Here is a 72089-nt window from a genome sequence, read left to right on the forward strand (position 1 = left end):
AAATGACACATTTTTCGTCCCAAAAGAGTCAGCCTAACCTTCCCTGCTGATGGTTCTGTTTGAAACTTCTTTGGTATTGATTATAAGGAACGGTGCCATTCCTTGCTCGCTCTCTTCGTTTCCGGTTGGTGGAAGTGAACCCAGGTTTCGTCCCCGGTAACGATTCTTCCGAGGAAGCCATCACCTTCTCGTTCAAAGCGCCGAAGTAGTTCTTCACAAGCATCAACACGACGTTCTCTCATTTCAGGAGTCAGCTGCCGTGGCACCCATCTTGCATACACTTTGTGAAACTGGAGCACATCATGCACAATGTGGTGTGTTGACCCATGACTTGACTGTAAACATGCCTCACCGTCATTCAGTGTCACTCGGCGGTTTTCCTTCACTATGACTTCAACTGCTGCAATGTTCTGGGGAGTCACAACTCGTTGTGCCTTACCTGGACGAAGGAGCATCTTTCACTGAAGTCACACCGTTTGCGAAATTACTACTCCATTTGTAGACTTGCTGCTGTGAAAAACATGAATCACCGTACTGAACTTTCATTCGTTGATGAATTTCAATAGGTTTCACACCTTCACTACGCAAAAACCTGATAACAGAACGCTGTTCTGCCCTGGGGCAGTCGAAAGTAGGGCAGCCATCTGTATACTCAGACTGCGACGGTATGTGTGCTTCTGCACTACGCTGCCACATACAGGCCATTCTGCACGCTGTTTGTAACACACTTACCAAATTACGTTTTGAGTATGTTCCTATGTCAAAAAATGACAATACAATTGAATGGTAAAAATTTAGAAATTTGAAGTGGACGCCTGGGTGTTACTGTCCGCTGACATTGGCCAAGGGTAGAGATCGGCAACATGGCACAACACGCGAATGTTGTAGGTAGTCTATCCGCTCACGAGAAGGCGAGGCATGCGGCGTCTAGCGACGGTCTGCTTGACACTGCGAGCAATGACAGTGCCCACATATATCTTGTACTGGTTACGCTGGCCGGTATTATGTATCGTGGCTAGTTGGCATAGGGAACAGAACGTGAGGAGGGGCTGCACTACTATACATGCATGTTTTATAATTTGGTTTTTGTGTCCCACACTTCGTTTAAGAAACGAGCGCATAGATGCAGAATACAAAATACAACTACACAGGTATGGGTCAGTTAATACAAACGAATACAATACAACTGTACAAATTAAGACTACCATAGAAACCCATGACCAGAATCTGCAGGGGCAGTTTGTAAGTACTGTTCAAAATGACGTCCACGATGTGTGTGTCAAAGTTGAACTCATCGCTGGAAGGATTGCCGAACGCGATCCAACATGTCTGTATCTTTTTGCGTAATATCACAGGCATATTACATTCTGCGTTGAAGGGTGTTGATATCAACCACTACCGGGTTTCCACGACCGATCCATTTCGAAGGGAAGGAATTGTCCAGGTGGCTTCGCATTGTGCTGCTGAAGTGAGCGGAGGCTCCATCATGCATGTAGCACAGGTTCATACCAGAGGCCAAGCTAACGTCTTCCAACAATTCCGTTAACGTAGCTTCCAGGAAAATCAGATACCACTCTCCAGTAAGCGTTTGTGGTAGCACATGTGGCCCTACGAGACGGTGATCAATAATACCATACCAGATATTGACGCCGCATCGTTATTGATACCCTCGTATCACTGTGCTTTGGGGGTTTCTTCCGCCCACTCTTTCCAATTACGCGAATTCACTGTACTCTCCTTAGTGAAATAGGCTTCGTCGGTGAACATTATTGTTCGTGAAAACTGCTCGTGGGTGGTCTGACGCCGTAGGATAAAGTTAGAAAAGTCCAGCCTCCTCTGGTAGTCTTCCGGCAATAATGCCTGTACCTTCTACTTGCGAAATGGATGGTAATGTTTCTATGGAGTACTCGCATAACAGTAGATTGTGGCATACCTATCGCAGTGGCGAGAGACCAAGTGCTTATTGTTCGGTCCTCCACAACCGTTTGTAACACTTTTTGTTAGTCATCCGCACTGTACGTCGACGGTCGGCCACGACCACTAACTCCTGGAGGAGCTGCACATGCACCATACTCCCTCCCGCGTCCGTCCATATTGACTTAGGTTTTCCATGATTTACCTAAATCGCTCCAGGCAAATGCTGGGATGGTTCCTTTCAAAGGGCACTGCCGACTTCCTTCCCCGTCCTTCCCTAATCCGATGAGACCGATGCCTCGCTGTCTGGTCTCCTTCCCCAAAACAACCCAACCCCTCAAGCGCCTGTCCACGGTGTAAAACGTTTTTGGCATGGAAGGCGCCGGCTAGGAAACCTCTCATGATGCACTTGCCTTGCAACGTCAGCTCTTCTATCAGCAAAGTCGTAGGTGAGGTAGATGTCGGCGTACTCCTCGTTTGTGAAATTTGCCATGACACTGTAGTAACAATACGACGCTGCTGTTAGCAGCTGTCGACACGGCGAGTATCGGGCAGAGTGAGCAGCCGCGGCTTTACTTCCACCGTTGACCACATTTCTTGCTTACGGGACACACATTCCCTAACATGGGACTGTACTCTCCGTTACCGCCGGCAACGTGTAATTCACAAGTTCTGATACAATTTTACATACATTACGATAGGGTTTGCTCTTTCTCGTATCTTTCAAACGCCGGCAGAAATACATCAGCTCACAGGTGTTTCATACCTATGGGTGAATGACATGTCGCGAGGCTCGTCGGTATCTCGTTCAATGGTTAACAGGTGTTTTTGTTTTAAGTACACAGTGCACCGAAGAGAATGATATTAACAACGGTGCGTCACGTGTTACGCATAGCAGCATGCAGTCCTCGACATGTTTTCCTCGTTAGATCTCACCCTGTATCCAATGAAAAATTTGGGGAGGGGAACACCACACCACACCCACACACACACACACACACACACACACACACACACACACACACACACACACACACACACACACACACACGCTCGATGGAGACCTCTGGCGGGAGGTACTGCTTTGTTTACCATTACAGTTTTCCAGCTTATTTTAAACTAAAAAACGTGTAATGTGCTGTTCGTTTGAAAGTAAATACCTTACTTCTTTCAAGGAAACAAGGAGGATGAGTTGATTACTTGGAAGTCGTGATGCATGTTTTGTTTACTTGCCTATAAGGTGGCGCTGTTGTATTTACGTTGTCCCATCACAGAAGGTGCTATGAATCAACGAAAGACCCATTCACATTTCAGTGCTATTCAGAGACTTACAGTACTATACGACGAAGCGGTTCAGGTGCAGTTTCGCAGAGCTCACTGACATGCACTTTTCGTATGAGGAAGTACGTTACAATGTTTTCTTTGCTGAAAGACTGTACAGGGAACGATTTCCTATTAGGAATCATCAGTCAAGACGAGTTTATTTCTCTTGACCTTCTAACGGGAGACTATTTCATTGGAAAGAAGAAACGAGGGTTCTGGCTACGCGAGAACCACTCGTATACCCGATTTTGTAGCGGAGATTAAACACATACCAACCACAACAAATCCATGTAATGCTTGCGACTGACTTTGCACCAAGGGTTGCATGGAGCCAGTGGTTGCTTCAACAATGTATTAATCGGCCAGATTTTCTCTAAATCTTCTGTTTACTGACGAAGCCTCACTTTATCGTGATGGTATTCAGAACAGCAGTAATAGTCACGTGTGGGATGAGAAAAAAACCACACGCTGTAGTAGATCACACCGTCAAGTGTATTTTGATACGAATATCTGGGCCGGAGTTGTAGGCAACAACCTCTTTGGACCATATTTTCTACCTGGCCGTCTGCTTGGTCACTTGTACATGACCGTGTAGGGAGTTCTTTCTACCCAAGCTGTTGGAGAACGTACCCTTGGCTTTTCATGATACAGTGCGGCGCTTTACTTCAATATCGAAGTCCACAACCATAGCAGTGCTGTATATCCTGGTCGCTGAAATGGAAGGGAAGGTCCTATTTCATGGCCGGCGAGGTCACCTGACCAGAATCCCTAGGTTATTTCCTTCGGAGATATCTAAAGTCATTTGCGTATGAGGCCCAAGTGGATACGGACATAAATTAGTTGCCAGAATTGTAGCTGTCTCTGATTGAAAACACACGAGATATTAGTCACGGTGGTTCAGAATCAAGCCGAAGCCATGCTTGCATTTAGGTTTATGGCCGTCAATTTCAGCACATTTTGTAAGATACAGTACAAGTGGTACGTTCGTTGTGTGAATGATAGTATTTGCAATTAACTGCTACTAATGTAAAAACAAAGGTGAACAGTAATGTGGTTTTATTCCTACTACCTTCTTAAGCTGGCTTCTCCGAACCCATACTCACCAACCGAATTGTATAATCACACTGTAACGTTCTTGATAAAATGTTTTGTGTTTTTTGTTTGCCAATGAATCTGAAATTCGTAATGTTTGTATCATGCAGATTTATTGTGTGATGTGTTGTTGAGAAAATGACTTAATCTGCAAAACCAATACGCAGTTTTTATAATGAAATCAACCCCTCTGAAATTTACCCAGTCTCATGAGCACCGAGTTCTATGGGCCTGTGCAATCAAATGATAAAATTCCCTATTCAAATAAACAACGAAATAAATTTTCATTTGCTCTAGAGTCGCAACGGATGTATTCTTGGTAGTCTGTTATCTCTTCCGTAGGCATAGAAAATATTCAGTCGTGGCTTGCGACTTTAGTTAGTAGGTTTTAAATTGACTCAATCTTTAATGTGTCTTCTTAGTGCTATTGCTGCTAGCTATTAATTGGCGTATTACTTTGACAGTGTAGACAGTAGGGTTTCGCTACTTTCCCTTTGGGTCAGTAACGAGATGCTTATAAATAGTAGTGGCACATGTGTATGTTCTTTTAACTGATGAGTGTGGCGCGTTGTAACAATGTATTATTTATGTAATCTTTTTTTTCATCGTATTAAATGTAACTACTAATTCAAATTGTGAACGGCCGGCTGGTGGTCCCGCGTTGTTCTACCCTTCAACAGATGGCAGCACCTTTGCCACTCTGGCTTACTGGTTTGCTTCCTCCTTCGCATCCGCTACTCCATGTTCTGGGCTCGTAGGTAGCGGACCGCGCCTAGTACACGTTTACCGCGGCGCTCGGGGGTCACAGTACCAGGTGTAAGTGTCCTGGTGTTCTTTCAAGATAAGAGTATCTCTACCCAGGGAGTCATCTGTAGTACGGTCTGGTGTCACTTTCGCATTGACATAGGTTTCGCAACACCTAGCCGTACCGGTGGTTTGGAAAGGTTTTGAAATTTGTCTTTTCATGATTTTTTGTTTTTTGTTTTTATGTGTACTGCTGCGTTTAAATACTATCTCCCCCCTCCTGCTAATTCAGTCCCACACCTGATGATCAAGGTATAAGAGCCCGAAACCGGTCATGTGGTAGAAGAACTTTACAACAGTAGCGGTATTTTCAACCTCTGGTATAATGCTGAATTACACACACACCCATGACCGAGGGAGGACTCGAACCTCTGTCGGCATCAGCAGCACAGTCCAGACTGCAGCGCCTTGGACCCGGTTGCATCCCCTTTGAGTTAGAGTATCATTTCATTATTCTACTCTGATTGCCATCTGCAATGGTCAATACCTGTTAACGAAAAGTCTTACTTCAATTCCTGATAACCTTATAGCCAAATAAATAACACACTTCACACTTTTATAAAAATAACTACGATCTAGCATTTACGGGCTCTGTGTGAGCACAAACAATACCATTCATCACTTGATTTTATAAAAACTGTATTATGCAGCGTCCATATACCAACAAATAATTTCTCACAGCTAGCGACTTGGTTTATGTCTTATGTCCTACCTATAACGGAGTGCAACGGCAACTGCTACTGCGGTCCGCGCGCCCTTACTTAACAATCGATGTGCCACTCAGTCAACATCCTTTGCTCAGTGGTGTTAAAAATACGATATGTTCTTCATGTGATAATCGTTTCACCTCACTTTTCGTGAACTATTTTACAAAATTGGGCTCCACGTGCAAATGAACCCTTCACAACACCATTAAAAGAAATTTCGTATCTTCTTCATTTTGAAGGTACCTTCTACGTTTAAGATCTTACATTAACGGTTCAGTACAATAAGATAAGTGTTAAAGACAGAAAATCTTTATCTGTCATGAGGCAACGGAACTCGGAACATGTCCAGGCTATATTCATCGAGGATCTGACAGTAAGAGCACTTAGACTTCCAATAAAATATAAATATAATTTTTAAACTTTTATGAATTTTTACATTAATCTATTGGTGAATAATTCGGAACTAACACAAACCGACTAATTTGGGTTGGGTCCTTCAGCTTTAAAGGTTTAACTTGGTTATCAAAATTAGGCTTTACATCTTTTATAGAGTAATCAGGCATTTGAAAATAATTTATACATGAGCGACGGCTTTTTTTAAATTTTTTTTTTTTTTTTTTTTTTTTTTTTTTTTTTTTTTTTTTTTTTTTTTGTCATCAGTCTACTGACTGGTTTGATGCGGCCCGCCACGAATTCCTTTCCTGTGTTAACCTCTTCATCTCAGAGTAGCACTTGCAACCTACGTCCTCAATTATTTGCTTGACGTATTCCAATCTCTGTCTTCCTCTACAGTTTTTGCCCTCTACAGCTCCCTCTAGTACTGTGGAAGTCATTCCCTCATGTCTTAGTAGGTGTCCTATCATCCTGTCCCTTCTCCTTATCAGTGTTATCCACATATTCCTTTCCTCTCCGATTCTGCGTAGAACCTCCTCATTCCTTACCTTATCAGTCCACCTAATTTTCAACATTCGTCCATAGCACCACATCTCAAATGCTTCGACTCTCTTCTGTTCCGGTTTTCCCACAGTCCATGTTTCACTACCATACAATGCTGTACTCCATACGTACATCCTCAGAAATTTCCTCCTCAAATTAAGGCCAGTATTTCATATTAGTAGACCTTCTTTGGCCAGAAATGCCTTTTTTGCCATAGCGAGTCTGCTTTTGATGTCCTCCTTGCTCCGTCCGTCATTGGTTATTTTACTGCCTAGGTAGCAGAATTCCTTAACTTCATTGACTTCGTGACCATCAATCCTAATGTTCAGTTTCCCGCTGTTCTCATTTCTACTACTTCTCATTACCTTCGTCTTTCTCCGATTTACTCTTAAACCATACTGTGTACTCATTAGACTGTTCATTCCGTTCAGCAGATCATTTAATTCTACTTCACTTTCACTGAGGATAGCAATGCCATCAGCGAATCGTATCATTGTTACCCTTTCACCTTGTATTTTAATTCCACTCCTGAACCTTTCTTTTATTTTCATCATTGCTTCCTCGATGTACAGATTGAAGAGTAGGGGCGAAAGGCTACAGCCTTGTCTTACAGCCTTCTTCATACGAGCACTTCGTTCTTGATCGTCCACTCTTATTATTCCCTCTTGGTTGTTGTACATATTGTATATGACCCGTCTCTCCCTATAGCTTACCCCTACTTTTTTCTGAATCTCGAACAGCTTGCACCATTTTATATTGTCGAACGCTTTTTCCAGGTCGACAAATCCTATGAAAGTGTCTTGATTTTTCTTTAACCTTGCTTCCATTATTAGCCGTAACGTCAGAATTGCCTCTCTCGTCCCTTTACTTTTCCTAAAGCCAAACTGATCGTCACCTAGCGCATTCTCAATTTTATTTTCCATTCTTCTGTATATTATTCTTGTAAGCAGCTTCGATGCGTGAGTTGTTAAGCGGATTGTGCGATAATTCTCGCACTTGTCAGCTCTTGCCGTCTTCGGAATTGTGTGGATGATACTTCTCCGAAAGTCAGATGGTATTTCGCCAGACTCATATTCTACACACCAACGTGAATAGTCGTTTTGTTGCCACTTCCCCCAATGATTTTAGAAATTCTGATGGAATGTTATCTATCCCTTCTGCCTTATTTCACCGTATGTCCTCCAAAGCTCTTTTAAATTCCGATTCTAATACTGGATCCCCTATCTCTTCTAAACCGACTCCTGTTTCTTCTTCTATCACATCAGACAAATCTTCATCCTCATAGAGGCTTTCAATGTATTCTTTCCACCTATCTGCTCTCTCCTCTGCATTTAACAGTGGAATTCCCGTTGCACTCTTAATGTTACCACCGTTGCTCTTAATGTCACCAAAGGTTGTTTTGACTTTCCTGTATGCTGAATCTGTCCTTCCGACAATCATATCTTTTTCGATGTCTTCACATTTTTCCTGCAGCCATTTCGTCTTAGCTTCCCTGCACTTCCTATTTATTTCATTCCTCAGCGACTTGTATTTCTGTGTTCCTGATTTTTCCCGGAACATGCTTCTATCTCCACCTTTCATCAATCAACTGAAGTATTTCTTCTGTTACCCATGGTTTCTTCGCAGCTACCTTCTTTGTACCTATGTTTTCCTTCCCAACTTCTGTGATGGCCCTTTTTAGTGATGTCCATTCCTCTTCAACTGTACTGCCTACTGCGCTATTCCTTATTGCTGTATCTATAGCGTTAGAGAACTTCAAACGTATCTCTTCATTCTTTAGTACTTCCGTATCCCACTTCTTTGCATCTTGATTCTTCCTGACTAATGTCTAGAACTTCAACCTACTCTTCATCACTACTATATTGTGATCTGAGTCTATATCTGCTCCTGGGTACGCCTTACAATCCAGTGTCTGATTTCGGAATCTCTGTCTGACCATGATGTAATGTAATTGAAATCTTCCCATATCTCCCGGCCTTTTCCCAGTATACCTCCTCCTCTTGTGATTCTTGAACAGGGTATTCGCTATACTAGCTGAAACTTGTTACAGAACTCAATTAGTATTTCTCCTCCTTCTTTCATCGTCCCAAGCGCATATTCTCCTGTAACTTTTTCTTCTACTCCTTCCCCTACAACTGCATTCCAGTCGCCAATGACTATTAGATTTTCGTCCCCCTTTACATACTGCATTACCCTTTCAATATCCTCATACACTTTCTCTATCTGTTCATCTTCAGCTTGCGACGTCGGCATGTATACCTGAACTATCGCTGTCGGTGTTGGTCTGCTGTCGATTTTGATTAGAACAACCTGGTCACTGATCTCTTCACAGTAACACACCCTTTGCACTACCTTCCTATTCATAACGAATCCTACATCTGTTACACCGTTTTCTGCTGATGTTGATATTACCCGATACTCATCTGACCAGAAATCCTTGTCTTCCTTCCACATCACTTCACTGACCCCTACTATATCTAGATTGAGCCTTTGCATTTCCCTTTCCAGATTTTTTTGTTTCCCTACCACGTTCAAGCTTCTGACATTCCACGCCCCTACTCGTAGAAGGTTATGCTTTCGTTGATTATTTAATCTTTCTCTCATGGTAACCTCCCCCCGGAGATCCGAATGGGGGACTATTCCGGAATCTTTTGCCAATGGAGAGATCATCATGACGCTTCTTCAATTACAGGCCACATGTCCTGCGGATACACGTTACGTGTCTTTAATGCAGTGGTTTCCATTGCCTTCTGCATCCTCATGTCGTTGATCATTGCTGATTCTTCCGCCTTTAGGGGCAATTTCCCACCCCTAGGACAAGAAAGTGCCCTGAACCCCTATCCGCTCCTCCGCTCTTTTTGACAAGGCCGTTGGCAGAATGAGGCTGATTTCTTATGCCGGAAGTATTCGGCCGCCAATGCTGATTATTTATTACTACATTACTAGGAACTTCCATAGCACCAATGATTTGTTCGCTGTCGACAGTAACCACGACCTAAGTGACAAATCTAATCTTACAGCAACAAGCAATCGATAAAACTCTGCCAGATGGATTTTCTGATGGTTTTGACGGCCCAGGTGATACCTTGGGGGGGGGGGGGGGGGGGGGAAGCATTAAGTTCCTTGAACATGCTGACCCCCATATCCTCTTAGGTGGTGAACTTAGGGGTCAACGTTATTGTGACACTTTACTCCCTCCCTGTGTGCGACTTTTCAGGGTTGCACTCGGCTATGACTTCGTTTATCCGGATGACAATGCGCCAGCACATTAAACAGCGCTGGTGGAGTAGCTCCTGGAACGAGAGGATATTCCACGATATTCCCCTCCGCGTCCCAACCAACTCCACCCGGCTTAAATCCCATAGAATTCATGTGGCATGTGTTCGGGAGTCGTATTGCAGCACGTCTACATGCTCCAACTACCATCCTGCCATCGGAACGAAGCTGGTTCAAACATGGTTCAACTGGCTCTGAGAACTATGGGTCTTAACTTCTGAGGTCATCAGTCCCTTAGAACTCTGAACTACTTAAACCTAACTAACCTAAGGACATCACACACATCCATGCCCGAGGCAGGATTCGAACCTGCGACCGTAGCGGTCGCGCATTTCCAGACTGTAGCCCCTAGAACCGCTCGGCCACTCCGGCCGACACGAAGCTGGTGGAGGAATGGATCGCCCTACCACAAGAGCTCCTTGCCAACCTAGTAGCCAGCTCATGTGCACCCTGCATTGCAGTCCGTGGTGATTACACACCCCTATGCGTACCACATTCCCCTGTTTGCAATGCTCAGGGGCCCACCATAAATCGCGGCGAATTCAGTGTAATTGCTGTCTCCGAATTAACGTGACGCTGGGGATGGTCAAAGGAGTCGGAGATACAGTACACGGACTGGGTGCATAATGACATAGGTTCAGATCAGGATATTACCTATGCTGAAGGAGGTGACGAAAACCTTTTCCGGGTTCGGTGGGCCAAATGTCAGATAGAGCAGAACTCAATCCTGGGCATTATTTTAGGAAGTCATAGCTTTGTCGAATGGTTCCACAGTGTTGTCACTAAGGATGAATGGACATAGACAGAGAATGTATGCTGGCAACTACCCTGTTTCAGAGTATACTCTCCAGCACGACACTCTTGAAGTCGGTGTCTGTTTCACCCTATGTACCATCTGGACTTGTGCTCGCAACACTATTTTCTCAGAACTCGGCAGGTGGTAACGGGTGTCACAAAATATCCTTGATTCTCGCCACGCATGCAGTGTTCTGGGGACCATCATAACTGGGGCCCACTTCATTGTAATTGCTGTTTTCATTTCTGTTCGTCTCATTGTGTATTTAATTCCGTTACGCTGTGTATTTGTATGGAGTGTAGCCATGTATGTAAGTGAAACATGGACGATAAATAGTTTGGACAAGAAGAGAATAGAAGCTTTCGAAATATGGTGCTACAGAAGAATGCTGAAGGTTAGATGGGTAGATCACGTAACTGATGATGAAGTATTGAATAGAACTGGGGAGAAGGGGAGTATGTGGCACAACTTGACAAAAAGAAGGGACCGGTTAGTAGGACATGTTCTGAGGCATCAAGGGATCACAAATTTAGCATTTGAGGGCAGCGTGCAGGGTAAAAATCGTAGAGGGAGACCAAGAGATGAATACACTAAGCAGATTCAGAAGGATGTGGGTTGCAGTAAGTACTGGGAGATGAAGAAGCGTGCACAGGATAGGGTAGCATGGAGAGCTGCATCAAACCAGTCTCAGGACTGAAGACCACGACAACAACAACAACAACAACAACAACGCTCTGTGCTCTACTCCAACAGTTGTATCTGTGCTTGGTGCATACCAGTGTAGACTGACGGGCCAGAACATTACGAACACCTGCCTAATGGCTTGTTGGATCATTTTTTGCAACGCAGTATATCAACGATTCTGCTTATTATCGATTCTGCTGTTCATCGATAATTTTGTGGAGCTACGTGGGACACGTTGTATATGAATAAGTCATTTAGCTACCGTAGATAACAGGCCACTGATTTATGTTCGTGGTCATAGCGTTCAATGGGGACCCACATTGGAACCATTGGATTCACATCAGGTCGAGTTGGTGGCCAAAACATTAACGTTATTTCAGTGTCATGCTCCTAGAATCGCTGTAGCCCAGTTCTGTCTTCGAGACTCGGACTAACACACCGCTGAAAGATGACGTCGTGTTCAGGGAAGACAGTTATGACGTGATGTCTTAGATTACTACTACATGTCCCATGCAAGCGCAGGAGAATGTTTATCATAGTGCACCCATCAGCCAGCGCGGTGCAATTTCCGGGAAGACATTCATATGGACGACGATGTTTGTGGAGACGACGATGGACCTGCTGTAACAAAAACGTGATTCATGTGACGAGCCCACACGTTTCCAGTGACACACTCTCCAATTTGGATGATCCTAAGTCCATTACAAAAGTAACTGACGATGTCGTTGGGCCAACATGTGAGCACGCAGATGTCGTCTGCTTCAGAGCCCGATGTTCAACAGTGTGCGGTGAGTGGTGTGCATGTGAGTCCGTCGGCATTGTGCTCTTCCGCCAAAGGTGCCACAAATCACAAGCTTCCAAGTCCCACGTTCTATGAAGTTCCTAATGCCTCCTAGTGGCAGTTTCACTGCCCTTCTACCTTTTTCTGTAGGTGCTCACTCCCATTATCAAGTGAATATTTGACCGGTTTCGCCATTTTCGAGATTCTAGTTCAGACACTACGCAGTAATAATCTTCTCTTTGTCAGAGTCTCTTATCTCAGTGGATTTCTTTATTAGCAGCACAATTCTTCGTTTGGGTAGTCCCTTATCCGCCTCTGCTACGCTTTCATACTTCTTTCAGTGTCACGTACCCGCAACGCCACCTGGAGGCATCCAACCTTGTAGTGGGCAGTGGGCATAAGGTTTTCGTTTATCATTGTGTATGTTATATACTTCATTTGGGTAGTATTCGGATAGCCTTGATATCGATAGCCTTGCTTTCGATACCTCTAGGTGCGCGATCAAGTGATGAAATGGTAGTAACATATCGGAGTGCAGTGGACGTTACAGTAGGACAGGAGACAGTGACTTAGGAGTGGAGCATGCAGACGAGAGTCGCGGCGCGCAGCTGGCGGTGCCTGCCAGCTGCCTGTCGCGTCGGGGTGAGGGGGCAATTTGCAGAGCTAGGCCGGCTGTCAGAGCTAACGAGCCGCGTCGTCGCCGCTACCTCTACCTCTATCTCCACCTCCAACCTCTACCCCCCTGTACCTCTACCTCTAGCTGGTGTGCGACACAGTCCAGGCGGGTCGCCTTTCCAGGACCGGCGATCAGGTCGCGACCACCGAACGTCAATTATAACAGACTGTCAGCCAGTCGTTTGAAATCGCTGTATGGACAGAGGAGAAGCGGGCATTCTTTCTACATCCTGTGCGACGGCCATATGGAGGGACTGATGCGTAGTTATTCAGGCGTCTCACGTCTTCCACCCCCACGACTTTTATACATTATGGGTAGTGAAATCGGCTGTTAAAAATGTATTGAGTGGGAATGGAACGAGGGTACACGTGACTATCAGTGTCGTAAGCTACACACACACACACACACACACACACACACAGTAAAACTACTTTTTCTGAAACTTTTTTGTTATAGTAGTTCACGCTACATCATCCCTTTTAAAATTCATTTATTGCAGTTAACCCGTGCTGAATATTCAGCGGGACATTTTATACTGCGGAGACGTAGTGTTTCCGACAAGGAGGTACCGGACGTGCAGATTTTAGAGGACTTGCCACTACTTGCAAACCTTGATGCTTCCCCTAGCACAAGAGGGAGAAAAACTATTACTAAAGGATGTCCTCAGGGCTCCGTGTTAGGTCCGCTGTTCTGGGACATCCACATGAAACCCTTACTACATAAATTACAGCAAAGTGATGTAGTGCTAGAGGTGATAGCCTACGCAGATGACCTCCTCCTACTGGTCGACGGCCGCAACCGGGAAGACATAGAGTCCAAGATAGAAAGCGCAATAGAAATACTACAACTTTGGTGCCGAAATACAAAGATGAAAATCTCACCAAGAAAGTCCAATTATCTTCTTCTTAAAGGACAGCTAATTCGTAATAAAACAGTCAGGAATGAGGGCTCACCAGTTCTTCGGCGACGAGAGACTCGATACCTTGGAATCATCAATGATGAGAGGTGGTCCTTCGGAAGACACACTGACACCGTAACTCAAAGAGCCCTTCATGTTCTCAATAACCTGATTTCCATTGGACACAAAATATTTCATCTCCCACGACATCTCATCAAATTATACCACAATAGTATACTCACATCAATAGTGGGTTACGGCTCGGGGGTCTGGGCACACAGACTCACGAGGGTGGTGCCTGCCATGACAATGAGAAGAGTCCACAGAAATATGAGAGTGAGATCGGTGGGGGCATACAGGACTACGCCGGGTGGAGACCTGTTAGTCATAATGGGGCTCTGCCCCTTGGACATCAAAATTCGGGAACAGGCCGCTTGGTATTGGGCAAAGAAGTGGAACATCGAGGAGATTTTAGGCAGCAGGGCTGGGAACAGGGTTGAGATAAGGTTAAGAGGGGACCAGTTATGGAAAGAATCCTGGGAAGCTGAAGACATCGGACGTAGAACGTTTGATCTTCTTCCAGATATTAGGGAACGAATGGGAATGACATACTTCGAATCAACCAGGGGACTATTTCACATTCTCACTGGAAATGGACCCTACCCGACTTATTTATGTCGATTCCGGAAAAAGGCTACACCCGCGTGTGACTGTGGTGCTACGGAGGGTACTCCTGACCATGTCGTCTACGATGTAGCTTCAATGCTACGCGACCAACTGCCACACCAAGACACATACAGATTACTTAGACAAAACGACAAGTTTCAGACCATTAACAAAGTGGCTAACGTGGTATCGCAAAAAATTTTAAAGGAATATCTAAAAGACTTGAACTAGCAAGAATGAGAGAATTATTTAAACACCTATACGGTCTTGTACCCCATTCCCATACCGCCTGGGCGAGGAAAGGCCGACTTCTTCAGTCTGGAATCCACCGCGTTTGCGGGGAGTGGAGTGCAGCTTCACCGATCATGGACAATGCTCCGAACTTGACTTTAGGATAGGTTTAGTTGTAGGACTTAGTTTTAGGTACTATTTCTAGGAACCTGCAGCGATCAACATCTTGGCCTGGCCAGTGTCAGGGGCACGCTTATTGGATTTAGCTCAATGAGCTAAATGCTGTAGGCGTTAGTAACTAGTCAATAGTTAGGTTAACTAATTCATATATAATTAATTAAATCAACTAACTTGCCCATTGCACTTACTCTGTAGCTTACATACTAACTAATTACTAAAATATAACTTAGATTATCTGCAATTGTAATCATTGTATAACTATCTGGGCCCACTAATCATATAAGGTTGTGGGTTGAAGTTGTATAAATATTAAGATTTGGAAATTCAAGTTTTTTTTTTAAAAAAAGAAAAAGAAACATCGATGCTTTTTTTGGAACTAGTAAATAAGGCAAAAAGGAAAGGAATTGGTAAGCAATCAAAATGAAGAGTAAAACGTCATAAAAATCAATGGAGGTGTGCAAAATATAGGTCGACAAATTGATGGTAAAGGATCATGGAAGTTAGCTGCTGGATATAACATAGAGATACCGATCAAGTGAAAGTTGGTTAGATGGCTTCAAGAAATAGGTGTGTAGTGGAAAACCGTAAGTGATTGACAAATTGATAGCGTGTCTGCCACTGATGATCCCATTAATTAACAACACTGCCTAACGTTCGGCGTGGTTATATTTCTCTACTCTGAACTAAGGAAATGGTCTTGTCTTTCAGCTGTGATCTGACATGTAATGACATTTTTCGTCATAGTAAGACGTAAAATCTCATTTTAAATGATTATAGAGGCGTGAAAATGCTTATAGTGGGTGACTTCGATTTGAAAATTTGATAGGTTATTTAGTTATTAATTCACAGTGACTAGTAAGATGATTTAGACCCAATTGTAAGGATAATAATTCAACCAACCACATCAATAAGTCCCAGAGGATCAAATTCTACTTCCAGTTCTTTAAGAAACTAAGTAAGTTGGGAAAGGTTTGTTATTCTGCGATGCGCTCGATCACATCCGAAATGACATTTGGGTGGAGGAATCTACTGTTGGTTTACATTAAAAAAGGGAGGTGCAGCCCCCCCCCCTCCCGACTCCCCCTCCCACCCCAAATAAATACACGTCTCTTAGTTTGTGCTGTGCCAAACTCAGAAAGCAGACCCATGCCCGTTGTCCCTAAATAGTTTGCTGACTCGTTAGTTCTATTTGCGTTAGAACATTTCGGAGTGGATAACTTCTTACTTTGCTCCTCCAGAACCCACCCCATAAAAAACGAATTCAACTTTAATTTCTCTCATTTTCCTCACATCACTCATTTAGCCCAGTTCAAATTGTTTTTCTGATCACGTGCGTTCTGTTTTCATGTTAACACAGTTGGACACTGTGATTTGATGTTCCGAGTATCTAGAAGAGGTTGTTTGCCTTGAATTGGATCGATTTACAGTTTATCCAACATATGCTGAGCTGGGCGCGACACCTGAAAGGCGCTCGCCACTAAATTCGATACCCTGCAGACAGATTTTTCATGAGATACATCTGACACTATTAACCAAATTCCAAAGACATTTTAATTTTGCCAGCACTGTCTAGTGTGAACAGTGGTTTGAGTTTTCAGAAGACTCAATTTGACACTATACGCACGTAGGCAGAGAAATTCAGACTTTATAACCTATCATGCAATAGTGTCTCCCGTAATAAACTCTCAGGCCAAAAAAGGCCACCACTCGATAATTATCCAAATGGGACGGAAATCGCTAAATGTGATGAACATGTGCAAAAAGCAAATGAGTAATGTTTCAGAAAAATTGTATGATTTATTCACGAGAAAGAGCTTCACCAATTGAGTAAGTCAGTATCATGTTGGTCCCTATCTTACCCTCGTGCAAGCTGTTATTCGACCCTCCTGTAGGATATTGGCGATTGGGGGTTTAGATCGTCAAAATCCCGAGATGGTTGGAGCGCCCTGCCTATAATACCTCGACCGTTCTCTGTTGGGGAGAGGTCTGGCGAACTTGCTGGCCAAGGCAGTGATTGTCTAGAACGAAGACAACCGGTAAAAACTCACACCATGTGCAGGTGGGCATTATATTGCTGTTACATAAGGTCAGAATGAAGTGGGATGAAGGACAACAAAAAGAAGCGATAATGTCGTCAGCGTGCCGCTGTGCTCTAAGGGTGCCATAAATGAAAACCAAAGCGATTCTGCTATGAAAAGAAATAGCGTCCCTTACCATCAAGTGTGGTTGTCAGGCCCTACGGCAGGCGACAGTCTGGTTGGTATCTCACCTCCAATCACGGCATCTCCAGACAAGTCTTCGGCCTCGAACCTCATTGATGAGCCCCGCATCTAGCTGAGCCCCGACGACTAGCGAAGAGATGCGTGGAAACGCTACTGACAGTGATGATATACCAAGTTGACTGTCGCCTGGCGTAAGGTCCGACAACCAGGAGTGATGATCTTGGGTGTTATTTATTTTCATAACAGGATCTCATTGTTGGTCACCCGCGGAATCCTTACAGAACAGCGGTATGTTGACGATATTCGACGCCTCCTTTTGCTGTGGTTAATGGCAAGATGTACTGGGCTTACATTTCAGCTTACATCCCCCACACTCAGCAAGAATTTAAGCCTCTTGTCTTCGTGCTTGTCAAATTATTACCTTCGTCAGCAAGGGCGCCGGAACGCTTCCGGATCGAGAAAGCTTGGAGGATTATGGGCAGGGCTTTCCAACCATCTCAGGATTTGCCCGATCTAACCCCAAAACTTGGCAAGGATTGCCACGATATCCCTCAGGAAAAAATCGAACAACTCTATAAATTAATGCCAAACCGAATAACTGCTTGCATAAGGGCCAACGTGAAGTTGCTTGGTTTGTGAACTTCGTTCCCTTCAATAAATCGTTAATTTTTTAAAATTATAATCATATACTTGCCTGTGCATCACATCTACCGATTTCCATCCCATTCGGATAATTTCTTAATGGTGGTTTGTTCTTCCCTTGCCTTAGAACTATTTACTGATATTACATCTTCCCAATCCTTAAATACACTACTGTACGTAAATAAAAGATAGTAAGTGATCCGGGTACTTCGAATCTTAGCTGTCAAGACATTGATGAAACATTTACACTGAAAACAGCAAATAGTTAGGTAAAGATTAGAGAGATTTATTTCTGTTTATTTGCGTTGCCTGTTTTCCGGTAGTGAATAATTCCTAGGCGCCAACATCACAGTCGCCTGCTGTTTCAGATATGAAGTTTCAAGTGTGTTTGTATCAACTCCTGCATTGACTAATAAGATTAATATCCTTACTTTGTTCAGTATATTGTGCATGATTCGTATCTAGCAAATCGTATAGGCGCTTAAAGGTTGAGTAACTTGTGATTTGTCTCGCGGGATTAGCCGAGCGGCCTAATGCGCTGCAGTCATGGACTGTGCGGCTGGTCCCGGTGGAGGTTCTAGTCCTCCCTCGGGCATGGGTGTCTGTGTGTTTGTCCTTAGGATAAATTAGGTTAAGTAGTGTGTAAGCTTAGGGACTGATGACCTTAGCAGTTAAGTCCCATTAGATTTCGAACACATTTGAACATTTTTTTAACTTGTGATTTATTTGAACAGTAAGTTGATAATTTAATTTCAAGCAGTTAAGGATACCCACAGGAATTGGGTTGTCCACTGAAATTGTAAGAAAATTGTACTTCGAAAGAACTTTGTCGAATCGTTCACTTAGCAGAACGTATTTCCCGTCTTTGCGTTAACAAAGTTTTGTGGCGGTATTAACTAGTGCAGACACATGTTACGCCTTTGTGTTAAAAAAATAATGCCTCAGGATTTTTCATGTGAAAACTCTTGCAGCTTTTGAAATAAGAAAAACTTCATTTACATTCTACATCTTCACTTTGTATGTCTCCAAGTTCGCAGCCCGCTCCGAATTGTAGTGTGTAACATGGCGGTCTGTAGCGTAACTATGTCGGTGCTTGAGAAGCCACTTGCTGTAACTTGAATTTCGTATCCGAAGAGTCCTTCTACGCATGGAGCATCCCCTCCTTCAGCATAATAAAGCCAGACGGCACACGAGCAATGATGCATCTGCAACATCCGATGCCTTGGGTTTACTGATGTCGACCACCCTCCACACAGTCACTTGCTTGATACCATCCGATTGCGATCTGTTTCCTAAACTTAACGAACATCTTCGAGAAATTGCCTCCGACAGTGACACAGCAGTGCAAGTTGAAGTCAGGTTGTGACTCCGTCAACAAGGTCAAACGTTCTACATCGACGCTATGAACAAACTGTTCTCTCGTTGGCAAAAATGTGTTCGTCAGGCAGGGCACTATGTTGACAAATAAATATCATATAGTTTTGAAGAATACTGATGTAGAATGTAAAAATTTTTTCATTAAAAAGCTTGAATAGTTTTCACAAAAAATGTGGGATGCACGCCCTCTTCTGCTACACGATACTTCGTACTAGAAAGGCTGTTACAGCTAACGAGCGGCGTGAATAGAGCCTCCATTACCCCTACAGTAATTTGAGCTCAAATGTCATAAATACATTGTTAGTTTACTGCCATTCACTCGAACATACCACAGCTGTCATTCGAAGTGCTTTAATTTTATGGCTTCCACAATATCCAATTGTTTCCGAACAGATCGTTAGGGAAATGGTCTCTTCATTCGTAATACATGGCAACATGGGTCATTTTGTCTCCATTGTAGCGCTGCAGTGCCACCGTGCCACAAAAAAAGCTCAGCCATTGAATTAGGTGAAACAAAGTGAAGTATGTCGAAATCATAAATAAATTTGACATAAAAAAAATTAGAAAGATATGGAACAGATTACAATAGAGTCTCTCCGTTTAAAGCACAATTCTTGCTTCTTGTATACACGCAACTTCGTTTGAACGAAATATTTCGCACATAAATCATATAAGTTAGTTGCATGATCATCGCTGTGGTTTGACACGTTTTCTTAACGTTGAACACTCAACTATATTTTGTTACCGTGATTACGACTCAGTTTAATACCAAGAACAAATACTCGATACACAATGTTGCTCTAACTCTCAATCCACTAAGCAACTTGTTAACTATTTACAGTTTAGCTTAGAACACACATTAATGCAGGATGTTTCGTCCCTAAAAGAAGTATTTAAAATCCCGACAGACTACTATACATAATGGTATTACATGAGTTTTGGATTTAGTTTCCACATTTTTTTTACAGTCTCCAGCCAAATGGTTGATTATCTGTGAGATGAACCATTAAAGTCTTGCAAACAGACGCAGATATTCACATTCCCATGCCATTTATTTGATATTCCTTCAGACTCTCTCCGTTCCTCCAGATCCTAGTACTTCCACAATGCCCTGATTTAGGAAATATGAGACAAATCCGGTACTGAATATTACCAATGTGGGCGCTGAATTCTACATTTTAAAAAATAGCTTTCAATGCTGTAGAGCCTCTGTCTAAGTCCAAGAATTAACTACATTCGGATAATTTAAGTTGAAAATTCATTTATCGTATACAAAACGGATCACTCTTTTACCAGAAATTTAACTCCCTGAACAGCTATCTCACCCACAACATGTGAAGTACCGAAAAGACACGAAGAGGAGTGCACGCTGAGACTCAAAATGAATTAATTCTCAAGAGCACATTTCAGCAAGTGATTTATGTATCTCATTGTAAAAACAAATACTTTTGTCAGAGATTCGAAACTTTATTTATAAATGCTATGCACGAAGAAGATAGCCTGGTGGGTGGGAGGGGTTGGGAGAGACATTCTTGTAACCGTCCACATGAAATTTTCATTTACTAACATTCCAGTGGCAGATACTACGCAAATGATACGAGTGGATGTTGCTTCAGGTGTGTAAACTAGTGGAATAATGTCCGTGACTGAGCTCTTTTAAATATGAAAGAGAATTTTATGCACAACCTCTCGTCTTTATTGTGGGTTTACTTTTGTCACCAATAAGGGCGGACATTTTTGGGGAAAGCCAGGAAGTGGTGTGTCACTAAAGCTTTCTTCTTCGTTCCGCTAAGTGGATGAAACATTCCTTATAAGGCCACACAGGAAGGAAGAGCTTCATGGATTCCAAGGTTTCTCAAATGTATTTCATCCCAAAATAAATATCACCTTGAAGCTGGAGAGTAGTGTCGGTCTCCTTTCCCTAGTTGTGTCTGTCAGTTCTTACAACGCTCAAGGCTAATGTGTGTAGAAAGCCTGTAAACGCAAGTACGTATTTATATGCCCCTTCGCAGCTCCATCCCGCGCAGAAGGAAGCAGTGCTTCAACAATGTATTCACAAGCCTCCCGTAACAGCGTCAATATACTTAATGTGCGATGTGGCAAATTGGTTAGCACACAAGACTCGCGTGCGGGAGATTCAAACTCGTGTCCAGCCACCTAGATTTAGACCTTCCGTGATTTCCCTAAATCGCTCCAGGCAAATGCCAGGATGATTCCTTTGAAAAGCATGGACGATTTCCTTCTTCATCCTTGACACAAACCGTGCTTGAGTTCCGTCTCTAATGTCCTCGGTATCGATGGGATGGTAAACCCAATGATCTTCCTCTTAACTGCGTCAAAGCAGCTTGGAAACGGAGCTGGGGAACTGCTATGATGTGTGACCAATGAGAAGGGCTTTCAAATGAAGTATTGTTAATAACGTAAACAATGCTCTAAGATTTCTAGACTTAGTGACCGCATCAATAGAATTCAATGGAGAAATGATAGTTCATTCAGAACAAAATATGAGTTTTCAGACGCAAAAAGAACTTACCCACTCAGCCGAAGTCTGTGTCGTGACGTATGGTTACTGCAAAGTGTCTAATCAAGAAACGGAAAGGACAGTAAAAGAACGTATTAAAAGAGCAAAGACACCACACGCGATTATAACAAAGTGTGAAATCTGCGGAAGCGGAACATCACGAAAACTAGGGTAACGACATCGATTTCAACTACGTACATACGCAAGTCAATTAAAGCAACATTTCTTCAGAGAAAGTTAAACGGTTGAGAGTTCCTAGAATGAATGCCGCTTCAGTACAGTCTGCAGACTTCCATCTCCGTATATTCCCGCCATCTAGGAGGGAAATGGCAGCCACGGAGACCAATAAAAAAAGACAAGGACCACAAAGCCACCTCTGCGGAAAGACATTAATATTTTCGAGATTTTTCCAATTCCCATTACGAAGGTCTGCCAATAGGAGCTGTAAAGTTTCCTCTAGCAACCCCAGTTCCTAAGAATAAGCGCGGAAAAACTCGACAGTGTTCAGCTAACCGGGAAAGCCAAATGATCCTGAAGATATCCCAACAGAGATGTCAAAACTTCGACTGTGTGAGCACAAACTGAAGAGGAACATGACGCGGCCTGACGACTTACATTTTATCTTTACTGTCCGAGATACATTCAATCCTTGTAGGCCTGTTCAGAAAAAACCGCATATTTATCTTCCACGTAACTCTACAATGTCTTAAGACTGCACACACAGCCCTAACGAATATGATATCGCACATACACCAACCTCATAATGTCCAGCCTACTGCGGCATTAGATAACAATGGATGTCTTATCTAGTAAGAGCCACATACGTCAATGACTGGATTCAAAACTTCAGTGTCCGTTACCGACTGAGTTCGTACCACAACATTTACGAAAAGCTGCTCCTAATTCGGTGCCGGTCTAACGTAAGACATCAACATGCTTTTAAGGAAAATTTATTCTCTCCTGAGACTGTTGCCTGGATCACTTCATCCGAAATTGGAATAATAATTTATTCAGAGCTTTTATCACGATGAGTGAAGACTCTCTCAAAAGTTTTAGGGTGTATCTCACTTTGTGTATCTGATCTATGCGAATGAAATATAACCCAAGCTTAACAATCACAAACTTTTCGCAAGGAAAAGGAAAAAATTAAATTAGGCATAAGTTGAAGTTCAGTATCATGTGGAACAGGATTCTGACACCTACATCTTGCTTGCGCGGCTCTACCAGATGAACAACTCGAGCACGCATCGAGGAACAGCGAACGGCGGCCAGCTACTCTCAAATCTGAATTTGACGCTGGTGTTCCGACGATGCTATGGAAGAAGCACATCTCAGAGTGTAGAAGCTTTGTCCTCAGTCTTGAAAAAAGAACCGTCCATAATTAATGTGCAAAGTAACACAAGTACAAGAACTTTTACTTTGAAATGAGTGTTTTGAGATAGGCTATGATGTCCATAATATTATGACTGTCGAAACTTTTCATCTGTTACTCCAAGATTTATGGATTCTACACTTAGTTCAGAAATCCCTGGGCTAGCTGGACAGAGCGGATGTGGTTATATATGTAGAAAGACGCCAAAGTAAGTTACTGTCAGTTGCACTCAACATACAAACATTATTTCTTAAAACACACAAGCAAGAATCTAAACTCTCGACGTTTGAACGAAAGACCGTCTTTGATTTAATTTAGATCACCTGATGGCCAAATCGAAAATCCAAGACACGAGGCCTAAGTAAGAAATTGAGCTATAGGAGTTCTTCTGGAGGTTTCACTTGTTTCGACAAAAAATTTCTTATCTTCAATATAGATAGGGTGAAAGACTTAGCTTGAATTTTTCCCATTGAACTCTGGTGAAGGCCTCACACTAATCAGGAAGGATCTTACGGCTTAAGGCCGAGAGAAAGATTTTCAATGTTTAATCTAAATAGGCTAAAAACTCGTCCGAAGGCCGCATATCAATAAAGCAATTTAATGGCTTAAGGCCTAGGAAGAAGTGCTTTAAATTTGAAAGGGCTTAAGGCCTTATCTTAAAATATTTCCTGCAAAACCGGGCTGAAAGCCTCATACTAGAGAACAACAATCTCATGGCTTAAGGGCAAGACAAGGATTTTGAATTTTTAATTTAAGAGATTAAAACTCGGCTGAATGCCACACACCATGCAGAAAACAGTTTTATGGCTTAAGGCATAAAGGGAAGAGCTTCTAAATTTCCACTAAAACAGGCTAATGGCTTTATGCTAAAATTTTTAACATAACTCTTGGCTGAAGACCACATACGAAACCCAATCTTACAGCTTAAAGCCCAGACAAAGAAATTTCCAATTTTTAGCTGAAGCTGGAAAACTCAGCTGAAGGCCACATAGAAACTAGAAAATATTTCTTACGGCTTAAGACCTAGAAAAAAAATTTCAACTTTTGATTTAAAAGGCTGTAAGCCTGGCTGAAGGCCACATATCAAACGAGAAACTTTTTTTTATTTACTGCTTAAGGCCTAAGAAGAAAAACCTTGCAATTTTAATAAGCTAAAATACGGCTAAAAAGGAAATCACTATGTAAAACACGAGGAGCGGCGCTCAGAAGTTTCCAAGGGTCGGCCTGGGAAGGTAACAGAAACGCATGTTTGGGTGAGACAGGCGGTCAGACCGAGAACCTCCTAATCGGAAGGCAACCCAACTGAAAGCCAGCCGATGAACCAACCAACAAGATCACTTCTGCTCCACCCGACCAGCAAAACGACAACAATATGTCAATAGCACAAAATTCTGGATACTGGTGCCCAATCCGGCCAAGTCATAATAAACGCCCAAAACTACCAACAACACTTCAGCTGTCGAACTACATGCCGTGCTGGACAGCACCAACACGACGAGGAAAATACACTGCCGAAAACTACATCAACGATCAGGGCAGGTAATCGGAACGTCTACTGCCACAAGGAAGAAGACGCTACTGGTACACTTCATTAATGAAGGAATGAATTACGAGTAAATTAAGTAAAACTCCACACAGCAAGACGTCTGCAATTTTAGCTGACTTCATTGCACACACATTGTTGCTCGTGGGAATCTCCCAGAAAGCGACAACCAGGATGAAACGAAGAGATGTGATAGCGGTTGAGACTCGACAGTAGGTTAAGTGAACACTGAACTTAAGTGTCTAGGATCGGTGGGCGACGAACTTCGTAACCCTCGCAAGAAGCGCCTCACAACTCCAACCGCACGTGTACGCCGCCAGCGGCTCCGGCCTGACTACGCGCAGCGGAGACTTCCTCGCTGCTCTGCCCCAACCTACCGGACTGACACACACAGCACACCCAGAAAATATATCCGCCACACCGATGATCGCACAGCAGTACTAGTATCGATACAGGCTGCTGCTGCCACTCACAGAGCGAAGACAGCAACGTTATGGCGGCACCACTGGACTGCAAGCAATGATTAAAAAACAAGGCATGACGCGAGCCAATTACAGCTCAAATTCTTTTTTTTTCCAAAATGTCGGTACATCCAGACGACACACACACAATATAAGTATCAAAGAATCATACAGTTTCACCATAATCAGTTTTTGGTACGTCACACGTTGTCAGTAACGTCATTTGTTTGGAAAACCGAGATAGTGACTAAAAGTGACGATATATCTCCAATGCTTGGCGCAAAATACCGGACACCCGAGCTAGAAGAATACACAAAGATAACCTTATGAGGAAATAACTCGACATTTTGTGATTTTGGGATAGTACATAATATATTGGGAGGCACTCCAAGATGTGATCCTCACCATTTCATGAACAGTGATGAGTCGCCCAGCGCAAGCGCACCAATGATAGGGGACACTTATCTCCACATGTTAGTGACCAATCCAGTTCCACGGATGCCTCCCGATGCATCTCTCCAGCAGGATGGTGCCCCACCCTATTATCACGGTGATATTACTACATTTCTGCACGCGTCGTTTCCTGGCCGTTAGATCAGAAGGGGTCAAATTGGCTGGCCCTCTTTGTCTCCCGATCTGATTACACTGGCTTTTAGTGTCTGGGGTTTTTCAGAGACATTACTTACGGAGCAAGGGTTCGAGATCTGGAAGATTTGAAACAACGGAGCCACACCGTAGTAAGGCCATTACATCAGTCACGCTTATGAACATGCGGCTAGAGGTGGAGTATCGTTTCGACGTCTGAAATACAAACAAAGCGCTCACAGAACTGCACCAAAATGCGTAAGATGCATCGGGGCATTAAGCGCAATTAGCGGGGACGAGTGAAAATGTGTACCGCATCGGGATTCGAACCCGTGATGTCCTGCTTATTAGTCAGGTGCGCTAACCTTTTTACCATCCGGGACACAGCGTCACTGCAACTGTGCAGATTATCTCTGCACGCCTCACAGCCGATCCAAATTCCCATCGAGCGCAACCTATATGCAGCCCCTACACATTTCCTCCATATTCGCTGTCTGATATTCCCAGAAGAGATCGGAAGTACCTGCGTACTGAGGAAGGTGGATCCATTGCCCAGCTAAGCGTATCAAATTATGTAAATTACGGAAAGACAGGAAGAATGAATTGATTATTTGTGTTAATAACGATCATCCTTCTTTACCTCCTCTGCATTACTGCAGATGACGTGTCACTGAGCACATTTGTTTTGTGCATGCAGTACACGTGAGTCGCCTAGTTGTTTCCACTGCATTGTGTGGAATACGAAGGTTCTGTTACAGTTCACTAACCTGCTGTCTTCAAGTTGATGTCCCCAGCGCAGAAAACAGCACGCAGGTCGTAGGTTCTGTACCTTTAGGCTGAAACTGATTTTTAGCGAGGTTCTGTTCTGAAATAATGCATAACTTCTGTAGGACGCCACCTGTGTATTTTAATATAGCCACACGAGAAGACTGCATGATGTTATACAACACCTTCTGATACAGCAAAGTACATGATGAAACACAATGTTTACGCAAATGTATCTTTACACTATTTGTGGCACCCATGACTACCGGAGCGTATCTTTTAATACTGAATACTGGCAAACACACCCTGCCACAGATAACATGACTGTACATCTCGACTGCCTAATCGAGAGTGACGAACAGGAACTTAAATAAAAAATGGAAACACATCCTATGGCAGACAACATGTCTGTCCTTTTCGACTGCCTCATCCAGAGTGACGAACAGCCCGAAACACTTCGCGCGCCATACCGGAAAAGGCGTGACCCGAACGCTTCCGAAGTGCTTAGTCTGCAATTTCGTCAGTCTTTTGCTTTTGATTTAAATTGTTTTTAATAATTATAAAATTACTGATTGATAGTCAGCTGTTGAGGGATATTTATATTAAGAAGTGAAGTCATTCCAATGAGTAGTTTAACTAATAATAATAACTATACTTTAACGTTTTGGCACTCTTTCTCCGAACACAGCAGCCAACCACAGAGCAGTAGCACTATGCAGGTGGTCTTTCTCACACATTTCGTCATCTATATACTTCTTGCAACTCCACTGCTCTGGGAACAGCTTCTTGGATCCTAATACGATGGCTGACTAAGCCAGAAATATTACAAAATGCGTGGTGTCTGTTCTTACGGACATTGCCGAAAGAACAGACACCACGCATTCGTATAATCAGCAGAGTAATAACAAAAGGAGACAAAGAAAAGCGCCCCTGAAACAGTCATGTTCGTATGGACTTCAGCTTCCCGAACGTCAGTCAAGATTTAGTTCTGGACTTAACAACTCGCCGGCACTGGGCGTGATCACTAACCTGCTCAAACTCCTGCTCGCGAACGGATTGATGCGACGTGGTAAGAGCTGACGGAAGCGGGCGCACACATTCTGGTTGCGACACCAAGGAAGAAGTAATCGCGGGGGTGGTGAGTCGGTATGGAGTGACTTGTAAATTGTCTCGGCACTTCAATTAGCAGTGAGAGGAATCTTATAATATCAGCCAAAAGATGATGCTCAGATTATCATAAGAAGCTGAATACTACCAGGAACTTAAATTTACAAAGCGCTATATATCTTACCACGTCAAAGAATATGGAAACTGAAAGTGTGAGGGCCATGACTGTGTAAAAGAGATTTTAAAACTTTAAAGAAATCGAAGAAGTGGAAAAACAGTCAACTGAGTGTGTCTTTAGGATGAGCTACAAAACTACACTACTTTTAGCAAAGTCCTAGCACCCTTTCATAGATGGTGAGATGGTGATTCAATAGAAGAGTACTTGGTAGTAGCAGCTGAACATTCATGTCTACAGCAGACGGAAGTGTTTCACTTGGTGACGCTGTTAAACATGAGAATCATACGCCCTTACAGGTTACGGCACACGATGTTCAATGTTTCTAAGGGTTTCGTTACGTGTACTTTAGCACTTTATGAAAGTGTAAATGTCAAGCGTGCGGCATTCTCAGCAGCGTTGAAGAAAGTGTAGAAAATACAAGTTTGTCATGAAATTTAATAGTTAGTATCTACAAAGGGAGCGCCGAAATAAATCAGAAGCTGTAACACAGATGAATGGGAAAATGTATAGTATCCAATTCGTACTGATTTACAGCTAGATGTAAGTGATCTGCAGTGCGACAGGAAAAACAATAAGAGTCTAGATTCATTCAAAAGTTTCCCTCAGGATCTGTTTGCTCGTCTATACAAGTCTCCAACAGGCCTCACCGCCATATTCCCTGTGAGTGTGGAGGGGGTATAGTACCCGTTGCCCGCAGGTCTGCGCTCACCGTCTGCTCGCAGAGAACATTTACTGTGAAGCCATGACTTTGGTTTTCTCCGTGGTTTCCCTAAATCGAGTAATGGAAATGCTTGGATGGCATCACTGATAAGGCACTACCAACTTATTAGCATTAGGAGAAATTATAAAGTTTAACTAAGGGAATGTATATGAAGTCTTTTAGTGTGATTATGCATCAGGCACACTTCGTTTCGAATCGATAGTAGTTAATGAGGATATAAAAAAGAAATAGAAAGGATGCTGCAGTACTGTAGCGCAAGTAATTGAATTTCTATCCACAGAGAAAAATTAATATTGTGAAATCAATAAAAATTGGGACATTCGTAAAATCAGTCCTAGTGTACGAATATATAAATTAAGAAACACTTCGAAGAATTAAACACTCAAGGTAATTTTCCAAGGAAAGAACATGACGCCTCTCGAAGACATTTGAATACACCAGAGGATAATCTAAGTGAGTGATTATAAGCACAAAGTTGACAGCAGAAGGTTGTGTACAGAAAAAGTTTCTGTGACACAGGTGGCCGAAAAGAAGATAAAATTAACTATTGGAGAACAGAGACCCAGAAAAATGGTTGCGAAGTGGAGAAAGCTCGGGTCTTGCTTGTTGCTTACAAGATCAGTGGTTGACGCAGTTAAATAAAAAGGAATGCGTAAAGAAGACAGTACATTTAGAAAAACATAAAACGTTTTTACTGAATTTCGTATCACCTGTAATACAGAAAGTTTTATCGATATAAATACATTTCACAATTATTCTCGAGACAAGAATATCTGATAAGTCAGAACTGTGCAGAGATTTGATTAAACATTGTAGACTCTTTCGCTATTCCTCTAGCTACGGACTCGAACAAAGACGTCGTTGGTTAACATACGATGACTAGGACAGCCGGCTTCGAATCACGACTTACCGTAAGCTTTTGCCACGATTAATGAACCTATCATCAAGTTCTCGTAAATTGGGGAGAGTCCTCGTTGGTAGAAAAGATGCTTTAGCCGTTACTTAACTTACTCCAGTTAATTTCTCCATACAGGTGTACCAGACATTACATTATGATGTAAAATTGACGTACACCGATTGCATGAGGATGTAGTCTCACCGACAGTTACTAAATCTGCTTCAAAGATTTATTGCCACTGTTAAAGCCACCGCTTTGTGTCGTTCGTAACTTAGAGATTAAATCATGTATCATGAAAATATTCGTACACATTAATTGTATGCGTTGTGTACCGGTTGTTACCGTCATGATTTAAAAAAAATAGATGGTGGCGTAACACACCTGTTACCTCTTCATATTGTAATTCCATTTTATGTGTGGCTAGAGCATTATGGACAGGCAAGGTATGTTTAACGTGTGGTCATTGCCTACTTAGCTTCTGAAGATGTTCACGTCTTTCGAGTGAAACTCGTCAGTAAATGGAAGTTATTCGCGATTTTTAGCTGCTTCACAATTTTAGTTTATGACGGTCGCTCTTCCCCCTGCTACATATATTACTGTTTTTTAGTTGGTCGGCGATAGGAACTTTAAAAAAGACCACTTCGAACAGGTCATGCATATCGCAGAAATACGCCATCTACCTACTGTTCCTGAAGTAACTGTAATTACTGGCCTTCTACTTGGTGTTTACATACAGAATATACACATAATTAATTGGTGGTTTATAAATGTCAGAATAGTAGTCATAAAGATCTTGAGTATATTTTACAAACGTGAAATACGGAAAAATTTTAAAAACTGTAGAGACATAACCATGTTCTCTATTTACAATGAGAAAAGTAGCAACTAGTGATCCGTATAACAACAAAAGCGAATAAACAGAGAATTGCTGTTTGTTTATGAGTCCAATGCGGCAGACCTGAAACGCAGGTATAAGTTAAATGAATCGTTCTTTAAAAATGTGCAGCTAAAGACTTGTATGAAATAATTATTTGCGTATCACATTAGAAAGGGATTAGCATGAAGAACTGTAAGTGCTTTTTAATGGTTACATCTGTTTTGATGCTCCATTACACGTATTGTACAGAGACTAGCAGACGTAAAGGACAAAATTCGCTAAATTGAAGGTGTACTCCATAGAGCCAGAGGAACATGACGTCTTCGAATATTCAGAATTTAAAATACATTAAAACAAGAGGAAACCATAAGTAGCTAGATAGGGGTCTTGTAGTACTAAAAATAATGTAGGCAGTATGTGTTTCAAAAAATATATGGAACTCCATTCGCTACGGGGAGGCAGCGGCTCATTCAGTATTTTGAGAGGATTATATGATTCAATGCATACAGGTACGTTTGTTCCAGAATTTCCAGTTCTCCCCCTTTAGGCTCTCCGTTGAAGATATTCATTCCCCTGTCTGTCGGAATCACGGAATGCCCTTCTTCCAGTAGATGGCTGCCTTGGTACGTGTTGTTTTGTGTGTATTTTCGCTGAATCTGATAGCAAACTCCCTGTCCGTCAGTCTCACATAAAAGCAGTAACAAAGTCCACATATAATCCTATACACTCCAGACTATTAATACTTGTCGGTCTTCCTATCCACTGGGTTACACAAATCGTGCTGTTGTAATTACTGTGGAACTGTAAGTGGAGGCATGGAGATGTGGTCACGGCAGTTGGTCCAGACATGACTAACACGAATTCCACCGCTTGCTGTGCATGCCAGCGAAAAATCCGGAAGCAAAACCAGAGGAATAAATGCGCTTCCTGCCCGTCCATGTGTGAGAGATCCCTCTATGGCGTAGGTGAGTCCTGGTACATGGGTATCTCAATATATGATGGCGAAAAAGACGGCTGCTATGGTTGTGATGGCAGGAGCTGCGGCGGTGATGCCATGTACTGCGGCTGCAGAGCCAGGGGCAGCAGTGTCTGGGGCTGCGACGGCAGTGTGTCCGGCGCCAATGTCTCAGTTAAACCAGTCTCTGAGGACTGGTTCCAGGGCAACTGTAGTTGCCTTGCGGGAAACTTGTGGGCGTTTTAGAGCAGCTGGTACAAACCTCGCCTTGGATGAATGCTGGGAGACGAATTGTCTGCTCAAACAATCGCGGGAACAGAAACTCCTGCCACAGATTCGGCATTTGCGCGAGAGCGTACCTAATTCTGATGTCCGTGATGATGATGTTCCGACATGTCCAGATCTGGCTAGATGTCTGACTATAGTGGCCTGTTCCCGTGAACTATCACTGTTAACGATCATGATATACACGTTGGCACTAAACTGAAATGTTAAGGGATGTGGAAGAGCGTCTGAGAATTTTGAGGGTGGAGGAGATGCAGCGTTTCCGGTGAGACATGTCATGAAGAAGCTTAACCGGTGACTTATCTCCGTAACGGATCGAACGGTATGTTGATAAGAATGGGAAAAGAGCATTTTCTTTGTAGTGGGATTGCCTTAATTTCGACATCTTCTCTTTGAAGGTAAGCACGAAGCATTCCGCTGGTCTTGAAATTGTGGTGATAAGAGTGCTGATGTTTTGAGGATGATGTAGCTTGCTCGACAGAAAGAAGCAAATTCTGTTGAAGTCATTTGTGGGCCATTATCTGATACAGCTGTAGTTTTAAATCCTTCTTGGCAGAATATATTTGCTAAAGCCCAAATCATGCTGGCTCACACTGTGAAATTAATAGGGACTACAAGAAGGAATTTGGAAAAAGTGTCTGCTACCATATGCCGTTTCGAACCCCGAATCAATCGTGCGAAATCTATGTGAAGTCGATGCCAGAGGCGCCCTGTTGGGGCGATGAGCAAGGACAGACTGGATTTCTACACATTCCTTGCAGTACGTGATCATACGTTATCATATGTCCAATGTCCTTGTCCATCCCTATCCACATCCAGTGTCACGTGGCTAATTGCTTCATAAGGAAGGTGACCCAGTGTCCTTCATGACGCCTGGTGCTGCAGAGGTGCAAGGATCAGCAACCGGGTCTGTTCTCTTGGTAGGTGTAAGGGCATGACACCATTTTGGACTGAAAAGATGCCCTGCTGGAAAACCAACGCCAGACTCATTGGAAAGCCTCTTCCCATCCTTGAGCGAGCCTGTCAGAATAAACTGGCGAAAGAGCCGGAGAGTACCACCTTGACTATGGTCCTGGCGATTCAATGCTGGTCAGTTGGAAAATTAATCACTGTGGTTAAAGTGAAAGCAAGCTTCTTTGGAAGAAACAGACCCCACATCTGATTCACCCATTGTCGTGTCATTCTGTCAGGTGATAACTGGTTTCGTAATTGTAATTGCTCAGGATGAAAACCCATAGTGAGAGTTTTTGGCCTGCCAGTGTGGGAACAGGGTTGCGTGGGTGGAACGAACTGATGAAAGACTTCCGGTCAGTTGGCAGCAAAAATCTAAAGATACTGGTGGAACTAGGAGACGCCGTAGACGATTGCCAGTAACTTCTTCTCAAATTGACTGTAATTCACCTGACGTTTGTTAATCAATTTCGATGTGAAAGAAATGGGGTAGTCTGTGGAATCGATCTTGTGGGACAGCAGTGCCCCAATGCTGTATTTGGGAGCATCCACCGAGAGTGCCACGGCTTTCACAGGATCAAAGTGGACTTCGCATCTGCCACTAACCAGGATGTTCTTACTGTCTTGGAAATATACAGGGTGATTCAAAAAGAATACCACAACTTTAGGAATTTAAAACTCTGCAACAACAAAAGGCAGAGCTAAGCACTATCTGTCGGCGAATTAAGGGAGCTATAAAGTTTCATTTAGTTGTACATTCGTTCGCTTGAGGCGCTGTTGACAGGCGTCAGCGACAGTGGATGCTAAGATGGCGACCGCTCAATAGAAAGCTTTTTGTGTTATTGAGTACGGCAGAAGTGAATCGACGACAGTTGTTCAGCGTGCATTTCGAACGAAGTATGGTGTTAAACCTTCTGATAGGTGGTGTATTAAACTTTGGTATAAACAGTTTACAGAGGGTGGGTGTTTGTGCAAAGGGAAAAGTTCTGGACGGCCGAGAACGAGTGATGAAAATGTGGCACGCATCCAGCAAGCATTTGTTCGCAGCCCAGGAAAATCGACTCGCAGAGCTGGCACAGAGCTGCAAATTCCACAATCAACTGTATGGAGAGTCCTACAAAAAAGGTTAGTTATGAAACCTTATCGTCTGACATTGGTTCAAGCACTGTCTGCAGCTGATAAGATTAAAAGAATCGATTTCTGTGATTTTATCCTTGCTCAAATGGAAACAGATGAATCTTTCGTTTCAAAGATTGGGTTTAGTGATGAAGCAACTTTCCACACTAACGGGAAAGTCAACCGTCACAATGTCTATATATGGGGCACTGAGAATCCGCGGGAAACAACTCAGTATGAACGTGACTCGCCTAAGGTGAACGTTTTCTGTGCCATTTCAGCCAATAAAGTTTTCGGTCCCTTTTTCTTCGAAGGTGCTACTGTAACTGGACTACAGTATCTGGAGATGTTAGAGAATTGGCTGTTCCCTCAGCTCGAACAAGAAGCACAACAATTCATATTTCAGCAGGATGGAGCGCTACCACATTGGCACTTATCTGTACGTAACTACCTGAACGTCAACTACCCGAGGCGATGGATCGGCCGCCAGGCACCCCGTGACAGAGCACTTCATCACTGGCCTCCAAGAAGCCCTGATCTTACAGCCTGCGATTTTTTCTTATGGGGGTTTGTTAAGGATATGGTGTTTCGGCCACCTCTCCCAGCCACCATTGATGATTTGAAACGAGAAATAACAACAGCTATCCAAACTGTTACGCATGATATGCTACAGAGAGTGTGGAACGAGTTGAAGTATCGGGTTGATATTGCTCGAGTGTCTGGAGGGGGCCATATTGAACATCTCTGAACTTGATTTTGAGTGAAAAAAAAACCTTTTTAAATAATCTTTGTAATGATGTAGAACAGAAGGTTATATTATGTTTCTTTCATTAAATACACATTTTTAAAGTTGTGGTATTCTTTTTGAATCACCCTGTATTTGTTGCTGCGTCGACTAGATGAAGGACATTCTCCATCTGGGAGCATGTATGAACGCAGAGACCTTGAGCTGCATTCAAGATGAATCGAAGGTAATACGAAATCCTTACAAGCATAGGCTGGAGTTTGGCGAAAGGAAAAGCTGGGGTAAGGAGCTTCCGAATAGCCTCCAAATGGTTAACGGTGGGCGAACTCTGTGGGAGTCGATGACATGACCGAAGTATCCTATTTGGGAACAGAAAATTTCGCGTTTATCACGGTATCACCTGAGTCCCACATTGGTTACAGTTTGGAAGCAGCATTCAAGGTTATGAAGGGTCTCGTACGGATTACTACAAGACATGACGAGGAAGAAGGGGCCTTTGCTTCACATCCAGAAATCTTCCAACATTCTCAAACCACGTGACGTCAATGACAAAGGCTAGATGCCGATATTGGAGTAGCCTAATATTAATTCTGATGACGTGGAACGAGTTTCTCTCGCCATCGAATGTGAGTTGCAGATAGATGTCCTTGAGATCTACGTTCACTTAATTCGTCCATTAACTCTTTGAGGCGAGGAAGAGGGTGTGAGCCCATTACAGAATGTCCATTGACTGTGGACCTAAAATCGACGCAAAGGCTGAGCTGCCCCTTAGGTTTTATTGCTAGGACGAAGAGTGAGGCCTGTTGACTGGTGGAGATGGCCATGATAACCCACACTTATTGTCTCTCAACTCAAGAGACAGACTCCGCCTAGGTAATATTGGGGACATGTCGTGCTTTGACAAATCGTGGCTCTGTGGTTTCCTTCATTGTAATGTGGGTGGAAAATTCTTTTACCTTATCTAGACGGCCCTCAAAAAGCTAACTATATGACTCACATAGCTTCAAGATGCTGTCAGGTTGGATAGAGGAATTGCTCGTTGCTACAAGATGTGGAGATGGAGGAGGAGCGACAGCGCAAGACAAGTGAAAGGAACCAACACCGGAACCAGCTTCTTTCTCCACTTATTTGTTGTATCTGTGGAAAGGGCTACAACAGACAAGAGGAGAAAAGAGTAGGCAACGTAGTTTATTTCGCCTCAAGCGTCGTCAGGGAAAGCAATACAGATAGGTTTAGTGCCTGGTCTGAGTTCTACAGCCGGGAAATGCAAAATCCGTGGACAAATTCGGAGTTTAAGTTGGTCATATTATAGAAATAACAAGAAAGTCCAGTACCAAAAAGAGTAGAAGTTCAGACCAGGTCGGTCCGAGTGATGGGGCGCTGGGGCAGCAGTGGTAACGTACTCCATGCCGAGAATGTTGGTGTTCGGTGCCATGTGCACCAACAGAGATCTATCAGTATGGCCGTTGACAGTGAGTCTGTTTTGGCATGACGTAGCGTCTTTGGGACAGTGTCGGCACATAGCGGTTTCAGGATGGTACGTCGGCCCATGTTTCTATGATACTTCGGAGGCAGTTACGCGCGAGAACCGATCCATGGTTCGCTGTCATTGATATCAAAGTGCCATGTTAGAGGGTAGGCATGCAGTGTTTCCAAGGCACGAAGTACACAGCAAATGAAGACAAGTATTTTGATGAGACAGGGTAATCATTAGCACTCCACTTCTTTTTATTTTTAGTCATCGGTCTTCTGTCCTCTCCTGCACTAACCTCTTCATCTCAAAGTAGCACTTTCAACCTTCATCCCCAATGATTTGCTCCATAAATTCCAATATCGATGTTTCTTTAGAGTTTTTGCGCTCTGCAGTTCCCTCTAGTACCATGGAAGTAATTCCCTGATGTCTTAACAGATGTCCTATCATCCTGACCCTTCTCCTTAACAGTGTTTTCCACATATTCCTTTCCTGTCCGATGCTGCGGAGAATCTCCACTGTCCTCACCATATCAGTCCAGCTATCTTCAACGTTCTTGTGTACCACTATATCTCAAATGCTTCAATTCTCTTCTGTTCCGTTTTTCCCACAGTCCATGTTTGACTAACATACAATGCTGTGCTCCAGACGTCCATTCTCAGAAATATCTTCCTCAAATTATGGCCTAGGAGACTTGTCTTAGATAGGGATGCCCTTTTTTCCTTTGCCATTCTGCTTTTGATGTCCTCCTTTCTCCGTCAGCCATTGGTTCTTTTGTTGCCGATCAGAATTCTTTAACGTCATCTGCTTTGTGACTATCAATCCTGATCCTAAGTTTCCCTCTGTTCTCATTACTTATGACTGTGTTCGATTCACTCTTGATTCATATTCTGTACTCATCAGACTCTTCATTCCATTCAGAATTTAATGTAATTCCTCATCTGTTTCACTCAGGATTGTAATGTCATCTGCGAATTGTGTCATTGAAATCCTTTCACCTTGAAATTTAATTCCATTCCTGAAACTTCCATTTATCTCCATCTTTGCTTCTTCAGTGTATAAACTGAGTAGTAGGGGTGCAAGGCTAAATCTCTCTTACACCCTTTTCAATCCGAACACTTCGTTCTTGGATGTACATTATTATTTTTCCCTGTTGATCCTTTTACGTACTGTATATTACCAGTCTCTCCCTGTGATTTACCCCTATTTTCCTCAGAATTTCGAATATCTTGCACCATTTGACATTGTCGAACGCTTTTCGAAGGTTGACATCCTATGCAAGTGTTTTGATTTTTCTTTGGTCTTTCTTCCTTTATCAACCGCAACGTCAGAATGCTTTTCTGGCGCCTTTACCTTTCCTAAAGCCAAACTGATCTTCATCTAGCGCGTTCTCAATTTATTTTCTGTTTATCTCTGTATTATTCTTGTCAGCAACTTTTGACGCATGAGCTGTTAAACCGATTGTACGATAATTCTCGCACCTGTCAGTCCTTGTGTTCTTAGGAATTGTGTGGATGTTATATTTCCGAAAGTCAGAGCGTATGTCGCTGGACACATACATTCTGCACACCAACATGAAAAGCAGTTGTGTTGCCACTTCCCCTAATGATTTTAGAAATTATGATGGAATGTTATCTATCCCTGCTGCCTCAATTGACCTTAAGTCCTACAAAGCTCTTTTAAATTCTAATTCTAATACTGGATCCCCTGTCACTTCTAAATCAACTCCTGTTTCTTCTTCAAGCACCTCATAGAGGGGAAAGATCAACCGAGTATTTCCTGTTACACTCTTAATGTTATCACCCTCGCTTTTAATTGCATCGAAAGTTGTTTTGAATTTCTTATACGCTGCATCAGTCCATCCGACTATCATTTCTTTCTCGATTTTTTTTGCCGTGCTTTCATGCAGTCATTTCGTCTTACCTTCCCAGCACTTCCTATTCATTTCATTTCTCAGTGACTTGTATATCTGTATTCCTGAACGCTTTGGGACTTCTTTCATTCATTGATCAACTGAAGTACTTCTTCTGTTACCCATGGTTTCTTCGCAGTTACCACCTTCGTATCTATCTTTTTCTTTCCAAATTCTATGACTGCCCTTTTTACAGATGATCATTCATCTCCAATTGTACTGCCCACTGATCTATTCCATATTGCTGTATCTATAGCCTTAGAGGAGTTCAAGCTTATCTCGTCTTTGTGTATTTGTTCTTCCTGAACTATCTCTTAAAATGCAGCCTACTCTTCATCACCACCAAATTGTCAGCTGAGTATATATCTGCTCGTGGGTACACCTTACAATCCAGTATCTGATTTCGGAATCTCTGTCTGATCATGATGTAATCTGATCACCCTTTCAATATCCTCGTATACTTTCTCTATCTCTTCATCTTCAGCTTGTGACGTCGGCATATACACCTGAACTATCGTGGTCGGCGTTGGTTTGCTATTCATTATGATAAGAACAACCCTGTCACTGAACTGTTCACAGTAACACATGTCTGCCCTACCTTCCTATTCGTTTAAAATCCTACCCGCGTTGTTCTATTTTCTGCTACTGTTAATATTAAACCATATTCACCTGACCAGAAGTCCTTACATTCCTTCCATTTCACTTTATTGATCCCTGTTATATCTAAATTGAGCCTTGGCATTTCCCTTTTCTGATTATTTAGCCTCCCTACCACTTTGAAGCTTGTGACATGCCGCGCCCCGATTCGTAGAACGTTATCCTTGTGCTGGTTATTCAACCTTTTTTCACGGTAACGTCCTCCTTGGGAGTCCCCTCTCGGAAATCCGAATGAGAGGACTACTCCGCAATCTTTTGCCAATGCAGAGATCATCTAGACACTTTAAGTTACAGGCCACATGTCCTAGGGATACACCTTAGATGTCTTTAACGCGGTGGTGTCCATTGGTTTCTGCACCCTCATGCCACTGATGATTATTTATTGTTCCGCCTTTATTGGCAGTTTCCCACCCCAAGGACAGGAGTTGGCCTCGAACCTCCGTCCTCTCCTCCGCCCTCTTTGACAAGGCTGTTGGCAGAATGAGGATGCTTCTTATTGCAAAAGTCCTCGGGCGCCTATCTATTCATGACGAATTCGACTCCCTTCATACAGGGACGGGGACGGGTGCGGGGGGTGAGCAATGAAAGCACCCCAGACGAAAGCATACTATTCGTGACTGGTGGCTGCATTAATGGGGGAGAAAAAATCCTACAGTTACATCCAAGAGGATGGAGCGACTGCTCGTACAGCCAGATGAACCATTGGGCACATTTACACCATCTTCACGCCTGGCATAGTGACTAGCAGAGTCCACTCTGGCCGCTGCCCTAGCTGATCACCCTGGTCACCTGATCCGTCACTGTGCGATTAATTCGGGTAGTAAGCCCTCAAGTCTAGGATGTATCGCAACAACCCTCATATTCTTCAAGAACTGCAGCATAGCATTTCGGATGAGACCGCAGCTATTCCCGCAGTCCAACTTCGGCCGTCTTCAGCAAATTGATGACCATGGCCCAAAAGCGACAACTGATGAATTGTGATCACTTTCAATTATTGCTATGTTCAGGTTAGTGTTATATTTCTTTTCCTCTGATGTGTTTCTTTATACCCTGGTACTCTGTTCTCCAGTCCAATTTTATATGCCCGACCCTCTACCATTTTCTGCTGCTGTTGGTATTACCCTATACTTGTTTGACCAGAAACCCCTTGTCTTCTTTCAGTTCATTTCACTGACCCCCAATATAGAAATCAACTATTTATTTTATTTATCCACCCATGTCATTCTGGTGCTGCAATGTAATCTTACCGTGAGAAACGATGATCAGTGCATAACCGTAGTGACGTGACTCTAGGGTTTCTATCATCTCTGTCAGCCGTGAGCTCTTCTGAGCCCACCTGACTTCCAATATCCAAGTCTTCAGTTTGATCCTCACTGTTCCACTTGAAGCTTACCCCTCGAATCCTAAGCCCTTCGAATCCTAAGGCCGGAATGTTTCTACTCCTACTACTAAACCTTGAATTGTCTGAAAATCTCAATCCTCAATGGCTGACAAGTTTTTCTCGTACACTTAAAATTTCCTACCCAGACACCTGATTTACCGCCGACAGTGGCTAATGGCAAAATTTTGTAACGTTTTTCATCCTCCCTCCAACAGCTTCATAAAAACACCTCTCTCAAATTCTATGACGTCGTTCCCTGTTTAAAAATTATAGTTCAGGATCCATCTCGCAGGCCGTCTCTCAGTGAGAGACCGTGCTTATCCCAACTGCTCGATTTTGGAATCGTGGAGGAAAAGAGTTACAGTCTCTCGGCGTTTCACTGGCGGGCCATCAACCACGCAAGCTACAATCACTGGTGTTTCTGCTACGCTTTCTAAGGACGATATTTGCGGCCAGTACTTAGGATTTTGTTCTTTTGTACACCCCGAACTACTTACACCACTGGCAAGTTTTTCTCGTATACCTCATGACACGTGATACGGTCTGCAGGTAGAAGCGTGGGGCCGACATTGAGGGGGGGGAGAGTTGCATTTCAGCACCACAACTGCATCCTGCTGTACTGTCGTAGGTCCGGATTGTCTGCGGCGGTTGTCCATATACAGTACCTGTACAAAGCCCATATTCGAGGTGCTGTCCTTTCCCTCCTTACTTGTCCAAGTGCAGTTTTCACGTTATAATTATTGTTAGTGTACTGCTCCATTCCATCTCCACTTACATGGATGAAAAGTAATTATCTGGAAGGGTTAGCTACCCTTCAGAACAAATCATTCCTCATTTTTGGCGATGAACTTTTGATGTCTTCCTTGAGTCTTGGATATATTTCTCATCCGTTTTCCACAGTTATTTCGTTAGTCTTCTTCCTAATAATCGTCATATTCTCATTACAACGTCCATTATCAAGCAGTACCCTAGGACAAAGTGACTAACTACGTTTCTCACAAGTAACTGTCGACAAAAGGACTTTCGTAAAAATTTTTGGTTCGCTCAACAGTTTCTCAGGGAGAAGATTCGCTTACTAGCGCCCAACACATGCGTTTAGAGAATATGTACTTATTGACAATTAAAGCGCGTTATCTGTGTAGTTTCTTAGGTACAACTTCTCAAATGTTGATATACAAATAAGTGGATTCAGTAAAAGACGACATACATAATACATTAATGGAAGTGAAACATGGACGATAACTAGTTTGGATAAGAAGAGAAAAGAAGCTTTCGAAATGTGGTGCTGCAGAAGAATGCTGATGATTCGATGGGTAGATCATATAATGAGGCGGTATTGAATAGGATTGGGGAGAAGTTTGTGGCACAACTCTACTAGAAGAAGGGATCGGTTGGTACGACATGTTCTGAGGCATCAAGGGGTCACCAATTTGGTATTGGAGGGCAGCGTGGAGGGTAAAAATCGTAGAGGGAGACCAAGAGATGAATACACTAAACAGATTCAGAAGGATGTAGGTTGCAGTAGGAACTTGGGAGCTGAAGAAGCTTGCACAGGATAGAGTAGCATGGCGAGCTGCATCACACCAGTCTCAGGACTGAAGACCACAACAAAAACAACAACACATAATACATTTTAGTAGCTATTGACAGTAGACGTTGATTCAAATGTCATGTCCCAGATGAAAAACAGGGTAAACTCACAAGTCCAGCGATAATATTTAGTGATGTTAGTATGGACTAAAACAAAAACAAATGTCCAGGATTTTTCTAATCTCATTTTGTTCGTTTTCGTTCGTTGCATCTGCTCGGGGCGGACTTCGTAAGCCATCCGTTTAAATTCGTCATTGATCCATTAACTCAGCTTCTTTATTACAGAGAGCAGTGAACCCTCTGACCGAACACGTTGAGCTACCGTGCTGGCCAAATATTTTGTTCATTTCGGTCGTTTTATTTGTTCGGGGCGGACGTCCGATGACGCTTGATAAAGTTACTTGTTGATCCAGTAACTCAGTTTTTTATTACAGACGGCAGCTAACCCTCTGGCCGGAAGTGCATACCTCAAGAGCTATGAGCACTTTACAGCCGATGTTATGTTTCTCAAAGTAGCGAATAATATCAAGTTCTCATACCTTGCGGAGTACACATTTTAGAGCCACGTTTACTGGAAAGTTTATTTCTTGTTTTGGTCCATACTATCTCCTCCAAAAGCTTCTCGGTCGAGTTCTGGTTAACCCATTAGTCCTACGGGACATGAATTTCTAATCACTTTGTGTAATCTCTAGTCACAGATTTTGAATGGTAATGCCAAGAAATCAGTCTGCCAAAAAAAGCTGAGTATTTATAAGAAAATAAATATTGGCAGCTTTTGTCGATATTTACTTGCCAAAAACGATGTATAACATTTACATCGCTATAGTTCAAGTTCCTTATACCCGGAGACAAGGACTATGTCGTCTCCGACCATAGGTACTTAACTGAGTGGAAGAAGTTCCAGGTGGCAGTATATTTTAAACCCATTCTTAATATTAACATACTTTTGTTGCTTCTCGAACTCTCTTCCTCTGTTTAGGTTTTTTAGAAGTTGCAGCATCTGTATTAAGAGCCCAACAATACTGAATATGCTAATCCATGTTACGTTTTAGAAGGTTTCCATAGCCATACAGATGTTAGGAAAGTATGCTCAGTTTTCTTCACTCTCCATTATATTTTTGGCACAATGTCTTAAGTGTTCCTCTGGCAACTTTGCCATTAATTCTATACGACCATTTGGAATAAAAAAAATCCTCTACATGAAGAGACATATGGAAATCTTCACGGTAAATGGTAACAACCAAACTATTCCAGGATAAAGATTTAATTAAATTCCTATCCTTGACCACGGTTTCGGTGTATCTAAATATACCTTCGTCAGAAACAATAATACACCTGAACAGTAAGACACTTTCATCAGCAAAAAAGTCAGCACCATAACTGAGATAGAGTTAAAAAAACATTTATAGCTTTAAGTAACCATGAAAATTACCAAAGTATTACAAGCACAATAACTTTTACTCACTTACTAAAATCACATCCTGGAGTGGAGGTACATAAAGCAATCGTGCCAAAGGTGTCGTCAGTAGTTAAAATTAAAATATCACCTCCATCTGTACAGCATAATTATGAAGAGATGGTCGATGCGATCACAGCATAGTATCAGTACTTAGCCTGCGAACTAGCGTGAAGGAGGTGTGGAAGTACTAGCGCAGACAGTTTCACCGAGGGAGGGCACCTGTGGTATGCGCGAGACACTCGTGCACGTTAAAACCCAGGGATACACACACACATGAGCGTCAGAATCTTAAAGGTTGTGCTAATTAAAACCCTCTGTCTTGATAAATAAATTATATCAGAACCATTTAAAACACCTACATACAATAGAAACTATTAACATCAATTTGCCTGTGTCCTATTGTCAAGCAGATGAAGCTTGCGCCGAGGAACACATCTAACGAGGAAGGGCATTATTGTTACGCGGGAGAATCTCTCGCGAATTAAAGACTAGGATACATAGCACCGCAAGCAAACAAAATATTGTAGTAAATCGAAACCATCTGTCGTCATGAATAAGCAAACATAATAGAATCACTTAAACCACACAAACACATCGAAAACTGCGAACAACAATCATCAAAACTACGAAAAATCACACCACGACGGGAAAGGAGCATCTCACCAGCATCAACAGACAAGAATGCTACCTACTAGTCAGCCAGACTATATGACATTAGAGCAAGAAGGGGTTTGAAACTATCCAAAAAATTTTTGTTTCTAAGCTGCGGCAGTTCGTTAAGAATAAATCCATCTTTTTGAGATAGATGTTTTAAAATTCCTAATTCCTCGAACAGGTCCAGCTTGTAACCCTCACTCATTTCGTGTAGCAATTCTACGTCATCCAATTTACATGGCGTATGCTGTAAGAGCAACAGATATTCAGCAGACGTGCAATTGTACACGTTTTCTCCACTTTTACCTAGCATGTGTTCTTTATATCTTACTCCAGTGGGTCTACCAGTTTGTCCAACGTAATAGTTGGGGCAGTCGTTACAAGTAATTTTGTTAACTCCGAATTTAGTGCCACGTTCTTCCCGTGTCCCGATAGTATGAATCACTTTTTGTTTAAGCTATTATTTTCGGAAAAGGCAACTCTGTAACCGTATTGTTTCTGTAGAAGTCTCCTTATTTAGTATTATGTATGCTACAGAAGCAATACAGCGTTCAGTCATGTTTAAAATTTTGACATGTGGACGTCATAGAGTGACCAGTTTTGACACCGTACCTAACAGGCACACTTCTCAAAGCTCACCGTCCGTTTGCGGAAGTTCAGTCCCTCTCGCACGGATGATCGTGTTTCTGGTAGTAATTTGGCTCTGTTACCTTGTTACAGGAATGTGCAAGTCTTCCTTCCAGTAATGAGCACGTAATTTTTAAGGAATGCTAGAAATTTGTTCCGTACTTGCAGTGCTTCACGGAACACTTACCACATTTGCCAATACGTTTACCCTGCTACTTACTTCCGAATTCGTGACAGAAATGCGGTTAGAGTAGACACAGTATTATACATGAACTTTTTGAACCGTGAACATATTTCTGCTCAGGCCACTAATTCCTCTAACAATTACTTTTAAACACACTAGGCAACCGATGGCACCTTAATAGTTGTCAAACTGCAGTGGAGTATCGGTATATTAGTTCTTGTCAGTCAGGGGACAGAAAAAGGAACGCCGCAAAATGAGGACATTCTACAGTCAACCGAGGTGAGGTAAGAAACAGTCTTCACTTGAACAGACACATCTTGGATCGTGATGAGGACGTGATATTGAAAGCAGTACTAGGACTGAAGCCATAGGGCCTATTGTAGGAAATTACGATTAGCATGATGCCAGGTAGTGAAAAATGGTACAACTCCTTTTGTCACTCATGTCCAACCGTATTATGTCCGGCGTTAGTTTTTTCTCTGAGCGGATGACAACGGAAGAACCTCTCAGTAGCGTTGCTGAGTGTCGCGCGTATGTAGCCTGACTGAGGAGAGCGCCGGCCACTTGCAGACAGCTTGCCCTCTGTATGTCTGTCCACTGCTCCCTGTGCCAGGGCTGGCGCCGATTGAATTTCGCGGTCCACTGAGTCCTTCGCGATGAGCCCTGGTGCCCCGTCCTCCCCCACCCCTCATGGGACGTCGTGCCCTCTGCTGTGTTGCCGCAGGAATATATCTTCCGCCGAATCAGGCCACTAGGGAGCCGTACGTCTCGACCTTAAAGGGGAGCAGTCACATCCTATGCTGTTTTTCTACCACACAATAGCTTTTCCTTTGCAGCATCGCCCATAATAAATTTAATTTTCCTGTTTCACCCGTTGAAGGACACCCGTTACTTCTTCCTTATTGCTTCTGCTACCAAACGTATGACAGTCGATCAACAAGGATCATGTGTGCATTCAGGCTTGAGCTGACAGTCATGAGCAATGTGTATGCAGTCAAAGAGTTTATAACAACGCACCGTACTTCTCAGTTAATTAGGAACTATATGGAGCGTGTACCTGAAGTTCCTTGTTGCACAGGAAAGGCACCGACTCCGAAGAATAAATGAAGCCGTTGAGACGTAGGTGCAGTTATAAACGAAACGCCCATGCTGTTTACTTGCAGCAGTGACGACGGAAAGTAAAATCTCGGTAAAGATTAAATGGATATATAATTTGGCTAGATGTAATTACAGTAGTTACTTAAATTTGGAAAACAGTATGAGCTTAGTTAGTAAATTAAAGAAAATTTACATTCGCCAGCTCACCAGGTCATCAAAATTATATCACTGCCTTTTAATGTTGAAAATATGTGGATATTAACTGTTTAAGAAAGAAGAGATACCACTGATGAGCGTGCTGCTTCTCTAGAATAAATGATAATTATTTGAAACCCTCAGCTGCCGACAGGTGTTGTTGATATACCTCGATGGAGACAGCCGAAAATGTATGCACCGACCCGGACTCGAACTCGGGATCTCCTCCTTACATGACAGATGCTCCATCCGTTTGAGCCACCGAGGACACAGATGAATAGCGCGACTGCAGGGACTTACTTCTTGCACGCCTCCCGTGAGACCCAAATTCTCAACTGTCCACAATCTACACACGTAATGTTCCTAATAGATATTTGGCCCATCCACTCATTACGCGCGCAGACTAAGGTGACGATTCCCGTAAGAATCCGGACAACCTGTGTGCATTCTCACAGACGAAGGTCAATGGCCGGGTAACCTTTAACAAGATATGAAGATAGTGACTGTTCTCGAAAAAACAGATATCACTGATGACCATGCAGCTTCTCTAGAATAAATGGTAATTATATAAGAATATACAGCCTAAAGTTGCAGGATAACTTTATCGTTTACCTAGGTTTCAACGTTAGTAACGTCTTCTTCAGAACCTGCAAAAAGATAATATTATAATGTGCTGGTAAATTATATTAGATATGGTCATCCTACAGGATGCTACGAGTGGTACTTACATAAAATATTATTTAAATGTTTGCCTAAACAAGCCATGTCCTAAGTCAACTTTATAAAATTTGATGCATAGACGTTATTACTAAGGTTGAAACCTATGTAAACGATAAAGTAAACCTGCAACTGTAGGCTTTATATTCCTATATAAGCAATATAAGTTGCTGTCGCTGCATAAAAATGTTAAAAATTAAGAAAAAGATAATTAATTGAAACCCTCAGCTGCCGACAGATGTTGTTGATATTCCTCGATAGGGAGAGCTGAAAATGTGTGCCCCAACCCTGGGGCACACATTTGCAGCTTTACTCATCGAGGTATATTAGCAACACCTGTCGACAGCTGAGGGTTTCAATTAATTATCATTTACGTAACAATGCTTGGATTTATTGGAAGGTGAAAACGGCGCACATAATTCGTAAATATTGATCTAGCGTTATTCCAAAGGGATATGTCATAGTGAACAAATGCCTTACAATTAGATAGCAACTCATGGAAATCAGTTAATAATAATCACTAATAAACAGTTACGTAAACGCAGAAATACTTGAAATCACTAACTGTAATGCTTACTGTCTAATTTAATCAAAAGTTATTTATACCTCATCGTTACATAATGCTGTCATTTAGCTTATAATTTTTCGTAATGATACAGCGTTGTTCAATGATCAAATTCCTGTAAGTTAGAGCTAACTTATTGCATTGTATTGTATGGTATTGTATTAAACTGGGGACCCAGAAACTACGGAAAGGCTTCGTCGCCGCCGTAGCCTTCAGTGGTTCACAAACCAACAACAGCCTACAGCAGTCCACTCACCCCACCGCCAGTCTACACCGAACCCAGTGTTACTGTGCGGTCCGGCCCCCAGACGAACCCCCCCCCCCCCCCTCCTGATTCATTCCATGTGAGTGTAACCCCTAATGTCCGTGTGGTAAATTAATTATGGTGTACGTGAACGTGGAGACAGTGTTCGCGCAGCAATCGCTGACATATTGTAACTGAGACGGAATGTGGGGAACCAGCCCGCATTCACCGAGGCAGATGGAAAACCGCCTTATAAACTATCCGACACACCGTACCTCTACACTAATCCACCGGGCGGATTCTTGCCGGGAACAGGCACGCTTTCCCGCCCGGAAAGCATTGCGTTACACAGCACGGCTAACCGGGCAGGCTACAGTTACGTAATTTGTAAAGTAAAAATTTCAATCGAAAGAGAGGCGAAGATCGTGATAAAATTTTCTTATAACTTCAACTTTCTTTATTATTCTTCATCAGTTACCCTTAATCACTTTATGCAATTTCTGCCATTATTGATTCAAGACATTAAGATACGTTTCTGACTGATTGCAGTTGCAAAAAAGAAATGAAAACATTTTTATCCACGAAAAAGGATTTTACTGAATTTTACTTTGTTTAGAATTATCTTTCAAACTACTGTTACGGGACTCAGCAATTGGGTTAATTATTATTTTTACATTTATTGAAGTTTTAGTTACTATAATTACTTTAATAGAAACATCATACAAACTGTAGTACTGATATGTACAAACGTTGATTCAAGGAAAAATACATCGAAAGTAAAACAGAATGGAAGAACTTTGGTAGCCCACAGAATTGTGTTACAAGATCCCTCAAAACATTCCGATTTTGAAAGATTGGCTACATTTCTGTGCTGCTCTGCATTGATAGAACAAAATTTGATCTCTCGCAGTGGCAATGACACTGAGGCCGGTGGAACAAACAACTGGTCTGTGTGGTCGATGACAACGAAGTACACGAAGTGAATGGTTAGCTCTCAGAAACAAGTCTTGAAATTCTTTTCTGTCTGACCGACATAATACTTGTAAATCTTGGCAGCTGATCTTATAGACACCAGATTCAAAATATGTCTTGCTGTTGTTGCCAACTTCGTGGCGTAATCAACAACCAACTGCACTTTTCGTTTGAAATCGAATTTTTATTTTCGTTTTTCTGGAAGCCTGCGTTATTCAGTCGGGTAATACCCCATTCTACGGAAAAGCAATAAATGTCTTGCCCTCGGGTACTAATGTCTCCTTCTTGTCACGTATTTTTTTTATTTTAGTTTATTATAAAGATTCATTACATCACGATACTTATATCCGTTTGTTTGGCTACCTGTCTAATCACACTTAATTCTTCCACCCCTTCATTAGGGGTGAATGGCAGTATGCCCATTTACGGTTCTTACAGTGACAATATTTCGCATTTATAATCCTGCCAGTGGCCGTCATCTTCTTAAATATGCTAATCTTATGCCTTCCAACCCTTTTAGTTAACCTAAGACCTCTAAAAACTTGTACATCCTCCTTGTTCCAGTTCCACTATGAGTTTAAGTTTTTCATGCATCCCATACATTCTTTCTCCTACCTCGCGTGTTTCACTTTCGCCACCTTTCCACGGTAGTGTAATGTCGTCTACATACCGTCTGTAATAGACAGTTCTCTGGCAGACGTCAGGATTTTGTTCAAAGAACAGATTTTCTAGCTCATTTGCCAATATCTCAGCTAAAGCACTACATAAACAGTGACCCATTGCGAGCTCGTGCTTCTGATAAAAATCTTATCGTTAAACTTAACATAATTAAATGACTACACAAGTTCTAAAATTTCAAAAAGTTCTAATGTTTCGCCCTGACTAATCTTCTTATACGTTAGCAAGTTCTTCCTTATAATCTCCAACGTACCGTTTACTGGGAAGTTGGTACACTGATTAGCAATGTCAAAAGAAGCCATTGTAGTTCCAGCTGGGATTGGTACATCCTCAATCGCTAATTCATAACTATTCTTGACATTGAATGAATTTTTGTAAGTATACGCTGCTCCCAGTATCTAGTTACATTCCGGTTTCAACGTGTAATTGGGACATGATATATTATTAATCGATTCCCATCTCTTGCTCAGGAATGACCGGATACATCATTTTTAATCTGCGTTTCTCTTTTTGTCTGGAAACAAAAAGATACTAATCTCAATCGTTTTCCTTACATATGACTGAAATTTGTTGACACGATTTCTCTTGACTTAAACTAGGTTATTAACTGCAAGAAGTTTTTCAGTTTTTTGGAGGTAATCGCAATCGTATATTACGATAATCTAATTTTCTTTGCCAGCACTCGTAGCTACAGCACTTTCCATTTCCAATTTTTGATTTAGGCTTTTAAGTGTTCTAAATATTTTGCAGTTTCACATTCGTAGCAACTACTTCGGATATAAGTTTGTTAGTTTTTACTACTATGCCAACTTTATCAAATTTATTGAGTTTATCCATGTCACAAACAACTTCAGCTTTCGCAATAGTATTTTTGATTATGCCTAGAATCAATTTCGGAGTGATACTAAATTGTAAACTCTTATTCAGAAGACCCATTTCATTATCAGTCATTTCTATGTTTCTGAGATTAAGCACCCTGTCCGCAAAATTGATGTTTGCCTTCACGGTTTCCGTCCATTCTTACATTATTCTTCGTCTGTAAATTTGAGGTTTTCTTCCTATGTCTCATTTCTACCCTTTTCTGTTCATTGTCCACTACGTTACTAACACCCTCGAAAACACAAGAGAATTGTAATGTCGAGGTTAACGTGCCTAAAAACAATTGAAGTCTAAATGCTTCGAAATTTCATTTTTCTCTCCTCTTGTATGCTTCCCTGATCTCAGTCGTTATCCATAGAATTTCACTTTCTAGTTTCACACCTATCGCTGCTGCAAAATTATCATTAATCCTGACATTAACGTATTTAGGAGCAATCTCCTCATCCACACAGAATTTGGTAAACGTTTCCAGAATGAGATTTTCACTCTGCAGCGGAGTGTGCGCTAATAAGAAACTTCCTGGCAGATTAAAACTGTGTGCCCGACCGAGACTCGAACTCGGGACCTTTGCCTTTCGCGGGCAAGTGCTCCACAATCTGAGCTACCGAAGTACGACTCACGCCCGGTCCTCACAGCTTTACTTCTGCCAGTATCTCGTGTACTACCTTCCAAACTTTACAGAAGCTCTCCTGCGAACCTTTCAGAACTAGCAATCCTGAAAGAAAGGGTACTGTGGAGACATGGCTTAGCCACAGCCTGGGGAACGTTTCCAGAATGAGATTTTCACTCCTTCCTCTTTCAGGAGTGCTGGTTCTGCAAAGTTCGCAGGAGAGCTTCAGTAGTGTTTGGAAAGTAGGAGACGAGACACTGGCAGAAGTAAAGCTGTGAGGACCGGGCGTGAGTCGTGCTTCGGTAGCTCCGATGGTAAAGCACTTGCCCGCGAAAGGTAAAGGTTTCGAGTTCGAGTCTGGGTCGGGCACACTTTGGTAAACGTTATTTTCATTTGATATTCCATAATTCGCATTTTCTTTTTAAGGAACAGTTATACCTCATTCTTAGCCTGACTTTGCACAAACTTATCAATTGAAGATACAAAGTCCATTCATGAGCTTCGTTCGCAAATTAAATTACACACGAGACGGGAACCGATTCGACCGATGATTATGTCACGTCCCAGTTACACATTGAACAAGAATTGCAGCGAGAAACTGAGAGCAGCATTTACTTATAAAAAATCATTGAATGTCAAGAATAGTGATGAATTTGTTAATGAGATTAAGGATGTACCAACCCCGGCTTGAGCTCCATTGGCTTCTTTCAACATCGCTAAACTGTATACCAATGCCCCAGTAACGAGACTTGGGACACTCTAAGGAAGATCTTGATTGCGTATAAGAATATTAGTCAGGGCAAAACAGTATAACTTTCGGAAATTTTAGAACTTGTGTTGTCATTAAATTATTTTAAGTTTAACGATAAGATTAATTATCACAAGGACGGACTCGCAATGGGCAACAGTTTGTCTAGTACGTTAGCTGACGTATTTCTAAATGTGCTAGATAATAATGTTTTTGAGCAAAATCCTGACGTCGGCGAAAAAATTGACTATTACAGACGTTATGTAGACGACATCATACTACTGTACAAAGGTGACGTAGTACATAGTGCCGGAAGTTCCATGCGGCTTTTCGCAGATGATGCTGTAGTATACAGAAAAGCTGCAGCATTAGAAAATTGCAGCGAAATGCAGGAAGATCTTCAGCGGATAGGCACTTGGTGCAGGGAGTGGCAACTGACTTTCAACACAGACAAATGTAATGTATTGCGAATACATAGAAAGAAGGGCCCTTTATTATATGGTTATATGATAGCGGAACAAACACTGGTAGCAGTTACTTCTGTAAAGTATCTGGAAGTATGCGTACGGAACGATTTGAAGTGGAATGATCATATAAAATTAACTGTAGGTAAGGTGCGTGCCAGGTTGAGATTCATTGGAAGAGTCTTTAGAAAATGTAGTCCATCAACAAAGGAGATGGCTTACAAAACACTCGTTCGACCTATACTTGAGTATTGCCCATTAGTGTGGGGTCCGTACCGGGTCGGGTTGACAGAGGAGATTGAGAAGATCGAAAGAAGAGCGGTGCGTTTCGTCACAGGGTTATCTGGTAAGCGTGATAGCGTTGGGTGGCTTGCGGAGTATAAATGTAGATGTAAATGACGAAAGTGAAATATGCGAGGTAACAGAAAGAGTGGGTAGGATGCATGAAAAAATTCAACTCACAGTGGAACTGGAAGTAGAAGGAAGTGCAAGTTTTTTGAGATCTTATGTTAACTAAAAGGGATGTAAGGCCTACGATTAGCATATGTAGGAAGACGACGGCCACTGACATGATTATAAATTCGAAATTTTGTCACTGTAAGCACCATAGATGGGCATACTTCAGAACTATGATCAAAAGGATGCCAAAACTGCCATTCACCCCTAATGACGAAGTAGAAGATTTGTAATTAGATAAGTAGCCAAGGAAAACGGATATAAGGGTCGAAATATAAGAAACTTCATTATAAACTGAAATAAAAAGTATGTGACAAGGAGACAATAGAACCAGAGGGCAAGATGTTCGTTGCAATGTCTTACAACCGTGTATTTGCCTACTTATTTGCAGATGATTTCAGAAAAACGGAAATAAAAATTGCATTTCAAACGAAAAGTGCAGTTGGTTCTAGTTAACGTCACGAATTTGGCAACAACAGCAACAAATATTTGGAATCTGGTGTCTATAAGAGCAGTTGCCAAGACTGACAAATTTTATATCGGTCAGACAGAAAGAAATTTCAAGACTCGTTTTTGAGAGCGTACCTATTACCAAAATACGATCACTTTCGGTGCACATTTAGACAGAGAAAAGTATTCGGTGGGAAATATACAGAATAATATGAAAGTGTTGCATAGGGCGCCAAAGCGACAGTTACTGAACCTACTCAAGGAAATGGAGATTTATGTACACAGAAGACGGCAACCAGAATTGCTAATGAATAAACAAAATGAGTTGAACCTCAATTCTTCTTTTGATGTATTCAGAAATGTACTGGTTTTAGCACCGTCGAGCACCCCAGCCCATTGGCGTGCGGTCGTGTGCGCCGGCCGCCGGCGACGAGCAGTCCGGGACTTCCTCCCAAAGTTTCGCCGCAGGAAAACAAAAGCGTCACGCAGAGAAGCCACGACGTGCCGTCACTGAGACCACACTCCGGATGTATTATCGACTACTGATTTTTTTTACTATTTATTTAATAGTCACTGCTTCGTTAATTACCTTACAATTACGTTCACGGTAATTGATCTGTTAGGCTAGAAGACTTTATTTTATAGATATTTTTAATCTTATACGTTTTACATGGGCTTTTATAGAATTGTATGTTTTACCTAGCCAGGCAAGGTGTTTCAATTATTAGTGATTGCACTTTTTACTTGGATTTTAAGTATGGCTCCAATTCCACGTATAGTATGTCAGTACACATTTTAGTGTCAGAAGCTCGTTTTACCACGTGAAGTAATTTTAATTAGTGACTTCATATACCGCATTTTAACCATCATATTTGCGATACTTGTTAATCATGTACACTAGGTATAGTGCTCTGTGCTGGCATTAGTTTCCTTGACCAGACGCATTCTGATCATCACTAGTACTCACTACGTAGCTTCATGCTTAGTTTGAAGTTGATACTACATCAAAATATTTTATGGTATGTATGGCTGGTATACATGGCTGTTAATCATGTAAATACTTTTTATCTTTCTTATGTAGCACCAGGACTTTCATAGATTTAGCGTGACTAATCTGTAGTTGGTTATACATTGTTTTTGTTTGTAACAGAACTGAAGATGGCAGTATTCGAAACCGTTAGTAGTGAAGTGAAAAAGTTTGTGTGATCAAGACAAACCTGTAAAATATGATCACGGACTCATTTTAAGACCTTATGTCGTTAATTGAAAAATCTAATTGAGATTACATTTAGATCCATGAAAGAGTAGGCTTCGCCTAGTCTGCAAATCAGTCTTCATTCACTAGCATCTGTCCCATAGCCGAGTAGACCTCTCACTAGTACGTTTCCACGTTTATTTCTGGCGATTAAAAACTGATTTACTAGTGCAAATCTCAAATATCACTGACTAGGTGGCTCAATAAACTGAGCAACTGCATCCTTCCAATCTGCTTATGCTGTCGACATGTGTTCCTGAATAGGAAAGTATTCCGTGAACCATTAATTGTACCCATCCGGTGAGGTTATAGTGCCTGTAAACCTAAGAACCTTTTAAATCCGACCGAAAATTCTGGTCACATTATCCCAGTTGCCCACCGGTGTACACCACTGACGACAGGACAGAAGAAGGCAGTGCGAACATTTGCGCGAGGAGACGTTCTCGCAGCATTTTTCATTCTTCAAGGAATATGCTGAACTGCATTTGTTATAAACACTTGCGCCGTGTGCTCGCATTCTTCGGGCAGCAAACACACAGAAGACGTGAGCGGTACCCGTCCGGCACTCCCTCTCAAATGGTCTCGGCATCGGATTCCACCATCATCATGAAAGTTAAGAAGGTCTACAAACGTTTCCTGTAACACTTCAAACACGTCGCCCGAGGGGGCTAACCCATCTTAGGTAAGTTCGTGCTCGAATGGCGCGGGACCCCATCCTTTGCTACATGTGTTTCCTTCTGTCCTTCTGATATTCTTTTTCCCCTCCCTTAGAGAACATGCATGAAATATTTTTGTAAATGTGTTCTGAACTTTGAGTAGTCTGACGTCGGAACAGTCCCCACACTGTTTTCTTTCCTTCATTCTTCCTTCGTTCTCCATCTCCTACCCTTCCTCCGCTTTGCCGTTTGAGGTTCTTTTTTGTTTCTTCTTCCTCACTGTCTGCTCCTCATGGTCAGGTCACCTGTCCGAGAGGTGCCTCATATGCATCAACAGTGGAGCATCCAAGTTCCTTTCAGACTCCACGCACACCTGTCCCCATTTGGACCTCTTGTTCGCCTGCCAACAATTTTCCAGTTGTGGTGACCAGGTAGAATACCTCACAAACGTAACCGCCGCAAAACGTTCCATACCACGCACTTAATCTTTACCACGCCATGTTCCAGTCGCTTGATGGACTGAGGCGTGCAGCGACGAAAATTCGAGCGAGAAGACGTTCTTGCAACGTGTTTAACCGTTATTGTATATGGCGAACTGTTTTTGTTATAAACACTTGTGGGCGCAGTATCGTTGCATTCTTCGGGACAGCAAGAAAGCTAGCGGGATTTCATTTACTAGTTCTTTTAACAATTCCACTCCATTTTCTGTCGTGTGGACCATCCTCCAGCGGCTCTCTGGGACCAAGATGCATTCACCAATTTCCGACCTGACGGTAGCAGATGATCCATTGTGGACCTCGTTGCAATCTCCAACACCTTTGGCCGCTATTTTGTGGAGATTTCGAGCTCTGCCATCTATCTCCCTGCCTTACTCCATCGAAAAGGAGAGGTGTAGGCTTATGTGATACCCTTCTCCATTCAGAATTGTGAATGCTACAATGCTGCCTTTGCTATCAGGGAGCTATATCATGCTCTCACTTCCTTCCGATCATCCATTCCAGGGCCGGACAGTATTCACATTGAGATGTTGCAGTACCTTTATCTTGCGGGAAAGCACTTTCTTCTTCATGCGTACAATCACATCTGGAGAGACGTCGAGTTTCCTAGACGCTGGCGTATGTACCTTCTTTCTAGCTTCCTCCCTATTCTACTCACCGACTCTCATTTTTTAGGTGGTGGTATATATGATTCATGCCCAGCTTGTATGGTGGCTTGAGCCTTTACAATGTACTAAATACTGCCATTGTGCAGTTGACTATCTCGTCACTTTGCAACCACATGTCATGAACAGTTTTCTGCGAAAATATCAGACTGTGGCCGTGGTTTTGGTTTGAAGAAAGAATGGGGCACCTGTTGATGGACTGGTATTCCCTGTACTCGCTACGAATGCTTCCGATGCTGCATGCTCCCTTTCCTTCATAAACGTTTATAAGATAGTTCTCAAGATCCATTGGTTTCTGCCGTACTGAACACCTTCATCCAGGAAAACGGGGTGCGTCAGGTCTCCGTTCTGAGCGTCGTCCACATCCCTATAACCATTAACCCTGTTATGGCCTGTCTCCCGCCTGGCTCCTCTGGCTCCCATTTCTTCGACTATTCTGTGATCTATTGCAGTTTTCCACGGACTTGCTTTTCCACGGGTTAGCCTCCCTGACCGGCCCCTTCAGAGGTGTCTTGATCGGTTCCACTTGTGGAGCATCGACAATGGCTTTCGCTTTTCCACTGACAAAACCGTATATAAGAATTTCCGGCGGCGTAATGGGTCTTTACATCTTGAGCCTGTTACTCTTCCGTTCGCCCAATCTACGAAGTTTCTGGTGCTCAGGATTGATACAAAACCATCTTGGTCTTCCCAAGGGTCTCCCCTAGCCACTCACTCCACCCAGTCTCTCAACGTCCTACATGTCCTAAGCGGTTCTTACTGGGGAACGTAACGAACCACAGTCCTCCACTTGTGCCGGCCGAGGTGGCCGAGTGGTTCTAGGCGCTACAGTCTGGAACCGCGCGACCGCTACGGTCGCAGTTCGAATCCTGCCTCGGGCATGGATGTGTGTGATGTCCTTAGGTTAGTTTAAGTGAAGTTATAGGGAGTCCCCTCAGAAGATAAGTCCCATAGTGCTCAGAGCAATTTTAACCATTTTTTTCGTCGACTTGTACCGATCATCTATCCGTTCGAAACTAGACTATGTGTGTTTCGTTTATGCTTCTGCAAGTTGGTCCATCTAGGGTGCCTAAACACAATCGATAATCATGGAAACTTTTTGGTCACTGGCGCCCTTTACACTGAACCAGCTGAGAGTCTTTATGCAGAAGCTGTCGAGCTATTGCTACCATACCGGCGTGATATTGTTCTCGGCAGATACGCATGCTGTTCGTCTGGCATGACGAGCCACCCATCCTATGCCTCCTACTTCGATGATTCCTTTGGTCGCCAGTATGGATTGCGTTCCTCTTCTCTGTTACCTTCCAGAGTTCATTTTCGGCTATTGTTCTAGCAGCTTAACTATATGGTACCTGATTGCCCGCCCGGTTGGCAGTGCGGTCTAACGCAAACATAAGGGTCTCACTCGTCTGGTGTGAGACGTTCGCTGGGGGGTCCGGTGGGGGCGGTACCGCACAATAATCTTGGGTTCGGTGTTGGGCGGCCGAGGGGTGAAGTGGACTGCGGTAGTCGTCGTGGGGTTGCGGACCACTGCGTCTGCGGCGGGTACGGAGTCTCTCCGTCGTTTGTAGGTCCCCGGTTAACATACAATACAATACAATACCTTCCACTTCCCCGTTTCGTGTGAACCCTTCGTTACCTTAGCTTCGTGTGGCGGCTTGTGTTCACTTTCAACTTAAATCGCTTTCTAAGGGTACTACTCAGGATTCAACCTTCGAACGGAACTTCCCCTTAGTACATTTGTATACACTGATGGCTGACGGACTAGCCCTGGCGTCGGGTGTGCCTTCGTCATTGGCACAGACAATTTTCGACGGCTTCCAGAACACTGCTGACTATTTTCCACAGAGTTCTTCGGTCTGTATCAGGCAACACGCTACATCCACGACAAAGGCTTTTCAAATGTGTCATCTGCTACGACTCTCTGAACGCCCCTCCAGAGTCTTTATGCGCTGTAGATGGTTCATCCCTTACTCTAACGGGTCCAAGAAAGCTTCCATTTGCTCTTTCCTGAGCGAGCCCCTGTGACGTTTATGTGGGTTCCTGGTCACGTCCGTCAGACAAGAAACGAGGCTGCTGATTCTGCTGCCAAAATTGCAGTCCTCCAACCTTGGTCCGCTAGATCTTCTAGTCCTTCTAATGATCTCCGCGTTTTCGTCTGGCAGCAGGTGGTCTTTCTTTGGCGTCACCACTGGTCTTCCCTTAATAGGAACAAGCTCCGCGAAAATTAAATCGTTCCCAGTTGGTCGACCTCTCCCTCTCACCGTGACACCGTGAAGGGTTTATTTTAGATAAGTTGCATATCGAGTACTGTCGCATTAGCCATCAACATCATTTGTTAAGTAATGCTCCCCCACAACGTTGTGCTCATTGTCATGTACAGGATGGCGGGTATGGGCAGGCGGTGGGCGTTATGGAATAATAGTGTAAATTTTAGTGAAAGGCCATTTTTTTTTTTTTTTTTTTTTTAAAAAAAAAAAAAATTCTTTATTCTTCAATATATATGATACATATCAACCCACCACCTTATATAATTAGTGGGTCCTAGTTTATACAATTCTGATGTTACTACAACAGCTTACTCTATGTTAGTTTTCCTTATTCTCACTATGGGCACTTCAATTATCAATTGTACTATTTCTATGCTATTTCATTCTTCTTATGCTAATGTACATCTACCTGCAGCGTTACAGGTGTGCCAGCGTTGTATAAACCTACTTGGTGGCCCTGTTCACCGAGCTAATCCCGGTGAACGTGCCCCTGGCACCAGGCTGGCCGGTGTTGTTGTTCGCTGCAGTACTATACTATTTTTGTTATCCTAGCTTATCCTACATTTAACCTAACTTAGCCTAGAGTCAAAATTGGTGAGTGTCTAGATCGGTGGTTGGGCGCACCCTCCCCCTAATCCTAGACGTGGCGGATTCCAGCCGTGAGGCGGCTGGCCAATCCACGCCTCGGCGGAAACAGGACAGGTGCGCAGGGTCAAGTTCGGTATATATGATATCTAATCGTTGTTCCTTAGATATTCCTTAATTACTTTAAGTGATATCTCATTCGCCAGTTTATTTAGAGTTGGGAAATGGTCCTCGTGCCTGAGCAGGTGATACGTGTCAAAATTGGGTAGCTGTTGACGTAATTGCGCTGCTACGTCGTCGAAGAGGTGGCACTCATACACCACGTGTTCTGGGGTGCCCGGTGTGGCCCCACAGTCACACGCTGGTGTAGCCCGTTTCCCGAACCGGCATAAGTATGCCGGGTAGGGTCCATGACCTGTGAGGAAGTGCAGCAGTCCTCGTGATGGTGTGAAATGTTTTAATTGTAATCTTTCCCTAATGCTGGGCAGCAGTTCATATGTTCTGCGGCCGGTTTCTTCATTGTCCCATTGTTGTTGCCAAAGCTCTTCCCCCCTGCGTTTAATTTCCAGTTTATTGCCCACATGTATCCCCATTAGATCGACTATTTTCTCCCTGTTTCCCTTCTTCACCCAGTACCATGTCGCTTGTTCTCTAATTTTAATGTCAAGCGGACAAAGCCCCATTAATACCGTTAGTGCTGCGCCCGGTGTTGTTCTATATGCCCCTACTGATCTAAGAAGCATGTTTCGCTGCACTCTTCTCACAGCCATGGCAGGCATAACCCTCGTGAGCCTGTGGGCCCAGACTCCTGACCCATATCCTACAATAGATGTCAGTATACTATTGTGATACAGTTTGATCAATTCTGGTGGCAGATGGAATCGCTTGTGGCCAATTGATATTAGGTTGTTTAGTGTTTCTAATGATTTATGTGCGACAGTGTCAATATGTGATGCATAAGTCCACCTCTCATCGACGATTACTCCCAAGTATCGCGCTTCATGGCGTCGGAGAACTGGCAAGCCATCTATTCTCACTGTTGGGTTCCTGACCAGTTGTCCCTTCAAGAGTAGGTAAGTGGACTTTGTTGGTGAGATCTTCATTTTGGTCGTATGGCACCATGTACTCAAGATGGAGATAGCCCTTTCAATTTTCGGCTCTAGGTCTTCGCGGCTACGGCCGCCAACCAGCAGGAGGAGGTCGTCCGCGTAGGCTATGCCCTCTAGCACATCGTCACTGTTCTGTAGATTGTCCAAGAGGGGTTCCATATTAATGTCCCAAAAGAGTGGCCCCAGGACCGATCCCTGTGGACACCCCTTAGTAATCTTCTTACTTATTCTTCCGCTAGGGGACGATAGCCAGACCTCCCTATTCTCACAATAGCTCCTCAGACAACCATATAGCGACCTCGGGCACTCCTTCTCACGCAGGCGAGAGAAGAGGGAGGGCCACCACAGGTTGTCAAAGGCGCCACTGATGTCTACCATGATGCCGACCACGTATTTGTGCGGGGTAGCGGCACAGACCTCCGCAGCCAGGGCGATGGCGTCAGACGCCGATCTCCCAGCTCTGAAGCCGAATTGTCTGTCGCTCATCCCGCACAAAACTCTGTGTGCTGCCAGTCTGTCTGCCAGCAGCCTCTCAAAAAGTTTCCCCAGTGTGTCTAATAAGCAAATAGGTCTATAAGACTTTGCTTCTTGTGGATCTTTATCCGGGCTTTTCTTAATTATCACCACTGTTGCTCTTTTCCAGATTTGGGGGTATTTCCCGAGCCTCAAGCACTCGTTATATAACTTTGTGAGAGGAGCTACTAGCTGGGGGGCCAGGAATTGCACCACCTCCGCGGTGATGCCGTCCGGGCCAGGAGCCTTGCCTCTTTTGAGGGCATTTATCTGAGCGGCTACTTCTTCTTCAGAGAAGGGATATACTACATTGTTGTTCTGATATTCTTCTAGGTCTTGTCTCCGAATTTGTTGCTGTGCCTCGGAGTCATCGTTTTCGTCATCGTCAGGCTAAAGCATGATGAAAAGGGGCTACATAGGCCTAGGGAGGTGAGGGTGAGCCAGAGCTTACAATTTGGCGAACATTGTTCGCGAAGCTACCGAAAGTGGTCGTTTGCCAAAACTAAGTCCACAGTGCCGTAGCACCGGGAGAAGCGGGAGATGTTCAGTGCTACAGGACGCGCATCCGACTCGCGGGTGAGCAAGAACACAAGAGAGCGGGCCCGGCGACGGGCGGCCGGGTATGTTCGACGCACCACGCGGCTTCCTCCACCCTGATTGGTCAGGACCGAGCAAACCGTGCGGGCGGCATGGAACTTTCCAGAGCGTTGCCTGCTAAGCGACGCCTGGGACGGCGTTACCTCGACAGCACACGAGAGAGGCGCGTGAACAAGGTGCCCTTTCTCGGTGCTGACTTCCTGTTACTAGACCGTGAGACGAAAGAATTTACAGGCAGCTAACACTGCCGGCCGTGGCTTGGCCGTAATGGAGTAATGAAGTTACTAGTTGGAGGCTCATATAATAAAGTAAAATCTCCTATTGTCTGGCTCATCCTTTACATTCCTCCCCCTTCCGTGGGAGCGGAGAACGTATGTGAATTCGCTCAATGCAATTATTATTTGAATGTAAACAAATTTATCTTGCGAGAGAAAGTGAACATTGGCTCTCACGGAAGACGGCAGGGGTCTTAATCTATGGGAGGGTATAGAGACTCTAAAGACCTCCTAAGGGTCGCAAGGGAGCTTACACATGTCAACAATATTGTGTGTATACAAGAATCATCATAAAACATCAGAACATCATAAAACATCATAACATCATAAAATCATCACAAAATTAGAACAAAACATAACAGTGTGAATTAGGTAAACATGCCAAGTGTTCTTGTTGCTAAGTTGAAGTAAAAATGTCTTTTTTTTTCCTTTTGTTAAAATAAGTTGAAAATTTAAACACATCACCACTGATGAGTCACGGCGAGGGCGACAGACGCGAGGCGGCGTGGTGTGTTGTCCTCAGCGGGCAGCGCGCAGGCTGCCGGCGGGAAGGGGGCGTGGCCGTGGCCAGGTCCGTGCACTGGAACTCAGCGCAGGGGGGGGGGGGGGGGGTATGAAGGGAGGTCCACACGTTTCAAAACACAGTTGAAAAGGGAGTTATCACTAAGGGAACACTTCACTACACTACGCTAGTTTTTCCACATTAACTGATATCTCAGTTTCACTCTTAAAACTAAGGGAGGGCACATGCCTGACAGGTTCTTGTTTTCTCTTTTTTGTTTGGTTTAATTTGCGACTGTTTGCCATTCATTTAAGTGTGCCAACAGGCGAAGGTAAGAAATTTGTCCTTTTTTCATTTTTTAGCAAATCATCAAGTGACGTTAGGATGTGATTTATTTGATTTATTAGATAAAACTTGAACGTTAGCTGACAAGGCAATCATGAATGAGCTTTCAGGTATAAAATAAAACATAATTAAAGAGGTGTGAATACTAAGTAAGCCGTAGTGGCATGAAAGATTATTAATGGTGTTCCAACAGGAACCGTTTGCTGAAGATCTGCGCGGAGGCTACGTCAGAGTGGCAGCTGACTGCAAGGCCAATCTCGCGCTACGTCAGAAAGGCGCGCGGCAGATAACTTCAAAAGCCAGCGCGTCGTCAGGGCTGCACGCGGCAGCTGAGGGGTCTACGACTGTCAAATGCAACAAAATAGAAGTGAGATTACGCGTGACATAAATCTAGATGAGCTGTTACAGTGGGTTCTGTTTAAAATTACATTAACATACATAAATGTAGAAATGAGGCACACAAGTATCATATCAAATTGTTGCAAATGCCATATCAATAACAAACAAAAAAGTTAAATGCCTCCTTGGGCTAACCATCCAAGTGTAATAACATTCACATTTTGCGAAGCATTTTCTCGTAACTCAATATATTTGCTGAACACCATAAATGGAGACTGACCAAGAAAAATGACACCAGTTTGGTGCAGGTGGGGCGTAGATTGTGTCGTTGGATGTCAAGGCTGTTGCTAACGAGAGGGGGGGAAACAAAACTCGACGATGTCCGTAGTGGACACAGAGAGTATAAGGAATTGGATTAGAAAAGACTAAGCTGAGCGTAATTTCTGAAGGACTTTTCCTTTATGAAGGTATAGTGCACGGCGCATCGTTGACACGACATTATCGCCTACTTAACTGTGTAAATGACAATTCTGCGACTCCAAGACAGCTGCTACTTACTTCTTCCTAAAACACGACTTCTCTCACTTAAAACAAAACTTTACTGCGCGACAAAATTCACCGTCTTTATCCTCTCAACATCTTGCGACTAACTTTACTTTGCGACCAAATTCGCCGTCTTCATCCTCTCAACATTTTGCGACTAAACTTGCCGTCTCTGTAACCTCCTCGGGCCCAGCTGGTTGCTTAAAACTCCGTCTATCCTTGTTTATATCGCAGTGTCCTGGGACACGTCGTACAGTTAAATGCTACTTCTTCAATAGTCGGTATTCCTTCGGAAAATACAATGGGAAAACAAAGAAGGCTCAAGGTTTTGAACAGAGATTTCCGCTTACTGGCGTTTAGCTGCGGGCTAGACGCGGTTCGCATCTGAAGTTGCCTGATCAGCTGTCGTCAGAGAGAACACTGTTCTCATGAACTCTTCTTCGACATGGAAGATCAAAGTCTGGGCTGAATAGTTTTGTGTCTGTTGAAAGTTGACAGATGAAAGTGGGTAGAACAGACTATGTCGCGGAACGGAAAAGTGAAGAAACGACACAGACAGCTAAGGGACCGCGCGGGTGCCAGCCGCGTCACGTAAGGTACGTGCCCTTGCGGGTGTGGTTCTCTTGTTCATCCAACAGACTAGGTATATGGCCAAAGCTTGCTCGTTCTGTGGGAGTGATTCACTCTGTTTATATTACCTATCACGGCGGCAGGCATGTGGTATATCCCTCCAGATAAACTTTCAGATACAAATGAAAATAAAGCATGGTTACATCCTAAATTACCCTTCCAAAAGAATTTATTACCTAAGACATCATTATTGTTGTTGTTGTTGTTGTTGTGGTCTTCAGTCCTGAGACTGGTTTGATGCAGCTCTCCATGCTACTCTATCCTGTGCAAGCTTTTTCATCTCCCAGTACCTACTGCAACCTACATCCTTCTGAATCTGCTTAGTGTATTCATCTCTTGGTCTCCCCCTACGATTTTTACCCTCCACGCTGCCCTCCAATACTAAATTGGTGATCCCTTGATGCCTCAGAACATGTCCTACCAACCGATCCCTTCTTCTGGTCAAGTTGTGCCACAAACTTCTCTTCTCCCCAATCCTATTCAATACTCCCTCATTAGTTATGTGATCTACCCATCTAATCTTCAGCATTCTTCTGTAGCACCACATTTCGAAAGCTTCTATTCTCTTCTTGTCCAAACTATTTATCGTCCATGTTTCACTTCCATACATGGCTACACTCCATACGAATACTTTCAGAAATGACTTCCTGACACTTAAATCAATACTGGATGTTAACAAATTTCTCTTCTTCAGAAACGCTTTCCTTGCCATTGCCAGCCTACATTTTATATCCTCTCTACTTCGACCATCATCAGTTATTTTGCTCCCCAAATAGCAAAACTCCTTTACTACTTTAAGTGCCTCATTTCCTAATCTAATTCCCTCAGCATCACCCGACTTAATTAGACTACATTCCATTATCCTTGTTTTGCTTTTGTTGATGTTCATCTTATATCCTCCTTTCAAGACACTGTCCATTCCATTCAACTGCTCTTCCAAGTCCTTTGCTGTCTCTGATAGAATTACAATGTCATCGGCGAACCTCAAAGTTTTTATTTCTTCTCCATGAATTTTAATACCTACTCCGAATTTTTCTTTTGTTTCCTTTACTGCTTGCTCAATATACAGATTGAACAACATCGGGGAGAGGCTACAACCCTGTCTTACTCCCTTCCCAACCACTGCTTCCCTTTCATGCCCCTCGACTCTTATAACTGCCATCTGGTTTCTGTACAAATTGTAAATAGCCTTTCGCTCCCTGTATTTTACCCCGGCCACCTTTAGAATTTGAAAGAGAGTATTCCAGTCAACATTGTCAAAAGCTTTCTCTAAGTCTACAAATGCTAGAAACGTAGATTTGCCTTTCCTTAATCTTTCTTCTAAGATAAGTCGTAAGGTCAGTATTGCCTCACGTGTTCCAGTGTTTCTACGGAATCCAAACTGATCTTCCCCGAAATTGGCTTCTACTAGTTTTTCCATTCGTCTGTAAAGAATTTGTGTTAGTATTTTGCAGCTGTGACTTATTAAGCTGATAGTTCGGTAATTTTCACATCTGTCAACACCTGCTTTCTTTGGGATTGGAATTATTATATTCTTCTTGAAGTCGGAGGGTATTTCACCTGTTTCATACACCTTGCTCACCAGATGGTAGAGTTTTGTCAGGACTGGCTCTCCCAAGGCCGTCAGTAGTTCCAATGGAATATTGTCTACTCCGGGGGCCTTGTTTCGACTCAGGTCTTTCAGTGCTCTGTCAAACTCTTCACGCAGTATCATATCTCCCATTTCATCTTCATCTACATCCTCTTCCATTTCCATAATATTGTCCTCAAGTACATCGCCCTTGTATAGACCCTCTATATACTCCTTCCACCTTTATGCCTTCCCTTCTTTGCTTAGAACTGGGTTTCCATCTGAGCTCTTGATATTCATACAAGTCGTTCTCTTATCTCCAAAGGTCTCTTTAATTTTCCTGTAGGCGGTATCTATCTTACCCCTAGTGAGATAGGCCTCTACATCCTTACATTTGTCCTCTAGCCATCCCTGCTTAGCCATTTTGCACTTCCTGTCGATCTCATTTTTGAGACGTTTGTATTCCTTTTTGCCTGTTTCACTTACTGCATTTTTATATTTTCTCCTTTCATCAATTAAATTCAATATTTCTTCTGTTACCCAAGGATTTCTACTAGCCCTCGTCTTTTTACCTACCTGATCCTCTGCTGCCTTCACTACTTCATCCCTCAAAGCTACCCATTCTTCTTCTACTGTATTTATTTCCCCCATTCCTGTCAATTGCTCCCTTATGCTCTCCCTGAATCTCTGTACAACCTCTGGTTCTTTTAGTTTATCCAGGTCCCATCTCCTTAAATTCCCACCTTTTTGCAGTTTCTTCAGTTTTAATCTACAGGTCATAACCAATAGATTGTGGTCAGAGTCCACATCTGCCCCTGGAAATCATTATTATTAAACAAATAATTGGCAGTACTAGGGAACTTACTCTAGCATACTTGAAATCCTACAAAATGACTATCCTCATCAATATAGTAACACAGCGACACATAGAAACACTAGGCTGATACAAATACTAAATTACTGGTGCTGGCAAAACTTTAGCAAAATTCTCTAAATAGTTAGTAATAAAACAGTCAAAATGAACAACAATAAGATAATACATGGACTTAAGTAATTGGACACAAGTAAATAGACATAAGTAATTGGACGTAATCAATTAGACACAAGCAATTTGACATAAGTAATTGACAACTCGTCATAGTGATATAAGCGGTGGCAAAACCGTAACAAAAGCAAAAGCTTAAAATATTATTTCCTTCAAACAAAACTTCCTTATCCTCCAGTTACATTTCGTAGCAAAATGAATGTAAGCATCCCCTGGTATTCCTTTAAGCTCTCGTTTGTATTTTCATTCCAACCGATCTTTGGTACTTCTACCCACAGGAAAACTGTCATTAAGTAATGGCAATGTTGTGTGTAATGCTGTGGAATAGTGTAATGTCACGTTAATACTTCCTTTAAGAAAATTCTGATGAAAAATGATTTTATGTCTCCTTCAATGGACAGCCCAAAAATTATTAAACGTGCGATAAACCGTTTCCTGTGTTGATTTGTATTTGCAAATATTGACGATCATCAGTCACCCAGTCAATCGCTCCGGTGTGTATTTGTTGTTCTTTTTTGTTCATTCTCTCACTTACCTGCTTCCATATAATCAATATTGGCGGCTCGACGAAGCTAGTTGCATCTCGGAAGACGTCGATATGACTTACCTGTTGGTGCTTTGGTTTTTTTATAAAATTAGAGTTCATTTGTCATATAAAGAGTGTGTAGGGAGCCAAGTAAGTTCCTGACTATTGAAAATGTGCATAACGTTATTCATAGGGTTCGTTATATAATGGTTAAGAATTTCTGTGTTGAGATTCAGTGCAGCTTGAGGTGCTAAGGTGCGACACGCGTCGCGCTCGTGAGATTGTAAGTTGCTGAGAGCACAGCTGACAGTACGGCTGCGTCCGGTTTCACTGGCTCGGCTGCATAACTGGCGTTCACGCTGGGTCCGTCCTCTTACTACGCATGGAGTTTGTCTCTCGGTACAGTCACAAAATTTCCTTCCAGAGTTATGTTGTTTACGACAGTTATGCATGGAGGATGTTCTTTTCTAAGGGACTCTAATAACTTCAATCGCTAGAGGTCACAAAACTATCGGGTTCCAATTATTTTATTTAAACACTCTGTTCTTCTAAAATTTAGGTAACTGGCAGGTGTTAGGCTTCTAGATAAACTGTATTTTGCGATGGCATTCCAAACCCAACTCCTTGGCTAACGCGTGTCCCACACAGCGGTCGTTTACAGGACAGATATAGCGGCAAGTGCCGGCTTTCTTGACGCCATATAGATCCGTTTATTAACCGTGGTGGTGATCCAACATAGCCGGAGATCGATCTGAAATTCCAACATTTACTAATCCTGATGGTTTAGACAATGCGTACCAGTAAAAGTTCTCTCTCACGATCTTTGTTCCATACTGAAAATCCAAATAGACAATACACATAGATTCCCGTCTTTAGATAAGACTAATAAAATCTGCAGGGCAATATTAAGCTGGTAATTTTATTTTTATAACCATCCCTTTAGGTTTGCTGTTTAAACTGCAACGTACGAATGTAGGAATGTGTAGCGTGGCTGAGGCACGTGGCCTGCAGGGTGATGGTTGGGGGGTGAGGAGGGGCGAGGGGAAAGGTGCAGATACTGTACGCGCCAAAGACAGAGGCGGTGGGTGGGGAAGGGGGAACTGCAATGGCCGCTCTCTCGGCAGGCCGATGGAAGGGGAGGGGAGGGGGCCGCGTCGCCAGCTGACAGGGAGGGGCGGGACTCGGCGCATGTGAACAGCTGTAGACCACGGTGGAGGTATTTACGCACTCCTTCCGTGGCATTTAATATACAGAAATACGTGGTACCAAAAAACTTGTCTTGTTGTCTGCTCAACATCGCATCATGAAAACAATAAAACAGCACTTGAGGAAGACACCGTTTACTTTAGAGTAACATATTGGTTGTTTAACTTGGACGTATTTATTCATGTTTTTATCGTTGTGTGATCATTTAGCAAAACATACATGTAATAGGGCGTCTTTCAAAGTACAGGTAGACGGCTGCATGTAGTCACTGATCTACTGGCAGTTACGAAGGCGCATTAGTATCATGTTTTTATGGTAAAGCTTTAATAGCTGTGTTCGTGCACTATTCACTAAATTAACAAGTGAAATGTGAATCTCTTTGAAATATACAAGATTAACTGATTCTTTCTCTACGTGTTCTTTTGACAAGGACAACTTTCCCCTTAATTCCATGATTAAAGAATGTTTGTGGTTTTAATTCTCGACTGCTACGATAACATGACTGGAGACGTTAAATGACAAGACAAAATGATCACATAACTTCAGTCACTTCCATTAACATGTGACGTCATAAATTCTATTACCAGTTACCAACAGTTGCCAATTCTTATGTCTACTTATAACTAACATGCACAATTTAATTAAATGTATAATAACTACGGTGTTTTCCGTCAATTAATTCTCTTGCTGCATGCAGGACTTTTCCAACTGTTTACATACCATTTCAGACCTACTTTCTGGAACGCAAATCATAGGGGTTTGACCTTAGAGCATATCTACGTTGCTGTCTAGGCGGTTGTATTACCTTTTTTCTTGCTTTTTTGGGTGGAACTACTGGCGCAATAGGCCGAGCTTCTCCGGTCGGAATTCCGTGCTGAACCAAATCCGTAGCCGGTAGAAATTGCCTATCTTCAAACAACCACGAAAATTCCTCTAATACCGGCTGCAACATCCTTTTCTCCTCACTGTTTAAATGACCTAACTTCTCTGCTAACTGACTCCTTATCGTCGACGCGACATATCGCACTTCTCTAACTGAACATTTCTTTCCTTTCCTTCCTTTCTTATCTTTATTTCGCTGCTTCTCAGCTCCTCTTATTTCCTGAAAAATTTCCTGACCACTGGCAACAATAGTACCCTTCGGTATCACAACATCTTCTACACCAAAATTATCTATACTTACTGGTATCGCAGAACCCTTCTGTCTCCTTTCCGGTCGGCAGATACTTCTCTTTATATGTACTGACTGACGATCTAAAACATCATTCTGGGTGAGCGGGTCAACCAGAATGTCTGTATTAGGCTGTTCTTGATTTTTGACATCTATCCAGAGAATCTTTCCACTTCCGCCTTTTATCCTCACAGGGTCAGTGGTTTTTATCGCCCACATCTGCGGTTTTATGGGAGACTGTGAACGGCGCCTTTCGCAGCTCCCTCGCGTCTGACGGGGGTGCGCACTGCCAAATCGGTGAATTGCTTCGCCGAACTGCACAGTTCGCGTTCGATAATCCACTATCCCCTGATAACGGTGCAGGAAGTCATTCCCTAGTATGATGTCAAATTCACCCTTCTTTAGCCTCACTACCTCCATCCTCTGACTGTATTTACCCTCGTCGATTTTCAGGTTCACTACACACGAACCTGCAGGGACAATTACTTCCTCTCCAAGGCCACTGATATTGTACCGGGGTGGCTGTAACACCCTTCGATCATTTCTCTCCACAAACAATACACTAACTTGAGCACCAGTATCAACTAAAATTCTAACTGATTTGTTCCCGAGTACGCCAAATAGACTAACGTGTTCCACCTCTTTACATTTTTCGGTCCTAACCGGGTGTATTATTTTTGTCGGGGGCGCGGGTGGGTGGCGGAACCTGCCCCCCAAGCGTTTCCCTGATGCGACCCCCCGTTGCGGCGGTGGCCGCGCATCTGATTAGAAAATGGTGACTTTGTGGGGCAAACATTATTAGCATGACCTACTGTCTGGCAAATAGTGCAATACGGCGCGCGACAGCGCATTGCCGTATGGTTGGGCTTCCCACAACGCTGACAAAATACTTCTTTTGCTGGGACCGGTACTGGGTCCGTTGGGCGCGGTGCGGCAGCGCAAAAACGCAGTACCTCATCGCGTAACATTGCCAAACGAACAGCTTCAAACAGAGAAGTGGGGGAGGCTGCTTTGACTTCTCCTCCGATGCGGGGGTCAATACCGCGAACAAATGCATCAATTACACGCGCTTCCGCTTCTGAGCGCAAAATTCTGTTTTCACTGGCATTTTCACCTAGCTTATAGGTACGACAAGATACTGCTCGTATGCGATCTGCAAAGGCATCAAAATCCTCGTTAGGCTTCTGCCTAAGGGTTGATAACTGATCTCTGTAATATGCGGTACCTCTGGTATCGGAATAACGAGTAGTCAATCCGCGGGCCAATACTTCAAATTCATGCGTGTCACGCAATTCGTCCACCGTTTCTATGAACATTCGGGCTTCCCCTGTCAACTTCAGTCTGGCTACATTGACCAATAGATCATCCGGCCAGGCACACGTGCGACCCACATCACGAATATTTTGTAAAAACATAGCCACATTTTCGTGGGACTTCCCAGAAAAGGTGGGAATGAAATCAGCCGCAGGAAAATTGCTTACAGTCGCCATGTTAGCAGAAATTGTGGCGTTTGTATTAAAGACAGAATTAGTGTTAGTTGCCTCTGTTTGAGCATTTGTTACAAGGGTGGAGCTAGCCACAGGTATGGAAGTTCGCGCACTAGCTTCCAGCGTCTGTTTCAAGACGCGGTTTTGCTCAAGTAGCTCCTGATTTTGTGCGAATAACTGGCGCATTTGTGCGTTTATGGCCTCGAGCGGGTCTTGCGAGACAGATGCCTCTACGGGGGTATCCCGTTCCGTCGCTCGTGTCCCTATCGGCATGTTTACAATTTTATGGGACGCTAGTGACCAGAAAAAAGTAATGATTGTTACAAAAAAAGGACGGCCACAAAGATTCTCAATCCAGCGGCGGAAGATCGTCGAAGATATAGTTGTAAGCATCGCGGCGACTTACATGGTGATGGCGATGGTGCGACGCATTGGTGGCGGCGACGGCGTGGTGCAGTGGCTGCGGCGGCGGCAGCGGCGGCGGCGGCGTCCGGACCCTCGGGCGGCGGCGAATGTGTTGGCGGCGGACGGCGCTGGCTCGGCCGGTCGGCGATGGCGGCAGCCCCTGGCGCGTCGTCGGCAGCGGCGGGCGACGGTGGGCGGCGCGGCGACGGCGGATGACGGCGCCCCGGCCTCGTCGCGCAGCGCAGCGCAGCGCAGGCCCCTCCAACTCAAGCAGCGGTCAGCGCGGCGGCGTCCAGCTCACGTGGCTGACTAGCGTGGGCTGCCTCGCTGCAGCGCGCGCCCTGTGCGTGTTTAGTGGAGCAGCCACGGCCCACGTGGAGCAAACGTGGCGGCCGGTTGGCGCATTCCATGCGCGAAGTGTACGGCGTCTTGCCGGGAGAAATTTAGTGTAGCGACAAAGTCACTACGGGAACGGATCTACACTTCTGACACCAATTGTACAGGATGGCGGGTATGGGCAGGCGGTGGGCGTTATGGAATAATAGTGTAAATTTTAGTGAAAGGCCATTTATTGGCTAAAGCATGATGAAAAGGGGCTACATAGGCCTAGGGAGGTGAGAGTGAGCCAGAGCTTACAATTTGGCGAACATTGTTCGCGAAGCTACCGAAAGTGGTCGTTTGCCAAAACTAAGTCCACAGTGCCGTAGCACCGGGAGAAGCGGGAGATGTTCAGTGCTACAGGACGCGCATCCGACTCGCGGGTGAGCAAGAACACAAGAGAGCGGGCCCGGCGACGGGCGGCCGGGTATGTTCGACGCACCACGCGGCTTCCTCCACCCTGATTGGTCAGGACCGAGCAAACCGTGCGGGCGGCATGGAACTTTCCAGAGCGTTGCCTGCTAAGTGACGCCTGGGACGGCGTTACCTCGTCAGCACACGAGAGAGGCGCGTGAACAAGGTGCCCTTTCTCGGTGCTGACTTCCTGTTACTAGACCGTGGGACGAAAGAATTTACAGGCAGCTAACACTGCCGGCCGTGGCTTGGCCGTAATGGAGTAATGAAGTTACTAGTTGGAGGCTCATATAATAAAGTAAAATCTCCTATTGTCTGGCTCATCCTTTACAGTCATCAACCTTTGACGGGTTGCCGTTTCCTGCCTTTTTTTTGGCGACGTTCTAAAGTACGTTGGCGCCTTAAATACCGGCCGCGTTTCAGTTTTCATCCGACGTAGCAATATGGCGACCCCGTTGTCCCTACAACGTATTTTGTGGACCTTTCTGCAAGAGGAAGGCCTTGTTCTTAGTTCTATTTTTTCCTATCGCTTGAGCTTAACGTGTATTCGTCTTTCGTATTAGTGTTATAAGGTTTCGACATGAGCGCATATCACCTTAGAAGTTTTTGCGCCCTAAAACAGAACAGTTCCTCAAACAGTGGGTGACAGCCATGTTCATTGTAAGTCCTGCAGGAGGCGACAATGTGAAAGTCCAAGTCTCAAAAGTCGAAGACTTCAAGAAGCTCACAAGCGAGGCGGCAGAACTCTCGCTTTCTTTCTGGGCTTACACTGTTGTCCCAGGAAATCCATCAAGTTGGTCTTGACAAATT

The sequence above is a fragment of the Schistocerca piceifrons genome, chromosome 3 (assembly GCF_021461385.2).
Source record: "Schistocerca piceifrons isolate TAMUIC-IGC-003096 chromosome 3, iqSchPice1.1, whole genome shotgun sequence".
Taxonomy (NCBI): Eukaryota; Metazoa; Arthropoda; class Insecta; order Orthoptera; family Acrididae; genus Schistocerca; species Schistocerca piceifrons.